Source organism: Pinus tabuliformis, chromosome 2_1 (genome assembly GCF_031772625.1).
Source record: "Pinus tabuliformis cultivar Carrire ecotype Pingquan chromosome 2_1, CPIR1, whole genome shotgun sequence".
Lineage (NCBI taxonomy): Eukaryota > Viridiplantae > Streptophyta > Pinopsida > Pinales > Pinaceae > Pinus > Pinus tabuliformis.
This window is the reverse complement of record NC_142299.1, coordinates 833,055,083-833,127,171: the sequence shown is the minus strand read 5'-3', so window position 1 is coordinate 833,127,171 and position 72,089 is coordinate 833,055,083. Positions and strand designations below refer to the sequence as shown.

Sequence of the window (72,089 nt, the reverse complement as noted above, 5' to 3'; positions counted from 1 at the left end):
TCACATGATATCTCCACATACCTACCAAAAATGTCATATATTGCAAACAAATGGCATTTTGGAATTGTTTCTAAAACTATGTCATTTATACCCCCTTCCAATGTATCTAACCAAATGTACCCACTTGATTTTCTTCTTTCATATTCATTTACATCCTAAAAAATATTTGTTTCAAAAACAAAGACAACCCCAATATCTCCAGATCCTAATGTTCATCCATATTTTCCATAAACCATAGGAATTAATACTCTCTTATGATCAACATTGTACAACAATGAAGCTACACAAAACTAACTATTCGTATAAAACAAATAATGATGCTATACATTGAAGCTTAATTTCTATTGGTAACTACACAAAATAGAAATGTAATTATTGGTATAAAACAAACAATGATGAAGCTATGCAAAAAACTTAGTCAATCAGTATAAATTCCAAACATAATGAGAAAAGGAGCAGCACATCATTCTCTACAATGTGTTGTACCAAATAAAATGGTAAAAATACTAGAGGAAAACTCTCTTCTTTACAATGCATTTTAAGAAGAATAAATGGATATTCCGTTCCTTATTTCTATTTTAAGAAATACATTTGCATTCCAATGCCAAATTACCTCTACATAAAGAGATATAACATTTCAAATTTCCACATACATCATAGAAATTCAAGATGATAGTTCAATAAATAAGAAAATGAAGTAGAACCAAACCAATCACATACTTGTGACAATAAAAGGTATGAAAAGCATTTTTTATATTGCGTAGATAAAAAATATTCATTGTTATGTCTACGGATCATGTAGCCAATACCCACTCATTGAAAGAATTGAATGCAAGATAGTTATTATATGTCCATGAATTCAAAGAGCAATGAGAACAAGTGCATAAGAAGGAAAGTGTGGGAGAAAATCAAACTGTACACTCTACATTATATTAGGTATATACAAGAGTATAAAATTTATGGATAGAATTTTGTTATGAGTTAGGAGAGTGATAATCTTTCACCCACCTCATTGTAATAAACTTAAATATATAATAAATATTGGACAATCAACTAGGCCTAAGTCACATCACTCAACTAAGTTACTAAAATTACATCATGGAAGAATCAACTAGGCCTAACTCTCATCACTCAACTAAGTTACTAAAATTACATCATGGAAGAATAGCCTAGCCTCAAATGCAAGTTTTTATACAAATAAAAAATGGATTATTACGAGTATTGGCTCTATTAGCTTTGTTGGTGTTTGGCCCAAAAATGGATCCAAAACACTCCCAAAGTCTCCAAAGTTTGCTTAAAATCATGCAAATGGATCCAAATATGCTCCAAAACACTCCCTAAGTCTTCAAAAGTGCTTAAGATCATCCAAAGATCGAAACAAGCGAAGGAGGAGAGCCCTTGGAAGGGCAAAAATGCATTATCAGGAGGTTAAAACACTTCAAAATCATGAAAAACCATGTATTGTAGGCTTAAACTCAAGAATGCATAGCAACCGTTAGATCTGGCCGATCAACAGCCCAAATATAAGAGAGAAATCACATCGGTAGATCTGATCAGCATAGACGAGTAGTGGCAATCGACGCAAGACACCGCCGATCAACGATCGTCGATGATCGGATCAGCAGGTCGCAATCAGCGGAGGCAAGTCGGCAGTTATCGGCGCAGAAAATATGCAATTAGCGATCGCGATTGGCGATTCAATGTGGATCGTCAATCACACGCACAGATCGACAGCCACGTTACATTGTCAGATCGCTATCGGCAGAAACCATGGGGCGGGGCCTTTACATGTATATGTGTGCAACACGGTTTGCGGACTCGACGGTATTATAAACAATATTTCATAACATTTGAGGTCCGCAGGTAAGCCATGGTTTTAATACATTTTCCATATATTTTGTTATATAATGAAATACAAAGGAAGCTTGGGGTAGTGCGATAGCGATGAAACTCAAACTTGATGGGTTTTGGGAATGAAATATACAAACATTTCAAGTCCGCTAGGGCCGTTTTTTTGTAATTTCCAATGTTTCGACATATTTCCAATATAAAGGGAAAATGAAAAAACCAATAGGATTTCGGGGGAGCTAAAGGCAATAAGTGGTTTCGGCCAAACTCCACCTGATGCCATACAGTGGCAACCACGTGTCTAGGACGAGGAGAGAGAAAACCGCCCTCATCGGGAGGTTAACTACAGTACAAAAGAGGCACCCGAAATGGATCACCATTGTTGGATCTAGGACTCCCAGATCAATAGTGGAGATGTGTTATCATTGCAAGGGTAGACCTGAGAGGAGAATAAGCCATTTTTTAGGACTTTTGAAGTCTAAAAAGGACACAAAGGGATGAGATTTCTTAGTGTTGTTGTGTTTTCTGTTTAAAACAGAAATATTCATTATTTTCAACAGAGGTCCACAATAGGGCAGCGCTGTTCTATTTTAATAGAAAGAATGCATCGTTAAACCATTGAAAGGGGCCACAACATGCACAGCTCCTCCCCAAATTGACATAGAGGTCGAGAATTAGCACAACGCATCAATAGCCCAGAGCAGCTCATCAAACAAACATCATGGAGCATCTCTAGCCCCAGACAACTCCCAGACAGTGCATCTAATCCAGGTGGATGTTGGTGGCCACCCACCTATCCCTTTCAGATCCCCACAATTGTCTCTTTTAGTTTTTTAGTTTCCTAAATTGTAGCATAGTTTATTATTTTTAGCAGTTTTTCGGGTCCTGAACTTCCGGAGCCGTTTTGAGGCCCTAAACAACATTTTTTGGGAAATCTAGGGGCGACATCATTATGTTACCCACCAAAGTTGTAGTGCTCGGATAGATATTTCTAACAAGCTATTATACGCGTCAAATGGAGATTGTATGCCAAAGTTATGACCCCGGGAAATTGATGTACCAATTTACCCAAACGGGGCCCACAATTTGGCATTTCATCTTCTAGGGTTAGGTTTTGGGATGTGAAGGGTTTTACATTGTTTCTCAACAATAAATAGGCCTTCGAGCCTCATTGTAACACAGTTCAGAGGCATGTAGCCACCACATCTCTTCTTAGAGATAAGCTACCATTGCCCTAGCTGGTTTATTTCCATTTCTATTTGTAAGCATATTTCAGTATTTTACATTAATGAAATGAAGTATTATTTCCGTTGCATATATGTGTTTATGGTTATCTCTGTAATTTGTTGTGTTTCTGTTTAAATCTGAATCAGTGGTATCATAGCAGTCTGCTTTTTCTCTATTGTTCTTTGCATGTCCCCAACGACGTCGGGATATAAGGAGTTAGCGCTTGAACTGGTCAAACCTTTACAAGATCAGCGTCGCAAATCCTGACGGCCTCCCATGGCGGATGAAAAGAAGGACAAGGGGACGAGAGATCCTATTAAAATCTTGCTCGAAGAAGCCCTCAAGCGACAAAGGAATGTGATTATGGATATCTTTACGCAGATCCTTCAGCGGCTACCCAGAGGCTACACATCAGCTTCCAACAGTTACTCTGGAAATGCCACACCGTTTAAGATACAAGTTAATTTTGAAATCCCCATATTCGAGGGTAAAATAGATGTCGATGCCGTAGATAAATGGTTAAATCTGCTAGATGGGTATTTTTCTGTTCATGAATTTTCGAGTTGGGAAAAGATTGTTTTTTCTCTTCTCAAAGCAGCCCCCCACGTCAAGGACTGGTGGGAGACCTACTGCGAGTAGAAGGATGAAAATACAGGCTCACTATTTTCAGCCACACCCACTTGGGATTCATTCCAAGATGTCGTCAAGGAGAAGTACTACCCTATCAAAAGTTATGAGGACAAATACATAAAATGGACCACACTGTAGCAGGGGCAGGACCAAGATGTGCCGGAGTTCACAAACATTTTTCATACCCTTCACACAAAGTTGGGTATTAAGGACTCTGAGCTGCATTTGGTACTCAAATACCACGGCTACCTACATAGATAAATCTAGGAAGAGATGGAGTTCCTGAACATCTCCTCACTCGGCACGACGTACTGATACACTATCATAATCGAGCAAAAGTTCAAACAGAAGAAGCGAGACTTTGGATCTGTAAATCTGAAGCCTAAAGGACAAAGCCAAGGCGAGGTGACCCAAGACAACCCATCGAAGCCGTAAGAAAAGAACAACACCATGAAGTTGAAGAAGGACACAGGAAAGTGGTGTGAGTTCCACAAGAGTCCCACTCATAACATAAGTGAGTGTTGGACCAAGCAGTCACTGGTGGCCGAGTTGAAGGCTTCCGAATCAGATGCATGTTCCGACCCTGAGCTAGAACCTGACAAGGGGAATGGCAAAGGGAAGCAGATCATTGATGCGGAGCCCAGTGCTACTATTGCCACAACCAAGATCCAGAGGAGGGGGAACGTCTTTTCCACTCACAGATGTGGGTGAAGGGTTTGCCATTGCAATTCATTGTCGATAGTGGCAGCCAAAAGAACCTTATTTCAGTAGTGGTCATGAAGTGCTTGGGACTACCGACTACACCACACCTGTAGCCGTACAGTATTGGGTGGCTTCATGAAGGACGAGATCTCAAAGTTTTCCAGCAGTGTCACCTTCCCTACAGCATCAAGCCCTTCACAGATGGGGTATCGTTTGATGTTACACCTCTAGATGTTTGTGATGTGCTATTAGGCCAGCCATACTTGTGGAGGTGACATGTTGTGTATGAGTCAAGGCCTCATGTTGTCATCATTTCTTTGGGTGATTCATTATACAGGATACCGAAGGTAGTCTCACATACCGCCACCTCTTTGATCACTGCTAAGAAAGGCAGCAAGCTCATCTCACAAACTAGGAAATTTATTTTTTGTCTGGTTCGCTCCCAAAGTAAGGGGAAGATCATTGCCACATCCATGACGCCTGCGAAGGGTTCCTCCACATAGCAGCAGCAGAAAAGGGATACGGTCATGACAAAACATAGGAACAACTTCTCCTCACCCACAAGGGTACCACACAAGCTTCAGGTGGGCAACAAAGTCTGGTTGCATCTGCAGAAAGAACGCCTTACAAGAGCCCATCAAAAGCTCCGACCATGCCGACATGGTCCTTACACCATTACTAAGGCTGTGGGAAATAATGCTTTGGAGCACAACATTCCTCCATTCCTTCACCTGCACCAAGTATTCAATGTGTACTACCCTCGACCATGCTTCCCACCATTACTGGACACATCCGAGATTGCAGAACAACTCACCAGGGACCAAGTTTAGCAGATGGAGGAACTCAACGAAATGGGAACCATTGCTTCCTAAGGGGGGAGGAATGATCTAGGTGGATGTTGGTGGCCACCCACCTATCCCATTTGGACCCCCACAACTATCTCCTTCAGTTTTTCAGTTTCCTAAATTGTAGCACAATTTATTATTTTTAGTAGTTTTTCGGGTCCTGAACTTCTGGAGCCATTTTGAGGCCCTACCCAAAGTTGTAGTGCTTGGATAGATCTTTCTAACGAGCTATTATACACATCAAACAGAGATCACATGCAAAAGTTATGACCCCGGGAAATTGATGTACCAATTTACCCAAATGGGGCCCACAACTTGGCATTTCATCTTCTAGGGTTAGGTTTTGGGATGTGAAGGGTTTTACATTGTTTCTCAACAATAAATAGGCCTTCAAGCCTCATTGTAACATAGTTTAGAGGCATGTAGCTACCACATCTCTTCTCAAAGATAAGCTACCATTGCCCTAGCTGGTTTATTTCCATTTCTGTTTGTAAGCATATTTCAGTATTTTACATTAATGAAATGAAGTATTATTTCCGCTACATATCTGTCTTTATGGTTATCTATGTAATTTATTGCATTCCTATTTAAATCAGGATTAGCATCAAACTACTTGAAGGTGGTTATTCCTCTGTCAGAAGGTGAAAACATCTGAGCCATACTTGCACATAAAGGGAATCAAATAGTTAAGAGACAGATCAGACAAGATTAATACTCCAAGCCTATTAGAGCTCAAAAGCATTGTAAACAGGCTATAAATAACTGAAAGTAAGATGTAATACGGGTTCAACTTCTAGAGACTAATGAGACTTTGCTACTCAAGCTTCTCATCTTCATTCATTAGTAATATAAGCTTCTTTTACTGTTATATGTTCAATATTCCATTTTCTCTTTTGTTCTAAGCTTGCACTTGAACAATTTGTTCATGTTTTCTTTTGTGTCTAAGGCTAGATAACTATCATATTATCTCTGCTTTGATGAATTAGATTTGCAAGCTTCTTTACTCCTTGTAGCTAACCATTCATATGTGGTCATATATGCATCTACTCGTATAGTCAGTATTTTCTTTTGCTGCCTGTAGCTAGCCATTCATTTATGTTTATGTATGCATATGTCGGTATGGTCAGTATTCTCCATCCATTCATTGAATCTAAAAACTATTGAGCATTAGTGGTCTAAAGCCTTGTAAGCTGAGGGTGTTCATACATGTCTTAGGTGACATGGTTGAAATGGTTATCTGGCTTGATCCAAACCATCATTTATTCCAATATTTCAGAGAACAATATCGAAGATTATATGTTACCAAGAATCTCCGATCTACAACCTAGGAGAGTTTCTTGGAGTGATAACATAATTGGGGCCATTGTCGGGGAGAGGAAACTGAAGCTCAGCTTCCCTAGGAAATGACATAGATCCAGATTTGATGATAGAAAAAGTCTGGGAACCTTTTTGGTTGTAATCATCTATCTGGTGACTCTACTGGAGGTTGAACCTATTGGTGACTCCACATCATAGTTCTGGCTCAGTTTGTGAGGCATACTCAAATAAATACTCAAAAGCTACAAGCTGACCTAGTACCTGACTCTGAAAAAATCATCAAAGAGAAAAAGGTATTGCAGAAAGGAGCATTAGGTTCAGGTAAACCTAAACAATCTCCTATATCTCTTCAAGGAAGGCCTGTAATGGAACAAATACATGTTGAGAGTATAGCTTCTAATACTAAAAATGAAGAAAAACTCTTAGAGATTCATAAAGCTCCTTATTCTTTAGGTTTTCCTTTTGTTGTATGCCCAAAGGAAACCTCACCTCCTATCCGTCATACTCCTTTAGTCTTATCAGTTACTCCTCAGCCCTCTATCATTCAAACTACCAGTACTCTTTTAGCCACCACAGCTATGGCAAGCCCACAAGCACCTACCAAAATGGAAAGAATCATAGTTGCTAGGTATGGACCTCTAATACTACCCACTCCTATAAATGTTATGCCTACTGGAGAATATCAGAAGTATATGCCTAAGTTCACTGGGACTGAAGGTGTTACTGCTGAAGAACATCTTGAGTCATTCTATAGCTATGATGATAATCTTGACATTAGTGAAGATGATGTGTGGATGAGAGTCTTTGTCTAAAGCCTAGATGGAGAGGCTGGAAAATGGTTCAGAGAACTAACCTGAAGATCTATAGCAGTTATTGAAGCTTTAGATGATGCATTCCTAAAGCATTGTGGGGATAAGAAGGATCTCCTTTACTACCACACTGAGTTTGGGAACTTAAAGAGGGAAAATGGTGAGCTACTGTCTGATTCTAATAAGAGATTTAACCGCATGTACAGTAAGATACTAGCTGAAGTAAAATCCACCACTACCTCTATTAGACTCATCTATACCAGTGCCTTTGATTCTGATTTTTTTTTACTATTGAGGGAGAGGCGATGTGCTTCTTTGGCTGATATGCAAGATGTAGCCCTGGAAGTAGAATCAAACATCATGGCTGCAGAAAAGCTCAAAGGTAATGATGATAGAAGGAGACAGAGGGGCGAGCCTTCATCATCTTCAGATCCCAAGATAGATAAAATGACAAAAATGATAGATTCATTAGCCTCTGAGGTTTCCAAATTAAAGGTTGAGCAGCATTCTAGGAATGGAAGGGTTCCTAATACCTTTTCTCCTCCAAATCCAAATCCATATAGAAGAGCAAATGAGCATTTGTAGATTTTGAAAAGAAACAAAGAGGCCAATGAAGATCAAAGGGTGAAGACCCCTTTTCAAAATGCAGTCATGGAAGAAGAGCAGTTTGAGGAAGATCATGAGATCCATTGTATGGAAGAAAAAGGCAGTGCCACTTTTTTTAACCAAAGTTGTCTATGAAAAGTCATTATTCAATGACCATATCAGCCAAGAGTGGGATAGTGAAGCTGTTCTACAAACTATAGATTATCACAAATATAATCTGAGGTCGATGATGAATAATGTCAAAGTGGCTCCTGTTCATAAAGCTGTTGTCCGTACAGAATAGCAAGCTAATAAGTAGAAGCAACCAGCAGTTGATCCTATCATCCTCAAAGCTCCAGCCATAGAGGTAAGAGGCCTTGACAAGTCCACTTCTTCTTCCAGTTTTCAATCAGAAATTCAGAAGCCAAGAATACCTATGCCTCTAATTAAACCAGTGAAGAATGAGTCCTTCAAAAAATCTATCCTTGGGGCTCTTGAGCCTAATGCCATCCAAGCTTCCACTGACTATGTAAATGTGCAATATGACCAACCAACTGTTATTCTCATCCCAATGATTAAAAATTGTGAAGACAACTCCCCATCATTCTATGTCTCTCTGACTATTCATGATAAAATCCTTCATAGTCACCTTCTGAACTCTGGATCCAGCCATATTCCAATGCCCAAGGCTGTCATGGATAAGCTTGGTCTTGACATTACCAAGCCTTATCAGTTGACCTCTACACAGCTTAGAAAACTAGTTTGCCAAATCACAGAGGAAGAAGGCCCACAGATTTGGGACATGTTCTTTGATGTTATATACCTATGGGGGATAATATGGGGTACCAAGGGAGGTACCCAAGGTAGTAATGTAATAATGGGATGGGCCATAGTAATAAATAAGGTGGTTAACCCATATCATGTAAGGGACCACAAGTAGTTAATAATAATGTAATGGGCCCATGGTATTAGTTGATGGTATGAGGGAACCATGGTAATGACCCATGGTATTGTATGTATGAGGCCTATATAGAGGCTAGAGACTCCATGTCAAGGGATAGTCAAGGATTATTGTATGAACATGCATATGGCTTGTGGAGTGTTCTCCTTCCTTAGGGAGTGAATGTATGGTGTTGCCCTACCTTAAGGGTTTGATCAATAAAGAAGCATTTCTATCTATTTCTCTCTTATTGTTTCTGGGTTTATTTCCATTATTATATATTTCCGGGTTAGATCTATAACAAGTGGTATCAGAGCTATAACAAGTGGTATCAGAGCACTTTCTTGGGCACAAAAGTGGAATTTTTTTTACTTTTTTTTTCAAGGATTTTTGGGTGGCGATTTTGTAGATCATATCTATACATTTTGGTGAAAGATCTGCAAAATATAATTGTAGATCTGTATTCTTTGTGGAAAAATAGCCAATTTAAAAAAAAAAATCGGTTGAATCGGAGTCTGGATAAAGGAGATATCGCTGATCTAAAAATCAGTGGGGTTGTAGACAATTTTCAGGGCAGCGATTGTGTGGCGCAGATCTAGACGTCCGGGTACAAGATCTAAAAAATATAATTGCATATCTGGATTCTATGTGAAAAAGTACCTGATTTCAAAAAAGAAATGGTCGAATCGGAGTCCGGATGAGGGAGATATCGTTGATTTAAAATCAGCTATTTTTGCAGAAATTTTGGTGACGGCGGAAGAGTTGTAGCGCAGATCTGAAATTCCAAGTGCCTGGATCACGATTTCTACCACATGGGCAGATGCAGAATGACGGTTCCATTTCCAAAAATAGGTCATAATAGGGATTCTGAGCAATATTGATGAAACTGTCACAATTTCAAATTTTCGCCCAGTAAGTGAATTTTTCTCAAACCCTCTTCATGGAAAAGCTATATTTTACAGGGAAAGATGATGGTCCTACTATTGAAGAATTCATACAGAGATACAAGTACATACGTGGGACATATTGGAAGGTTACAATGAAGCTTAATATGAGAGATGAGGCTGAAAAATGGTGGTTATCACTTGACCAAAAGCAGTTGACCAAACTTTCAGATGCAGAATTTGAAAAACTCGTTTTGGACAAATGGTCTCGGGCTAGAAAAAAGGAGAATGAGACACATAAGGGGTTATTTGCTACAGGTGTCTCCTTATTGCAGGTTCATGGATTGATTCAGAAAGAAAAGATCATTGTTTCTATAGATCCTAGTTGCAAGCATAATTTCCTCAATGTTAATTTGGCAAAAAAATTGCAAGTTCCAAGCGAAACAAATTGAAAGTACACAGGTTGATGATGAGGTTGTTCAAATTTATAAGGATTTGAAACTTTCTATGGATAAGTATGCGTTTCATGGTAATTTTTATGCTTCAGATATGGATAACATGGATGTTGTTTTGGGATACCCTTGGATGGAATTAGTGGGTACTATAAATATTAATGTGCAGAAGAAATTCCTGAAGCTCTGGTATAAAAAGAAGAAAATTACATTACAGGATATTTCCATTAATAAGCAGGTAGAGTCCAAGGAGGTTGAAGCAGAAGATGTTACAGGGACTGACATATCAGATGATGAGCAGTTGATGGTCGACAATCAAACACAAACAGAGGCTAAAGCCGAAAAGGTAACATGTGTTGACACATCTGATGAGGGGTCAGTGGTTGAAGTCATATTGGAAAAGAAGACACCACAACAGGCACCACAGCAGGATGAATTAAAGAAAAAGACATCGTGGGTTAAAACTTCAACATATCATCACCCACATCACCCCGCAAGACAACCATCAAGATGGAAACCAAGTAGTCACATGACGGATAGCGAGGAGAGAAGATCCACGCACTACACATCAACACAGAAAAGCTACCATGGTCAACTTCCATCTCAAGCGAGTGAGGCACCAGCAAGATTGAGGGTTCACCTTTCTCTTGGATGGCTAGATGCACGTGCATGGTATCAGTGGACTACTCTTTTGAGTAGATCTTATTATTTGTGTTCTTCCCATGTTTCGGGGACGAAACATGCTTAGGGGGGTGGAATGTTATATACCTAGGGGAGATAATATGGGGTACCAAGGGAGGTACCCAAGGTAATAATGTAATAATGGGATGGGCCATAGTAATAAATAAGGTGGTTAACCCATATCATGTAAGGGACCACAAGTAGTTAATAATAATGTAATGGGCCCATGGTATTAGTTGATGGTATGAGGGAACCATGGTAATGACCCATGGTATTGTATGTATGAGGCCTATATAGAGGCTAGAGACTCCATGTCAAGGGATAGTCAAGGATTATTGTATGAACAGGCATATGGCTTGTGGAGTGTTCTCCTTCCTTAGGGAGTGAATGTATGGTGTTGCCCTACCTTAAGGGTTTGATCAATAAAGAAGCATTTCTATCTATTTCTCTCTTATTGTTTCTGGGTTTATTTCCATTATTATATATTTCCGTGTTAGATCTATAACAAGTGGTATCAGAGCTATAACAAGTGGTATCAGAGCTATAAAATTTGATGGGGCTTGCTCTAAGGAAGCTGTAGGAACAGCTGAAGTCCTTGTGTCCCCCACACAAGAATGCATTGATTCATCTTTTATATTAACTTTTCAGGTCACAAATGACACAGCAGAGTATGAAGCAGACCTTATCATTCAGCAGGTGTACAAAACCATCCAAGAAAAACATCCAAGGTTGAAAGCATACAAAGATGAGGTGAAATATAGACCATCTCTTCCTGATAATACCAAATGCTGGAAAGTTTTTGAAGTAGATGATCAAATCAATAGGCTTTTGCAAGTCTTTGATGAATTTCCTGATATGCACATTGACCAAGACAAAGAAACCTTGGATAGAAAGGTAAAAAGGGTCAATTTTCAGTTTGGTGACTATTTTCTCAAAAGGGATACATTAAAGGAAGGAGGAGATGTTTTTGATGGCCCAGTCAATGGGCTGTTCTTCAAACTTTATTTCAGTTAACGCTTTCAAAGCTCGGTATTGTAAATATGTTGCTTTTAAGTTTTATTTCATGCTAAATAGACTCCATGCCCAATGCAACACTAGGAGGAATATTTGATATTGTTTTTTACATGAAAGGCATTGTTCTATAGTTCTTGAAACCTCATAGGGAGGCTTTCATCCCCAGAAGGAGCCAAGGTTAGCTTTTTGGCATTTGGCCAAAAAATGGATCCAAAACACTCCCAAAGTCTCCAAAGTTTGCTTAAGATCACACAAATGGATCCAAATATGCTCCAAAGCACTCCCTAAGTCTTCAAAAGTGCTTAATATCATCCAAATATCGAAACAAGTGAGGGAGGAGAGCCCTTGGAAGGGCAGAAATGCACTATCAGGAGGCTAAAACACTTCAAAATCATGAAAAACCATGTATTGGAGGCTTAAACTCAAGAATGCACAGTAGCAATTAGATTTTGCTGATCAACGACCCAGATCTAAGTGGCAAATCACATCAGTAGATCTGATCGGCACAAGCAGGTAGTGGCAATCAGCACAAGACACCGTTGATCAATGATCACCGATGATCGGATCGGCGGGTCGTAATCGGCAAAGGCGAGTCGGAGGTTATCGAGATAGACAGTATGCAATTAGTGATTGAGATTAGCGATTCAACGTGAACCGTCGATCACGCATGTAGATCTACGGCTGACGTTACATCGCCGGATCACTATCGGTGAAAACAATGGGGTGGGGCCTTTACATGTATATGTGTGCGACCCGATTTGCAAACCTGATGGTATTATAAACAATATTTCATAACATTTGAGGTCCACGGGTAAGTCATGGTTTTAATGCATTTTACATTTATTTCGTTATATAATGAAATAAAAAGGAAGCCCTGGGCAGTGCAATAGTGACAAAACCTGGTACCTACGGGTTTCGAGAATGAAATATATAAACATTTCAAGTCTATCAGGGTCGTTTTTTTGTAATTTCCAATGTTTCGACATATTTCCAATATAAAGGGAAAATGACAAAACCGGCGCGATTTCGGGGGAGCCAAAGGTGATAAGTGGTTTAGGCCAAACTCTATTCGATGCCATACAGCAACCACATTGTGTCCAGGACGAGGAGAGAGAAAACCGCCCTCATTGGGTGGTTAACTCCAATACAAAAGGGGTGCCTGAAATGGATCACCACCATTGGATCTAGGACTCCCAGATCAATAGTGGAGATGTGTTATCACTGCAAGGGTGGACCCGAGAGGAGAATAAGCCCTTTTGGAGGACGTTTGAAGTCCAAAAAGGACACAGAGGGGTGGGATTTCTTAGTGTTGCTATATTTTCTGTTTAAAACAGAAATATTCATTATGTTTAATAGAGGTCCACAATAGGGCAGCGTTGTTCTGTTTTAACAAAAAGCATGCATTGTTAAACCATTGAAAGGGGCCATAGCATGTGCAGCTCCTCCCCAAACCGACATAGAGGCCAAGAAGCAGCATAGCCTAGCGCATCTCATCAAACAAACATCATGGAACATCTTTGTCATGAGACAGCTCCTAGACAGCGCATCAAACTACCTGAAGGTGGTTATTCCTCTGACAGAAGGTGAAAACCTCTGAGCCATGCTTGCCCATAGAGGGAATCAAACAGTTAGGGACAGATCAGACAAGACTAAGACTCCGAGCCTCTTAGAGCTCAGGAGCATTGTAAACAGGCTATAAATAGCTGAAAATAAGATGCAATATGGGTTCAACTTTTGGAGACTAATGAGACTTTGCTACTCAAGCTTCTCATCTTCATTCATTAGTAATACAAGCTTCTTTTGCTATTGTATGTTCAATATTTCATTTTCTCTTCTGTTCTAAGATTGCACTTGAACAGTTTTTTCATGTTTTCTTTTGTGTCTAAGGCCAAAAAAATGTCATATTTTCTCTGCTTTGATGAATTAGATTTGCGAGCTTCTTTATTGCCTGTAGCTAGCCATTCATATGTGGTCATATATGCATCTTCTGGTATAGTCAGTATTCTCTTTTGTTGCCTATAGCTAGCCATTCATTTATGTTTATGTATGCATCTGTCGGTATGGTCAGTGTTCTCCATCCATTCATTGAATCTACAAACTATTGAGCATTAGTGGTCTAAAGCCTTGTAAGCTGAGGGTGTTCATGCATGTCTTGAGTGAAAACATGGTTGAAATGGTTATTTGGCTTGATCCAAACCATCATTTATTCCAATAGTTCAAAGAACAATATTGAAGATTATATGTTACTAGGCATCTACGATCTACAACCTAGGAGAGTTTCTTGGAGTGATAGCAGGCTCCATTCTTTGTCTACCTCCTACACCTTATTTGTATGGTCTTTATAAATTTCTCATTTAATCTAATTCAACACCTTATAATTTATATCTTGTTTTATATCTTGTAGATTTCTCTTGTTTCAGGATCCAGCTTTTATAACAAACATGGAAAATATTTCATGGACAATAAACCTCGAAACCTTGCATGATTTTCCACAATCTTGCATGGTAGTAGGGTTAAAAGACAAATTTTTGAGTTTTCTGAGTTAATGAATAAATTATTAATCATTTTACCCTTTTCTATGTATCACCAAAAGAAAAATAGAAGTAGGGTATGTTCCATCTATCTAACAAGACATCCTATTAAGCCCAACTCTGTAATTAATGGCAATTGAATCCTTGGGCTACTTGATATATACCACATAGAGTGGACAAGGTTTAATTAAAGGAACTCCCCTCCCTAAACGAGGAACTAGGAAGCCAATTAATGGGCATTTTGTAGATGATTCCTCACATCCTGCATGAACATGAATGAGTGGAAAATATGATGGATTTCCTTCAAAACTACCTAGCTCTAGGATCATGAATTCAATATATCAAAACACAACAAAGTTTTCTAGACAATGTCTGTCAGAACAAACAGGTCTTTTAGCTGATCAACTCTGATCCTGAATTCAACAAGGTCAAAGATGTAAATTCATTGCTATCCCCTTCAACTTCTAGGCTTGACACAATAATATTTTGAACATTGTCATTCAAGGAGTGGAAAATTATTTCAAAAATTGTTGACCAACACAATGGCTAACACTACTAGATTTAAAATATGAACTAAGGTTCTAGCTGCCACCACATCTACATTCATCCTATTGGGGTTCATCATCTAATGCATAACAACATCATTGGAAATCTCTCCAAAATGATTTGGGCTAATAAGGGAGGAGGCAAAGGGTTCCATCACATAAATAGGAACACCTAGTGCATCTGAGGAGACATGAGTATAAGAATCATCAAAGCCAATACCTAAGGCTCAAGCCTTATCTTTTTTTCTTTCTTGTGGATTCCTTGAAGTTCAAAAATTGTTTTTTATAACAAACATATCCATTCTTTGTGCACAAGTACTTCATCGTGTTGACCATTATCTCATAACATTCATTCATAAATGGGTTTTACAATTTTAAAAAATAGAGTCAATAGATTGCAATTAATGGGGGAGTTTATATGTATTCGGGGTTCTAAAAAAGGAATTTAGTAAAAATAGGGGATACCTAATAAAATAGGGTTTTTTTATTGGAAAGATGTATTGGGAATGGGGTTCAATAAAATACTTTTGGAAAAAGACTAATATTCTAATAATATATTCCTGAGGGAGGGCTAGGATTTCAAGGATGATTGTTCTCAGATTTGGCACCATGTATTAGTGTTTTTAGGCACCATGTATTAGTGTTTTTAGGAAGACGTATTGGAGACCAATCATCATATTCTGAAGCTAAGATGATACATATGTCTCTATTTGACTTATACACACAAATGGTTTATATCCAATTTATAACACCATGATAATATGGCATTCAATTAATGCTTAAATTAAGTTTTCGTAATCCATAAATAAGTTATATTTTGGAAATGAAAATATCCTTATAGGACATGGAATTCTTGTATTTTAAACAAGGGAACAAATTTTATCCATACCGGAGAAGTTTCCCATGCTAGTATTGTAACGGTTAGGACAAACACAGGTGTGGAATCTAACATTCTTACCAAGTTTATTTCCAACTTCAGTAACTGAGAAGCCTCTAAGAGGCAATAAGAAGTTGAGATGGTCTGTTTATAGTTTCCATTGGCTGATATTTGATGGGAATTCTATCTAGTGATTTTTTTCCTTAATTTGGTTTAGAATTTTAAATGAATAGCAAAGGCATTGAGAGAATTCCTAACAATAGTGTTTCTATGGAAATAAACTTAAAACAAGTAAAAACAAATTATGTAAAATATACGAGTTTTTGAAAAGGGGAGAATTGAATATGAAAATGGAAGTAGAGAACAAAGAACAACAATAAGCAAGTAAAAGAAAAAATAATTTTCAACTATTGGTAGACAAACAATATACACATTTCAAAAGCTTATTGTTACATCTTGCAATACAAAATGTATTGAATTCAAAACCAACTGGAAGAGACTTTGATCATTATGATTGAAAAAATGAACTTAATTTTACTAGTAGTGAAAGTGGCACATCAGACTCTTTCAAACCAATACCAATTGTCTTTGGCATTGGATCATGTGGGTCCTTTCTCACCTGAAAGCCCCTTAGGAAGATTGTTTAGAAGAATCTTTATAGGTGACCTCAGTTTAGAAGGAAGCAATTTGATTACCTTGTTAAGCTTTGTTCACAAATTACAAACAATTTTTGGTACCCACTCCCTTATGTAGTGGAACCATGGAGGCTCTAATAATGTCCTTTAACTGAAGAGCTTCCGAGTGCTCTATTGCAACAATTTTGGTATTTTCTACTAGTGTCCAGAAAATATTTTCTTTGGCTGGCATCATTCTGAATACCAACACCAAGCTTCCTATCACCCTCAAGAAATTTCCCTACATGATGAAATGTTGCATTTCGACTCTTTGCTACATATACTACTATCTTATTCCCTTCAATGCACTCCAAATATAAGGAACTAACCCGTTGACCACCATTGTGTTGTGAGAAATAAACTTTCCATAGTTCACCAGTGAAATTTCTCACTCTAAGAGTGAAATGTCCCCAATCACCAATATGCTCTCCATATTTGAGAGGCATATTAAGGGCACCCACCTTGACAGTGATGGGAACATTCAGAGGATATAACAACCATATTGTAATGTCAGTGTATGTTCCTCCCAAAGGCAGTTTAAAATGTACATATGCCATTGTGCTATGAAAATAACCTTGTCTCAGTATTTTCACAACCCTGTCCTCTTTAGGCAATTAAAGCCAATATTATTTATCATTGAAGCCATGTTGAGGTAAATTTGATCCATTAATTGTAATTTTTTGAAGTTTTTCCACACCTCATCTATAAAGAAGTTGTCAATTTTCAGACAACCAAGGAAAAAAAATAAGCCTATGTTTCTTAACTATTGTATGCATTTGATTAATCTTGGGAATTTCAGTAATGTCAAAACTAACATTCTTGAAACATACAACAGGAAGAGTTAAGGTCCTTACTAAAATAGAATGTTTCTATATTTACACCTCAAGCTTTTGACCCTCACAATTTTGGTCTTTTGTTCCAAACATTGAAGGGAAAGATTGGAAGGTTTTTGTTTCCTACTGTCGAAATCAAGCCATTTGTTTAACATATATCAATGAGGTTTGATCTTACACACCTCACCTCATCTAAATAGGGTTAAAGTGGTGTAGTTGTAACCACAAACTCACAGGGCATGTAATTCTATGGAGATTGAGGTAGCCATAAGTAACCAATGATATCTTTAGTTCCTTTCCACTACTGGTTTCTTAACACCAATGTATAATTTAGTGGTTTTGCTAATGGAGGAAGGTTTTCTCTTACAAAATTCTCACTCTTTCACTAATAAACAAATAGAGACCACCATATTTAGTTGAATAGAAAACAAATAGGTGGTCAACTTTCCACTAGAGACTTGGTAGGAATGAAGTAGGTAAACAAATAGGTGGTCAACTTGCTATAAAAGACTTCATAGAAATGAAGTATGGATAAGATTTGCAAGGACTATAGGTGTGATAACAGACCTGAATAAGGAAATTTTACTAAATTGAGTAAAAGTTAGATGACAAAAAGAATTTGGTGTTTCATTGTTTAGCACACTATTTCCTACCTTGATGGGGAAGGTTATTGAGTAGGGGCTTTCAAAACTTGACCTCACACTTACCTCAATGATGTGACAACAACATCTATTTATTCTAGAATTATGTAAAGGTAATAGAAGAAAAAGGGAACTATGATGATATTTCTTAAAAATGAATGAACAATAACTATGATGAGATTGTTTAAAAATGAATGAACTACAGCTATGACAAGACTGTTCAAAAATGAATGAACAACAACTATGAGGAGATTGCTTAAAAATGAATGAACAACCATGATTCCATGTGTATGTGCCTAGAGGACTTTCCATGTTACTAGAGCTGATCATACAAAATTTATTTCAAGGGTAAGAATGACATCCCCGGCTAATCTTTATATAGATGCATAGGAAAAAAAGGAAAGATATATGAACTAATTTGGATTCCGTTGTAGCTAAGAAAATAAGATTCACAAATGCTAAGAGACTTTGTTGATCTGGTGCTCTATGAAACTTAACTTGCTGTAAGAATTGTTTATGAAGAGGAAGATGGGAGAAATTTTCATTATAAAAACAAAGGTGAGTCTTACTTAGAATTTAATAACATTTTGATTAATAAATAGTTCAATTTTCTAAAAACGAAAATTGGAGACATAATTTGATATAAAGGATAGAACCTAAAGCATTAGACTTCTAGTTATTTTCATCTTGAGGATTCTAGTTCAGGAATGGATTAAAGATGCTTTAACGGTATTATTGTGGAAATAGATTTGGTAAAGGAATATGTGGTTACCCACTTTCTCAAATCAAGAAATTGACAAAGAAAAGGAAATCTTGGGTGTTGTTGAAACTGTCTACAGGAAGCTTTTCAAATGAGATAAACTCAAAATCACTAACATTTCTCTTCATTGTTGTTGGGTTTGTCGATCACATCAGAACAAAATGGTAACAAATTAAAATGATATTCCTTGGAAGTATAACTGGAAAGACAAATGGTTTGATTGAATAAGAAGCTTTAGAATCACAAATTCTAATTTCCAAGTCATCATACTTGTGTCATTAGACTGGACATGCTCATCATTGGCTTGTTATTGTGGGCCATGACATTAGCGGTATAATGCACCTTAACGGTAAAATTTCTAAAAGTAATAAACACCTACAACATTACATTGACAATACCAAATGATAATAGATATTATTTTCATGACTATTCTCTAATAGTTATAGCCTCTCACAATAGGAATTCATTATAGTCAATGAATACTTGTAATGTTACCATTGATAATCATGGATATATTAATATATACCAATTAGAGGGGCATGCTAGAAGTGGGCTTGTTTTGTCATTCTTATTTGTATGCAGGTCATGGAGCAAGATTTCCGTTTATGTAGTCTATTGTCCATCCCTCTGTTTATAAAGAACCTTGGCAAGTTTTACATTAAGCTCTTTGTGAAATCTCATGCATTCTAAAGGTACATAGATGGAACAGAAGTGTAGATGGGATTACTCCTCCCCATTACAATCGAAACTCTCAATAAGCTTCCTCGAGCCAAAGGGAAGTAGAAAATATCTCATTGTGTAGATTAGAGTGGATCTTTAACCAAGCTAAAAAGCCCATGGTCTCTTTAAACCAAGATCCAATATTAGAAGGTAGTCAAGTTGAAAGGCCAAGTCCTTTTATACAAATTTGTGACAATATAACCCTCTTGCCTGAAAATAATGATTTTTATTTCAAATAAATGGAGTATAAGGAACAACTAAGATAACTCTAATAGAGGCTACTTCATTCTCATTCCCTTGAACCAACAATATAGAGAATCAATTTTCAAAGGAGGCCTTTGGTTCATGAGCATAGAAGGTCAACTCATCCATACAATAGATATGTGGGTAAGACAACCAAATACCCCCTTCAATTTGGCATAATTTGGATTTTAATTCCATTGGTGATACATGGGTAAAACCCTTAGAATTGGTACAAGTACCCAAGGGTCTAATTTTCCGTACCCATGCCCCTATACCTGTAAAATGATCCAACAACATTTTTTAAGGGTGGACCGTAAAAAAATATTTGCAAATTTGAACCGCCCTCTTTGTGAACCCTCTTGCATTATTATGGTACTTGAATTGAATATAAGTGAGGATGGGATTCCCCTCCCCATTACAAATAAACTCTCAGTAAGCTTCATCAAGTAAAAGAAAAGTAGAAACATTCTTACTGTCTAGATCAGAGTGGTGTCTTTCACCAAGCTGAAAAGCTCGAGGTCTCTCTAAACCAAGGTTTACCAGTAGAAGGTACTATTAGGTTGAAATATCAAGTCCTTTTCTATATATTTGTGGGAATATAACCCTATTTCCATAAAATAATGAGTTTGATTTCAAAGAAATAGAATAGATCAAACAACCGAGATAACCATAGCACATGCTACTTCATTGTCATTCTCTTCAACCAACAAGAGAAAGAATTAGTTTTCAAACCAAGACTTTGGTTCATTAACAGAGAAGGTAAATTCATGAGATATTAGACCATTTTCATCCAATTGAAGAATTTTCTACAATAAATATGTGGATAAGACAACAAAACACTCACTCCAATTTAGCATACCTTGGATTTCAATGCCATTTGTGATACATGGGTAAAGTGCTACTATGAGTACATGTACGGTTGTACCTGGGGATCCAGTTCTTTGAACCCATGCCCATGTACCTATAGAAAGCCCCAAAGAAGCTTTTCTTAGGGTGGACCCTAAAAATAACTTGCCAATTTTGAACTTAAGCTCTTTATGAGCTCTTCTGCATTCTGAAGGTACTTATATGGAACAGAAGTGGGCATAGGATTCCCCCTCCCCATTACTATATAAATTATCAGTATGCTTCTTCAAGAAAAGGGTAAATAGAGTCAATTGGGTTAATCTCGAGTGGTTGGGAGGAATGATTTTCTTCCTCACCACCCATATTTGATTCTTGTTACTGACATGTTGAGCTGATATTGAGTAAATTATTGTAATGACTTCAATCGTTGTTGTTGAATGTACTTGAGCCCTGAAGGATCTCTTACCTTTACCTATAGGCTGGAGGATGTAGTTCTTGGTTACATGGGGAAAATGCAGAAGGGAAGTAGAAACTATATCACTATCCAGATTAGTGTGGGATCATCCACCAAGTTGAAAATCTCATCGTCTCTCGAAATCAAGATCCAATAATAGAAGGTAATATCAGGTTGAAAGACCAATTCCTTTTCTGCATATTTATGGCAATATAACCCTCTTACTAGACAATAATTAGTTTTATTTCAAAGAAGTGGAGCACAACGAACATTAGAGATAACCATAACAGAGGCTACTTCATTTTCATTCTCTTGAACCAACAAGATAGATACTTAGTCTTAAAATGATGAACTCGGTTCATGGGCAGAGTAGGTCAATTTATGAGATATTAGACTATGGATTTCATCCATTGGAATACTTTCCTACAATCGTTATGTGGGTAAGACAGCTAAATACCTCCTCTACTATATCACAATTTTGATTTTAACCCCATTGGTGATAACTGGTACATGGGTACATGTACCTGAGGATCCAATTATTTGTACCCATGCCACTGTACCTATTAAAAGTCTAAATAAAATATTTTTAGGATGGACCCAGTAGGAAGCCCTAAAACATCTATACGTTTCCCCCTTCTATACTTTTAATCTTAATTTCAATCTCATTTTAAGCTTTTAGTTTTGCCTACATGAGCATGGAAGAGGCTAGGAGAATGGATTAAAGGAAGGAGAACATTTTTCACTACTTTTATTGCAAGAAATTGGTGTCCAGAAGCTCAAATTTAAGAGACTTTCATAATTATTGACATTCTTCACTCCCAAGTCCCCATTGTTTAGTATCATCAAGTTTCAAATTTTCTATTTGTCATTTTCACATCATATCTAGAAAGGGAAGGAATGAAAGTCTTCAATACTGAAACATGAATGTCAATTGATGAATAGAAAATATTGGAATGATTTTATTGACAACTGATTTGAATATAAAATATGAATTTGAATTATTGTTATTTATATTAATTTCAGTTCTCATTTTTTCCATATATCATTGTATATACAAAATTTGATATATGTACCCCTGATGTACACCCATCCCTTGTTTGAAAAAGTGTCTTACCTATGTTATGAAACCATCTCAAAAAAATATAGAAAAGATAGATCAATGCCTTAGAAATAAGCCTCTTTGAGGGGGAAACCTCCTTTACATTACACAAATGAATAATTCTTAGATGATACAAATTACAAGACCTCCTTTATATATATAGGAGTTTAGGGGGTCATAATATAATCAGATCTGACATAAAAATAATAATGTAAGGGCACAATAATAACAATACGGGTACTACATGGGCACAACAATATAATAAGGGGGTTGTACTAATAACAATAAGGGGTTAGACTAGTAGTATAGTGACCTAACATGCCCCTCTCCTTCAAAAAGTGTTGTCCTCAACGCTTGAGTAGTTCTTACTGCTTCTGTATAAAATTCTTGTCCTCGATGTGGAATCTTCAGTGGGTAAGTTCTTCCACTTGAGGAGATACTCTGAAATTGATTGATTTCGTAGCTGTCGGGTTCTTGTTTCTGTGACTGCTCTAGGCTCCAATATGACTTTTCCTTCCTCGTCAAGTTCTGGCAATATTGTTTGAACTGGGATCTTCTGCAACTTTTGAATGAGTGGCCACACTTCTTCATCCTTCTTCCATTCATACCTTGCTTCGTTTATCCAATCTGGTTGGATAATAGAAATGGCGCACAACAATGCTTCCACATCCTCATCCTTTCTTGAGAGTGCATCTGCCACAACATTTTTCTTCCCTTTTTTGTAGATGATTTCAAAGTCATAACCCAACATATTGTGACCCATTTTTGTTTATCTTCATAGGATAATCTTTGTTCTAAAAGGTATTTAATACTATCATGATCCGTTTTTACCTTGAAGTGTCTTCCCATTAGGTAAGGTCGCCATTTCTTAAGTGCATGTAGTATTGCCAACATTTCCTTCTCATAAATAGCTTTCTTGAGGGACGTTTGTTTGTATCTATGTAACCATAAAAATACCCAATCACCTACATCAAAACTTCTTTCATTGCGATGTTGATATGCTTGTTGTTTCATTCGATTCTGCACCAAAGTGGCATTATCCTTTAAAAGTTGGAGAACTTGTTGTTGATGCTCGATGTGATATTTCACTGCTTGAATATTTTTCTTCTTGAGATGTCCTTATATATTGAGAGTTTGAGGAGTGGTAATTTATTCCAATGCATTACAAGATATGGTCAGATTCATTTCTTGATGCTCTATGTGATCTTTCACTTCTTGAACATTTTTCTTCTTGATATGTCCTACTATATTGATAGTTTGAGGAGTGGTAATTCCAGCCATTGCATTACAAGATATGGTCAGATTAATTTCTTCTCTCTTGATGTGGTATTTCACTTCTTGAACCTTTTTCTTCTTGATATGTCCTTCTATCTTAAGAGTTTGAGTAGTAATTCTTTCCAATGCTTTACAAGATATGGTTAGATTCATTTCTTCTTTCTCTGGGGTTGGTTCTTGGTGTATATACTCTTCTTTTGACATTTCTTGATCCTTTTGTTCCTCCTCTCCATAATCAATGTAAAATTAAATTTCTTCTCAGCACACTTATGACCTTTAATGTATTTGTTATCACAATTGTAACAAATCCATTTTTCTCCTTTTTCTTCCAATTGTTGTGGTGTAACCCTTGTAGGTTGTGGAAGGCTAGGAGAAACAACATTTCCATCTTTAAAGTTGTGAGGGGTTGACTTCCTTATTGCCATAATTTTTCTTTCCACTTTGTAACAAAGCCCTTTTTCTCTTTTTTCTTCCGATTGTTGTGGCATTGCTCTAAATAAGGTGTTGCTCTTGGTATCCTCATAATGTGCTATCATTTCCTTCGTGAAAATTGACCATGTAACAAGTTTTTTATGAGAACAAAGCCCTTTATACCATAAAAATTGATCCGGCTCTAAATATGAAGATGCAATACATACCTTTTGTAATAGTGGTACACCATGTAAATCAAAATATTGCTCCATATGTAGTATCCAATTTACCAGATCCTTTCCATCAAACTTCCTCACACCACCTTTTCTTGATTTTTCGAGCTCGATCTTGAAATGATTGTAACTCTATAATTTTAGATCTCAAAGTTCTGAAATTTCTTCATGTTGTAGCTCTTTGTGCTCTCTTTCTAATCCCACAAGTCTGATCAAGATTGGATTCTGCAAGGAAGTGTTATGCCAAATCTCCCACGATGACCTGATTACAGACTGGTTCAGTAGAGTGAAATTGTATGAAGTTCCACATGTCATTGTTTCAACCTTAGTACCTGAAACTAATATAGATAACATTACAGGAAGTCCTCTTTCTGAAACTTGTTATGAAATTTCAATCTGATGCTCAGAGAGAAAGTTATGACAATTTTCCCAAGGTGACCTGTTTGGAATGTAATTTGGTAGTTTGCAAAAACTCGAACTTCCTTAGATCATATCTCTAAACATTTAGTGAGATAAGATCTAAAATTCAGAGCCGAGGTTCAGACTTATCGCTTCTCAAATGGATTGTTTTTTGAGCTTCTGAAACTTTGTAGTGAAAGAGTGATAGCGAAAATTCTATGTTGACCTGTTTTAGATGAAATTCTGGAGCTTGCCGAAACCCTAACTTCCTCAAACCATATCTCCATAAATAGAGTGAGAAAAGATCTACAATTTGGACCCGAGGTTCAGAGATATTTCTTATCAAATAGGTTTTTTTGTTAGCTTCTAAAACATCGCAGAAAAAATTTATAGCGAAAATGCCACGATGACCTATTTGGAGCAGCGAAACCCTAGAATCCAAAGCTCTGATACCAAATGTTATGAAACTAGCTCACAAAAAGATAGAAAAGATAGATCAATGCCTTAGAAATAAGCCTCTTCGAGGGGGAAACCTCCTTTGCATTACACAAATGAAAATTTCTTAGATGATACAAATGACAAAACCTCCTTTCTATATATAGGAGTCTAAGGGGTCATGATATAATCAAAGCTGACATAACAATAATAATGTAAGGGAACAATAATAACAATAGTGGGCTTCTATGGGGCACAATAATAACAATATGGGGACTACATGGGCACGACAATATAATAAGGGGGTTGTACTAATAACAATAAGGGGTTAGACTAGTAGTATAGTGACCTAACAACCTATAAATATGCCCATACCAGTACCTGTATACTAGAAACTTAGAAAAAAACCATAAATTACAAAATGTGCAGGAAATAACAAACGAAAGAAGCCAAGCATGCCCAAATATGTGTGGACCTAGAACTAGAAGAAAATTTTAGGTTGTCTTAATTTACATCTTTTGGATTATGCTTAGAAAGAATCATTGCACTATGAGAAAATCACTTTCAATTGCAGAATTTCCTTATAACACAAGCACTTAGAAAGAATTTCTTTGAAGAATGATAAGTGGGAAATTTCAAAGCTTGGTAATTCTGGTTGAAAATCAGTTGAAATTGGAACTAGTTGCAAAATAAGGGAAACTGGACCAGAAAATATAAGGTTTACTAATGCTTCATATCAGTGTTGCAAATAACTATGGTCTCATGCATGTTTTCAAAGTGTTTCCGAACTTTTTAGGACATGGAATTTTTCGAGTTTTCTAGTTCTACGTGTATGATTAACATAGTCTTGCCTAGTTTTTATTAAGTCCAAGTTTAGCAACACTACTTTATATACTAAGTAGTAAATAACAATGTAAACTTTTAAATGGGAACTATAAACTCAAAATGAAAAATCTGGCAAAAAAACCCCAAAAAAACATGAAAAACAATGCTAAAAATGAGAAGTGTGTATATTGGAATGATGGTTTTTTTTAGGGTCAATTTTGAACATGTTTTAAAAATGGAAGTGAAAACAAATTTTTTGTGCAAAAAATTGTCCAAAAAACACCCTGAAAATGAAAAGTGTTGATACTTGAATACTACCTTTTTTTTAGGGTCAATTTTCAACATTTTTAAAAAATGGCAGTAAAACTAATTTTTTATGTGCAAAAAAATAGATGTTTTTGAGAGAAAAGCACACTAATGTTTTTGGTAGAATAACATTTTTCTTTCCAAAGTATAATTTCAACATGTTTTAGTAATGACGATAAAGATAAAATAATGGGATCTGAAACACATTAAAATTCTATTAGTTTTCATCCATGTTGTTAAACATGTAATAACATGACACAAAAGATCACTAAAATTGTAATTATTTTCAACCATAACATTAAAGATACAAAACAATTTGGAAAATTTTCAACCATAAAATTAAAAAACCATGACATTATGAACAAATTACATGACTAAATTAATCAAAATGTCATTATTTGTAGATTGAATGAAACATACATTATATCTCTAAGTTATTGTTGCATTATAGATATTCTAAACAATAAAAATCATCATAATTAAAACATATAATCCAAAAAACATAAAAATGACTCATAACTTCTAATTTAACACCATATGGAAATCAAAATTTTTATTTCAAGATACGATGCAAACATCAGTTATATAAATTGTCCTAGAAACTTATTCAAAATCACTCATATGTTCTTGCACACCATCAGAATTCGCATCTTCAGATGAATAACTGGATGCAGATGAAGATGTTCCACATTCTTCTCTTTCGTCAACTAGTGCCCCATCTCAGTCCACATGCATGCCCACCATTTCAGGTTTCAAAATTCTTTTGGATCTATGACTGGTCTCAGCAGACTCCCATCTCAACATTGTTCCTTCTGGTAACAACCTTTTCAAAATCTGTATCGTCTTGAAGTGAAGAGTTCCTCTCTTTGTTAAATTGAAGTCATAAAAAATTATGTCAACATCCTCCAATTTTAAGAGGTCTGTGCGGTTATGATTTATATTTGTACCCTTTCTTTTTCTCTTTCCACCAATTTTTTTATCAACTACCATCTCTAACTTATACGCACCACTAAATGGGTGTTTATTTATGGCATACCAATGTGCTTCAACACCTGTAACATCTTCATTTTTTGTAATGACCTTTATAACCTTAGCATCCTAGAATGGATAACCATTGGGATCTCCATCTGCTAGCGCTGCAATCATGCAACCCTCCTTAATATCCTGTATTGAACCCCTGTAAAGGTCTTCCATGACTTCACGTTGTGCATGAAATCTTCTGGAACCAATATACATCTCTATTTCCTCTGCTTGTGAAGATTAATAATACCTTGAGATTGTTGTTGTTCAACAATGTTTCTTTCCTCGTGTTCATTTGACACATTTTTTGGCCAAATAAATGGATTTTTCAAAGCTATATCTTCATTTTTTGTTCTTGAAATGATATCACTTTGATTATTGAAAAAGGACTCCCACCAAACTGAATCAGCAATATCAAAGTACTCATATGTATATCTAATACATTTTTTAATTTCTTCTAAGAAATCAGAATAATTTATATCTCTATTCTGCCTGCGTGCATTATGAACTCCAGCAAGTGATTGTAATAATAATATATTAGATGCAAATATTGGATGATTTGGAATGAACTTAAAAAATTCCAAACCTAATGACAGTGCCCATTCTTCAGTAGTTGAATACTTCTTGCCCCATATTAGTGTTTTCCCATCAACTATTTTGATACGAAAATGATGTTCTAAGCTAATTTCATTAAGTTGTTCAATGCATTTCTCCTCACCATGCGATCCCAGAATAAACCTTCGCATGTCAACAGTTTCTTCCAACACATCAAAAGTCAGCTCTAGCATGTATGATTTTCTTAATATATTTAATTAATGATGGCAAGCTCCCAACTTCCTTCCTCCTCAATGTGATTGAAAAACGATTGAACATCTGATCAATATGGTCATGAGTGTACCCAACAAGAAGGAAACCAACCTTTACATTTTGAAAAATTCTCAATTCAACAAGCATGTTTAGATATCCAAAAACAATCTGATTTTGTTTTCACGGCAGGTGTTGTCTAATTGTAGATACAAAACTTGAGGAATATTACCAGACCAATGAGAAAGCACATCATGAATTATTGTTATTGTTAGATTTGCATCATTATGAATATTTGGAGTTGTGAAGTACACCCTTGGCAACATTTTCCCATTGAACAACATACAACTGACCAAGTGATACTAAATAAAATTTTCCTCCTATAAATTTTTGGGTGTTCGAACAAAATGTGGTAAAAATATTTTCTTCTGGTTCATACCATCAATTATCAAACCCAAATATTTATTCGGATTATCATAACAATTCTTTCGACGCTTGTACAACCTTTTCCTTTCCCTTGTTTGTTGTTTGTGATGCTCCTAAAGTTCTTTGACAATGGAATCTACACAACATAAAACAAAGTCATTAAGAAATACATTTTCATATTTGATGACTATACAATTTTAAAAGTTGAAGTTATGAATGCTTACCTATTTCTGACCCTTCACATTTATCCCTTTTTGCTTTAAGAGAAGCACATGTACTGCAAATCACTATCCTTGTCTTCTTAGGAATACAGACATTGTTGAATTCTTTCTTCCATACCTTCACAAAATATTGATATCTAATAAATTGACCATGTCCCTCAAAACCTTTTGCATATTCTTTGTATAAGTTGTATATTTCTCGTCCTAAGAAATTATATGGAATATGTATTGTCCCCCTATTTGGCATGCACTCTCCATGCTTTGAAAAGAAATCTTTCATCGATGACATTATAGTATTTGATAATGGCCCAAACTATCAATTATGACGTACTTCTGAATAAAATATGGGATCCTTTTCCAAATTTTCTTGGATTCTTGAGAGACAAAAATTACCCATTGAATGAAACATTTTTAAAGCCTTTCTATAGATAAATAAAGACCAAATATGATAATCATAACCTGACAATATAGATTTCATGCACCCCACAAAATATGAACTTTGCATGCTTTTATTCATTGACAAATATCTCTTCCTTTTCTCTAATGCAAACTTGAAATCCATATGTTTCAAGCAATCTTTTTGACAACATTCACTTGAAATGAGAGCGGTGATAGAACTTATTTTTGTCATATATTCTACTCTACCCCATATATAACTAGAACATCTTGGATTGATACGAAAAGGTCTGCTCCTACTCCTTGATACAATATTTCCTGGCAACATCTCCATCATTGGATCATCATTTGTATAAGCATTTTCATCATCATTGTGATGAATGTTATCCTCACTATGATCATCTGTGCTTTTGAAATACTGACTTGGAGGATATTCTTCATCTTTCCCTTCTTTAGTGCTACTCTCATAGTCCTTAGAATTAGGACTAAATGGAAAATTTGACTTGATGTTTATTGGATAGTATTCATCATGTGCATTGTTAGTGCTTCTCTCATAGTCCATAAGATTAGGATTGCTTCGAAAATGTGACTCTTCACTTACTAAAAATTCTTCATCCTACCCTTCTTCATTGATGCTCTCATAGTCCTTAGGATTATGACTGAGTGGAAACTGCAACTCTTTATTTATTTGAAAATCTTCATCATTGTTGCTCTCATAGTCCATAGGATTAGGACTAAGCGGACATCGTGACACTCCATTCTTTTGAAATTCTTCATCATGCTCTTCACCACTGTTACTCTCATAGTCCATAGGATTAGGACTAAGTGGACACTATAACACTCCATTCTTTGGAAATTCTTCATCATGCTCTTCATCACTGCTACTCTCATAGTCCATAGGATTAGGACTAAGTGGACACTATGACACTGCTTTCTTTTGAAATTCTTCATCATTCTCTTCATCATTTATGCTCTCATAGTCCATAGCATTAGGACTAAGTGGACACTGTGACACTCTATTCCTTTCAAATTCTTCAACATGCTCTTCATCACTGGTGCTCTCATAGTCCATAGGATTAGAACTAAGTGGACACCGTGACACTCCATTCTTTTGAAATTCTTCATCGTGCTCTTCATCACTACTGCTCTTATAGTCCTTAGGATTAGGACTAAGTGGAAGATTTGACTTTCTATTCATAGTGGAATAATTTCCGTTATATTCATCAATATGAATAGAGTTGTTACGCGACGAAGATGTTGATGCTTAACAAAGCGAAACTTCACTATCAGAAGAATCCATGCCTTCCAAACTTAAGAGGTTGAATGATAGAAATGCATTCCCTCCTAATGATAATATATAGCTTAAAGAATGAAAATTTCCCTCCAAAGTTTCCCTCCAAAAATTTTCGCCAAAGTTTTTCCCTCCATAATTTTCTTGTACAATTTATTAAAAAAATTTAACTAAAATTTTCTTATGAAATAAATATTTTAAATTAAAATTGTAAACTAAATCTTTTAATTAAATTAATTTTTTACTTAAACCATATAATATTTACTAGATATTTGAATGTTTTTTTTTTTTTTTATTATATCTTCTAAAACAAATTAATCCCACATTCACCATGTTGTAAAAAAATTCCGTAATGTTCACTATATCATAGTTTACTATATTTCCATAACAAGAATTATATGTTAAAGTCTTCCGTAATGTTCATTTTATCATAGTTCCTATATCGCCATAACAAAATTTACATGTTAAAGTTTTTATAAAAACAAATTAGTCCCACATTAACCGTGCGGTAAAACAATTCCATAATTTCCGGTATAACATAAATTTCATTATCACTATTCCTCACATCACATAAAGGTTTTCAAGGTTTGTTAAAAGACTTAGAGTGGATTTGTGGAGCGGCTACATTGTTATCAACAGAAGATTATCACATTTGAAAGGTTAGTTTTTCTTTTGCCGTGTGCAAGTTTTAAAATTCAATACGTTTAATGAAATTTTAATTTTTTTTTAGAAATTAAAAATTTAAATGATTCATATTTACCCACTATGTCCGCAGTTGGCATGGTGGGCCCAGTCATGCTCCTCGGTGGCCCAACGGACCCGTTGGGTGGGGCAGGGTGGTTGGCACTCGTCCCCCCACCCCACCCCGGTGGCCCAACAGCCGGCCCAGGTGGCAGGCCATTGTGCTGCCGGGGTGGGGCGGGGGGTCAGGAGTTAGCCCAGGTGGCAGGCCGATTTTATGGGGTGGGGTGGCAGCGGGCTGTATTTTTTTAATTTCTTATTTTTTTTAATTTCTTTTAAATTGTTATGTTTTACAAAATTAATTATTATTTATCATTTTGTTTGTTAATTTAAGCTATTATTTTTTGTTTGTAATTTACTGATTTATATATGTGTATTTTTTTACAGGAAAATGGGATCAAAGAAGATTTATGTGAATCTTTCTGGACCAATGACTACTAAATTAAAGGTGGATCTTCAAAAAACATTGTTGAATGAACAAAACCTAAGCTTATAGCTACAAATCTTTCAAGTGCCTCAAATGATAAGAAGACGATTTCATACTGGAAGAAATCAAAAGAAGTGAGACTTTTAGAAAATATATGGTATGTGAAAGAAAGAGAAGATGAAGATGTGCAGATATATCTATATGTTGATATCCCTAATGATAGTGGAATTTATGAGGTGTTGGGAAAGGTCATAGACATGTGTTTGGTACCAGATATTGAAGTTGTTTATATACTTACAAAAATGCCCAAGTCACATGACATGATTAAATATCAGTTATTATATTCATTGTATGACACAGAGAGGTATCTACAAAGTTTTGTAAACAAATCATAAATGAGATTACACAAGATATTGTAAGTATTGTTATTTAGTTTTGTCTTTTGTGTTATTGTAACTATCTCATTATATTTTTACAACTTAATTTTTATTGACATATGATATTTTGTTTGATAGAATTTTCTTGAAATTATTTCAATTATGTTGGGAGGCATTCGTTTCATAGAGAAAGATGTTATGAATGTTGTGAGTAGTTTCTTCCTAGGGTCAGAAGAAGATATGGAAAACAAGCAAAAAGTAGTAATTCATGATGCTACAAAACTACATCCAAAGGATCAGAAAATTGTCTTTAGTGGATAAATCTAGCAAAGGTAGACAGGTTACTTTTGAAGATGAGGAAGTTGAAACTGACACTGAAGAATATGTTGTTGTTACTGAGGATGACATTGGAACTGATGTTAGAAAGCAGAAGAGCCATAAAAGAGCAAAGGTAACAATGCCCAGGAATGTCTCTGTTCTAGTTAATGATGAGAATGTTAGGAGGAAGAAAAGTAAAGTTGAACATTCTCAAGTAGTCATTACCAACAGTGAAGATTGTAGTGAAACTTCAAAAGAAAGAAGGGAAATCATTACACCAGGAGTTGATTTAGAGGATGGCATTATTAAAACAAAACAAAATGCCATTCGACAAAACTTGACAAAGAGAAACTTAATTGAGGGTGGTCATACATTTCAGCTTAATGTGAGAAAAATCTATAAGGAAAGTGAAGGACAACGTAAATATCAAATCAAAAAGCCACACCACTTGCATGTTCACAACTTGAGGACATTGATGAGGTACAATCCATATGCTCATGTGGTTAATTATGTCCTTCTTGTTGATCCAGTTCAAGTTCCCAACAAAGAAGCATTTGATAATTAAAAATGTTTTGAATACAATTATTATGTGCTTGGGGGGAACCATTTTGTAGAATCTCAAAGAAAATTGATGGAAGAATATCCCAATAACCCACATTTTGAAACAATGAAATGTATCATTTATGTTGGTTTATCAGACACAGAAGCAAAGTTAGTGGCATGGGATCATAATTCAGATAATGAGTATAGGATGTCTATGACTTTCATCCAAAGGGTTAGATTTATTCATAGTGAATTTGAAGAAAAATGTGGTGGGAATAAAATAAATGTTACTATAGATTTTTGAAAGGAATGTTGTATGGAAATAGGCTATCAAATTGAGGGGAAAATCAATTCAAAAGGAAGAAGAGTAAATACTGATAGGTTCAGAGGTATTGATAACATTTTCCAGTTGGAATTTAGAACTGGAGAGATATGGGAATTGATTAATGAGAGTTTTAGCATTTGGGAGAATATTGGCATTAAAAATGAGAAGGCCAAAAGGTCTAAACCATTGATATGTAGCAACAGTAAATTGGGTCCTTAAATGAAGCAGCTTCCAGAAGATATGACTATCACATCTTGGAGAGCATTGCAAGGATTGAAGGATGCAAAACTTGTCAAAGAAATATTATCTCGTGTGAGGTTAGGGGAATTATCATTAAACGAAATGTCTGAGGAATTTCAAAAGTAAGTTTGCTGAATTATTTTTACTTATTTCTAGATTATAATTTTCTTTTAAATATAACAAATTGTTCTTGGTAGTATTTTTTGTACATATCATTATATTAAATTTATTTACTTCATCTATTCGGTTACAAAGTTTACATGAAAATACAAGAACAAATGGTTAAATTGTTGAATGAAGATAGTTGGGATGATGTTGTAGGCAACTATCCAGATTCAAGTTCTACATCAACACTAAAAAAAAATTATCTTGCGTTTAAAAAGATATGTTGATTTATGCATTCATTTTTATTCATTTGTATACTATTTTTATCTTATAACTTATACATATATTTGTTTACTTTATTAAAGATGAGGAAAGATGCAAATGGAGCACCATATAGTTTCAGAACCTTTATTGAAAAAATTAATATCGAAATATTGAAGAAGTAGCATCTTAAGAATGTTGAACTTGATCCAACTCTCACTCATTTCATTTGGAATGGGCTTCACACTATTCAATATCAAGTAATACAAGGCGACTGTGAAGACATTGATAAAATCATACCTAAAAGGGATTACGCCCTAGTTATTGCAAATATTCCCCATGGTTTCAATATCCAAAACATTGACTATGATAGTGACCCTTATACTTATCAAGCTTTTAGTAAAGTGGTTGCGGGATTTGTAGAAGTCACATCATCACCATTATGGAGATTTGTGACATTTCATTCAGACACACAATTGGCAATGTTATTGTCAAGCTTCAAGGGGAAAACAAACTCAAATATGCATCTTACATGGTAAGACGTTGAAACTGTATGTTTGATTAATGTTAAAAAATTCATTTCTATACAAGTTAATTGAACTTTTACTATTTCATGTTACAAGCAAAAGTCAAATCTTCTTAATCATGAAGATCAACCATTTATAAATGATTGTAATTTCATTCATATTGATAGTTGGGCAAAAATTATAGACATATAGCTATATGACTCTTTTGCCCAACTATCAAGGTGATTGTGAGTTCATCTAGTACTTAGCTATTAGTTATACTTGTAATGTTTTGACTTTGACATTTTATGAGAAGAATAAACATTCAATTAATGTTGTTATGTGTTCAATATTTGTATTATGTGATTTTTGCATTAATTTTTATGTTAATCATTATTTTTTGAAAAAACAATGATTATTATTATTTTTTTGACATGAAATTCATAAAAAAAAACTATTATTTAACCACTTTTTGTTAATTTTTTCCTATAAAAATTGTGATTTTGACCTGCCATTTCTAGCAAAAAAATTATCAAAATGTGTAATTTTTTAGTTATATTTATGTTGAAAATGGTTATTTTTATGTCAATTGTTAAAAATTGTTGTTTTTTAGAGACAATTATTTGATGTGCATTGAAAAATTAATTAACGATATATAAATATGTAGAATATCAAAACTTTAAAATATAGACCTTCTTCAAATATGCAAAACAATAAAACCCTCACTACAAAAAAAAGGAAACAAGAAAATATGAAGAAGAAGACCACTTCAAAAATTGTTAAATTTAGAAAGAAATCATATAAGCAAGCGAGAGCCTCGAGCAGCCTGCATGAGAGGAACCAGATAGCGAGAGCCTGGTGCAGCCTCTGAGGCTGGTAGGAAGAATCTCGGGGAGCGTGTAAAGGGACACAGCCATCCACGAGTCTGCGCGAAGCTCCAAAGTCATGGCCCTAGGAGGGTGTGGCGAAAAGGAAACTCCCTTCCCACCTGAGCTAGCTGCATTCTAGAATCTACTTGTAGCATGCAATAAATGACCAGCAACCAAAAACCAGCAGAAGTTTGTAAAAAAACTAGAATCCATTCCCACAATTGCTCTACCAACTGAAGAACCTTGCAAAGCGGCATTAAACCTAGAAGAACAAGGGCTTATTGTCTAGTTCATAGGCTTATGGACCTCCCTAAAGTGGTAGAAGCTTGGGTGCAAAGGAATTGGCATTCACTGGTCAAAGAGGGAATAAAAATCCATTTCGTCAGAAAAGGCTTCTTTCTATTCATATTTGAGGCAGTAGAAGATAAGAACCTCATATTCAGAAACGACCCATATTTCATGGGGCCTCAGGGTATCTATCTGAATCAGTGGACTCCAGACTTTGACCCGACTCAGGATGTGCCTTCAGCCGTTCTGGTCTAGGTGTGATTGCCCCACCTACCTCCACACTGTTGGAACCCTAAATCCTTAGAAACCATAGGAAACAAGCTAGGAAAATACATCGACTGAGTAGAAAGAAGAGACCAGTACTCCTGTATGAGAATTTGTGTCGAAGTAAACCTAGAGGAAGGTCTCCCTAAAGCCATTAAACTCACGATAGCTGACTGGACACACATACAAGTCCTAGGCTACGAGAAACTCCCATTTAAATGTCAGCACTGCCATGGCTATGGACATTTTGCCAAGCATTACAAAAAGAAATCATAGGATGGAGTTGAGAAGGAGAAAGGATATCAATGGACTCAGGTTCAGAAATCGGGGCCAACTAAGCAAAGCAACAATAGTAAAGGGAAAACCGTATCCACTGGGAGGGTTGATCCTCCATAAACCCAAGTAGAAGGATGCTCAGTCCCTCCAATAGTAGACATATCACAAAATGCCTTTGATTTAGTTAGCCCACTAGAAAAAGTCAAAGACCCAGTAGATAAAGAGGATGAACAATAGGAAAATAACAAGGAAGAAAATAAAAGGCAAGAGGAATCAGTCCAAATCACATCCCCAAAAGGTGCCTCTAGCTCCCCAACTTATGCAGATATGACAAGGAAGAAGACCCCTAATATATCAGGATCCTCGGAAGATGAAACATCTGAGAGGCCCTTGAAAAGAGTGGGGAGGAAATCTCACAGAGAGGCTATAGAAGAAGAAGAAGAGAGACAAAAAATACAAGGAAGCTAGGCTACTATAGAGATGTCTATTGACAGAAATACTAGAACTAGGCCTCCCAAGGGAGGTGCTGCCCCAATCCCTACCAGTAAATAATGGGATTAGTCTCTTGGAATTGTAAAGGACTGGGGAACCCATCAAAAGTTGAAGCAGTCAAGAGCCTAATAAAATCAGAACTTTCTGAGATCCTCATGCTCCAAGAGACTAAAAAAGAAGGCGAAGCCCTTCTCGAACTCAGAAAAGCAAAATGGAAAAAAAAAGCTGGAAAAGTGGTAAGTGCTAGAGGTACATGCAGCGGGTTAGCCACTCTCTGGGAGTCTGACAAATTCCTACTTGAGAGCTCCTTTTAGACGTGGCACTGGATTTACACCGAACTCTAACACCTATCAAGTAAGATAAACATTGCACTCTTTAATCTCTATGTCCCTGTCCTCTATGCAGAAAAGGAACAATGTTGGCAAACTCTAACTTATTTTTTCGAAGCATACTCCCTCAATAATATAATTATTGTCAGAGACTTCAATCTAATCCTAGACCCAAAGGAAAAAAGAGGAGCAACTAGTAGTAGGGATCAGTTCCTTCCCTTAGTCAAAAACCTGATTCAACAATGTGATTTAATGGATTTCAAGCCAAAAAAAGGACTATAGACATGGACTAATAACAGAATAGGGGAGGAGCATATCTCAACTAGGCTGGATATATTCCTTCTTCAGAGTTCCTTCCTCTCCAAGAAGATGATCATCTCCACAAAAATTTTGCCAAAGTGGAACTCAGACCATAAGCCCATCCTCCTTCTGCTGGAAGAAGAAGAAAAACTAGGACCAATCCCCTTTCGGTTCTACCCTCTATGGGCAAATAGGGAAGGGTTTTTGGATACAATGAAGAAGGCATGGTCCATCCATGTTCTTGGATCACCGAGCTATGTTTGGGAGCAAAACATAAAAGCCACCAAAACAACTCTGAAGCAATGGATAAAATATCTCAGAGTCTCTCCCACTACCCAACAAAAACAAAGCACAAAGTAGCTGCTGGATCTCCAAATAGACCTGGAGACTCAAGACATAACTAGAACAGAAATCCATAGTGAGCAAGAACACCAAATTAGCACCCTCCAAACATTTATAGAAGAGGAATAATATTTGAGGCTCAAGTCACACAATCTTTGGCTTGTGTCTGGAGACAAAAATACAACCTTCTTCCACAAGAAAATTCAAACCCGCCTCTCCAGAAACCACATTGCCAAGATCACCTCACGAAAAGGGATTGTTCTTAAAGGCACAAATATGATAAAAGATGCAACAACCTCTCATTTTAAGTAGTTTTTCAAAGAATAAGGCACAGAGGACGATGAGGAAACTCACGACTTCCTCAAGCATGTTCCAAGGATGGTTAACGAGGAGGAAAATGCAACTCTCCTGAAGCCATTCACTGAAGAAGAAATTAGCAATGCCATATGGAAGATGGAACCAAACAAAGCCCCAGGACCTGATGGATTCTCAATACACTTCTATAGACTCTGCTGGGACATCATCAAGGCTGATTTGTACCAAATGATCAAAGGATTCCTACGAAAAGCCAAAGTGAGAGGAAGCACAAATTCCACCTTCCTAGCCCTAATTCCCAAAGAAGACAACCCAGAGACATTTGAAAGATTCAAACCAATCTCAATTTGCAATGTGTCCTATAAAATTCTCACCAAGTTACTTGTTAATAGAATAAAGCCTCTACTTGATAAACTCATCCCTCCCAATCAAGGAGGGTTTGTCAAAGGCAAGCATATCCTAGACAACGTGACATTGGTGTAGGAAATCATCCATTCCAGCCATCAATGCAAAGAGCAAGGTATGCTCATCAAATTGGACATGGTGAACACCTTCGATAGAGTAAAACATTTATTCCTCCTCCAAGTTCTTTCTCCATTTGGTTTCAGCTCCGAATTTGTAAAAATGATTAAAGCATGCATTGGAGAACCTTGGATAGCCCCTCTAGTAAATGGTAGGCTGACAAACTACTTCAAAGCTTCAAGGGGAATCAGGCAAGGCTATCCTCTATCCCCCTTCCTATATATTCTGATGGAAGACTCTCTAAGCCGAAAGCTCACATATGAGAAGCTCAATGAGACTCTTCCTCGCATTAGGGTGATACCCAAAACAAACCCAATCAATCATGCCTTGTTTTCCGATGACTCTATCCTTATGGGAGGAACCTCCATTAAAATAGCAAGAGCCTTCAGTGGAGTAATCCAAAGCTTCTGCAGAGTCTCCAAAGCTATGGTGAATGAGAGAAAAAGTGCAGTTTACGGTTGGGCGGTAGACCAACAATCTATACTCAGGATTTCCCAAGCCCCGGGCTTCACCGGATATGCCTCTTGGGAAAAATTCAAGTATCTTGGCCTGCCTTTAACCTTGGGTTCCAATAATGCTCCTCATTGGATGGAAATTATCAGCAAAATTAAGGCTAAAATGACTACTTGGGGCGGACAGTGGCTTACCTCAGTTGGGAAGCTCACTCTGGTCAAGTCAGTTCTCTCATCCCTTCCTATCTACCAGGCTTCTTTCCTTTTGGCTCCAAAAATGATCACCAAACAGTTAGCAAAGTTGATTTGAAATTTTCTATGGCAAGGAGGAAAGGGGAACCAAAAAAAATTCCATATAGTAAGCTGGGACATAGTGAAAAGGCCAATATCTGAAGGTGGACTTCAGGTAAGAGATCCTGTGTTGGCCAATCTGGCGATGGGAGGGAAGATCCTCTGGAAAATCTTCTCAAACCAAAGAAACCCTGTAAGTCAAGTTCTAATTAAAAAATATCTGCACAGACTCTCAATAAAGAATATGGAAGAAGGAGCTTCCCACAAAGGAACCACACTATGGAAGTTGTGCAGCCAAGGCTAGAAATTCTTCAAAGAACAACTCTACAGAATTTCAAGAAATGGGAAAAGAATTAGACTGTGGGATGACAAGATCATGGGACTCCATCCCCTAAATCTTGCTTTGGAAATAGCAAATTTGCATAACTGGCTCATCCAGAAAGGTATCCACAAACTTCCTGACATATGCACATGGGATTCAGCAGGGAATTGGAGTAACTGAGCCCTCCATCATCCCCCTGATTGGATGCTCCCTCAACTCCATCAATTGTTATCTTAACTCACTGTTCAGGCTCCTGTGCATCTCCACTCGAGGGACAAGTTGGGTTGGGGGAAGTCTGGAGCTTACTCAACTCGGTTGGGTTTTGCAGCCCTACAAGAACAACAACATCAGATCCATACTAAAAAGCTTTGGCATCATTTTTGGGACCCATTTGGTCTCCCAAAAATAAAATTCTTTTTCTGGATTCTCGTGCACAAAAGGACCCTCACTGGGGACAACTTAGAGAAAAGAGGAATCATGGGTCCACACAGATGCCCTCTCTACTGCAAGGATTAGGAAACTATTGATTACCTATTCATAAACTTCCCCTTTTCTCAAGAGATCTAGTTGCAAGCAATTATGGGGCTCAACGCCCAAATCCCTCAGCAGTATTTAGTTGTTAGTCTTTTTCGCAACTTGAAAAGAATGCTATCCTCACTCTTTGAATGGAAACTCAACATGGACTAAAATCTGGAATTTAATACCAAAATATATCTATTGGGTAATCTTCTTGGCTAAGAATGAATCCATCTTCAACAATAGACTTCAATCCACCAACATAGTGGCTGCCAAGGCCAAAGCTTTGCTGCTAGAAGCTTTTGAAAATAGACCTCATTAGCCAGACAACTCCCTTCTCCCTCACGAGCTCAGTTGGCTAGGTGAATCCCTAAGATAGGTCAACATCAAGAAGAATACCTTCTTGTCTAGACATAATCCAAAGTGGCATCTCCAGATCTCTAAGTCGGAATTTAAAAAATTGTGGAAAAATCAGGGCGAAGTCATGGTTTTCTTTGACGGAGCCTCCAAAGGAAACTCGGGGATATCAGGGGCAGGAGGAAAAATTTACTCCACAGATGGACAAAAAAAATACAGCTTCAGTTGGCGCCTAGGTCAGAGCACCAACAACCAGGACGAGATCCTCAGAAAGCTCAAAGCATGTCAGCTAGCTCAGAGGAACAGAGCAGAAAACCTTCAAATCTTTGGGGATTCTAAAATCCTGATTAAAATCCTTAACACGGGGGACCATCTCAATAGCTCTGCTCTAAACAAGACCCTTGAAAGAATAAGAAATATGGCTCAAAACTTCACATCCTAGTCATTCCACCATGTCCTGCGAGCTCTGAACAAGGAAGCTGATATAATGGCTAACAAAGGATGTCTTCTAGCTCAAGGTATGTTTGTAAGGAATGATGAAGAACTTGAAAGGCACCCAATTCATTAATAGACAAGGAGAGTTGATCAAGGATAGAATTCCGCAGAAAAAAGGTTGGCACAAACAGACTTTCACTGTCGAGAAAAAGTGGGCCACTCCTTGACATGCTATAGGTTTTCACACGGGTCGTCAGTTTTTGGGAGTTTTAACGGGGCACAAAATTGTATTCAATCAGAGGATAGTTTTGAAGGAAGTGATGTGTAGGATCTAGGCTGGGGATGATTTGAAAATCATTGCACGTTGGAAAAGGTGGGGTGTTAAAGTCACGGGGAGTGGTAAGCGGTTTACATAGCACCGCTTCTGGCTACCGGGTAGTATTTCATGACTCGGATGTGATATGGCCTAGGGCTCGATGCGTGGCTAGTCAAAACCACCCGTATCACGCGCTCATGTGGTGTTAAGGGTCGGACAACAAGGGACGTGATAAGCATCAGACCTGGGCAGGGGAAGATTTGACAGTTATCGCACGTTGTACATGGTGGGGTATTATCCTTGTTTTGGGGTCAGGTACAGAGGTGGGATCAGGTTAAGGATCGGAAAAAAAGGGACATGACAAGCGTCAGATCTAGGCAGGGTTGATCTGATGGTCATTGCGCATTGCAAAAGGAGGGCTGTTAACTACGCTGGGAGTGGTAAGCGGTTTTCATCGCACTGCCCTTGGCTATCGGGCAGTTTTCTATGAAACGGACATTATGCCACTTAGTGGATGATGAGTGGCAGGAAAAAACCACCCATATCATGTGCTCCTAAGGAGTTAAGTGCTAGACAGAGAGGGATGCGATCGGTGTCAGATCTAGATGGAGGAAGGTCTGAGGGTAATCACGAGCTGGAAATGGATAGGTTTTAACCTTGAAGTGGGGTCAGGTACGGATGAGAGCCTTTTTATATCGGAGGTGGGGACAGGTTATATATTAATACAATTTAATATATGCGGGTTTTGTTTAATTTGGACCATGGATTAGAGTTTATTCGGGAATTAGCTTAACCCAGGAAAGTACCAAAGCAACAAAAAAAAAGTGGAAATGTAAGATAGAACCCTAAGATGCCAAAAGCATAACAAAGATATCTCAGCCATGCCAAATGCGTAAAAGCAGCAGCTAATCTCTGATACAAAAGCCAAAATGTGAGGACTCTATAGAAGCATAATTTTCTCAATTAACTGTAATTGAGATTGTTTAGCATGCCCAAACTCTTCTTATAAATAAAATTCAACCGTTTTTGTTATAAAAAAAATTTGTTAAATTTAGAAAATAATTATTTACATTTCATACATTAGAAAATTTAAACTCAAAAAATAGGTCTTTTAAAAGAAGGGCCTCATGCAAAAGCACCACTTTTTAAAATCATCATGCAAATCCTTAACATTCCAAAAAAATTTAAAGTGCCAAAAGCTATGATAAAAAAAATGTGTATTTTGCATCACCACTTTTCAAAATTAGGTCGCTTTTTTGCTACTTCTATGAAACGGGTAATTGTATCAGTTCCTGTTTCAAATTTTACATTGTTAAATGTACTGAAATAGGACAACGAGTCTTTCCAAACTTGTCAAAAAGAGGAAGGAGATAGAGACATAAAAAAATAATAATATTCTTAGACAAATTTAGAACAATCAAAAGAATATAAAGAAGAAAAATGAGTCAAGTATCAAGAAACCCATATATAAAAAAGCAAATTGAAATAATCCATAAGTAGTGCAACAAATTGAAGAAATAGTTCCAATGATAGAGTAGTAGAAGAATGAAGAGATAGAACCCACGGAGGAAGGAATATAGTATGTAACTACAAGAAGAGGTGAAGCCAAATTGGGGTACAAGAGGGGAGTGAAACAACAACTAAAAATTTAGCCACGGGAAAGAGAGGATGAAGATCAAAGTGCTAGAATCATAAATTCATCGACATACCTCACAGACTTGGATACTTGGTACCTTATGGAACAAAAGATTTTCCCTAAAAACATGTTAGATCATACAACCTTGTAGAATGTCACTATAGGGCATTCTTACAACCAAATTCAGTATACCTAAAGTATTATATTCTTGAAATGCACCTCTTATATTATACGCCAAAATTCTACAGGTTTTGTTTAAAGAAATGCAAAAGAAAAAAAAATAGTTCAAAAATATTATGGTCAGACATATGTTTAGTATCTTTCTCAATTATCTAGGATACCAAATTCTTCATTGACCTACTCAATTTAATCAATTTATTGCAATGCTCACCTTTAATTCCAATTGTGTAATTTCTAGAAAAATAGAAAGAAAAAATATTAACATTCCCAATTTATATTTGATGCACACACATGACATATAAGCATCTAAATATATTATTAACCATCCTATTCAAGTGATCACCTTGTTAACTTACATCATAAATAGTTCTGTATCTAGAAAATCATAAAAGAGGTTGCCAATTTGAATAGATTCTCCATCTAGACATGCTACAAGAGCCTCTCCCATCTCCTCCCACTCAACCTCTGGAACATTTTCTTCTGGTTTTTACATAGTTTCAACTTTCAACCTAGACATATTTCTTCCCTTAACAATTTCCATCTAAGCTTGGATCCAAGAAACTAGAAAATTTAGTAAAAGAAATTAGAAATCTCTCTCTCTCTCTCTCTCTCTCTCTCTCTCTCTCTCTCTCTCTCTCTCTCTCTCTCGCACGCTATTTGCATGTGTGCATTCTACATTTTATATACTTGGCAAGATAGAGATGTTTCTAGACAATGTTTATTGATGTACATGACTGTGTGTTTAATTTTTCTGTTACACTGACTATAGTAATTTTAAGACTTTTAAATTTTGTTTCCCACTTTAAGAAAAAATTAGATAAAGTAGAATTATGATACAGGGAAACAGGTGAAGTGCATAAAGATGTAGGTCCAAATCAAAATGGGAAACCATTCAAAATAACATGAGGTACAATGCCCAAACTTTATTGCAGTTCATATACATAGCCATTAAACCAGGGAGTGGTTTGTTAGATTAAATCATTGGCCTCAAATGAGTAGGTAGAGCAAGAAAATAATCTCCAAACAAATCATTTTTTTTTGGATAACATGATGCACTAGTAGAATATTGGGCCAAAGATGATAGAGGTGTTTATTTTATATTCTTAACTTATGATCCACTAAAAAAAGATACACCAAGTGAATGTCTAGTTATGGTTCAAGCTAAATATTTCTAATTAAAATATTCTATGAAGAGATCAGAAGTGAGTTGTCAAAGTTTATTTTAAAAGATATACAAGTTGTTCCTAATTGCAAGCATAACAGAAAGAGGGGTACCTTCAAATGCTAAAGGTAGTGATGTGGGTTTAAGATGCTGAAAATGTTAATGTACATACATAAGTTAAATTCCATTTGCATTAATCCTCCAATAAGGCCTAGCAATAACCAACGAGTAGAATAGTCTACAAATATATGATATGTGAAGGAACTTGAGGCAATGGAGGGCCCAATTGCATTATGTTTCTTCATAGGGACTTATATGTACTTGTCAAAATGTTCCAGGGTCCTACTCAATAAAAGAAAATTAAAAAAAATGAAATTGTTAATAAAAAAATTAAAAAGTAAAAATTAAAACAAATAATATGCATTTAGACCTCATACAAGGAAAAATTAAAAAAAACTGAAATTGTTAATAAAAAAAATAAAACAAATAATATGCATTTGGATCTCATGCAAGGGCCCACCTGGCATCTTGACTAAACTCTCATTCCCTATATCTGGTCAGCTAGGGTGTTGTGGAAAGCTTCTGACCATTTTACAATGTTTCGCTTTGAAACATTATAGCAGGTAGACCTCAAGTTGGAGAGGGCCCTCTTTTATTGGGAAACTCTCTAGTTATATTCAACTAGAATACCTGGTAGTATTATGCAGTACCACAAAACTATGTTCATCCTCATTATTTTCACAATTTCTCTGCTTTCACAAAGGTGTCGAAAACCTCACCCTCACAATTTCTAGGTTCTACTACCTTTTCCTCCTATCTCTGATGTTACCTTTGCCTATATCTATAATGTTTCCTCTGCAATAATACCCACCTTATACCCAATAAGAAATTAATCCCATGTCCATCCTTCCATAGAAAAGGCGTCTTCAACCAATATTTTTATTACTACATGGTGTGACACACATTGGGTGACAGTTTTTCCTTATTATCTTGGTCATTAATTTCATATTTTTGAATAAAAATAATTGTAAGCTAATAAGGCGGTTATGTTGAAGATGAGAGAGCAACATCAAATGATAAATGTAAAGAAGTGTGTGTCTTCTTTCACAGGAAAGGTACTCCTAAATGTAGAAAGAAACCTTTGACCAAGTTGGGCTCAGGGACATCCCCCTAAATCCTTTCCTTGATTCAATGAAATTTTCATCAGCTGCCAGAAAATTCAGTCGTGCATTGTTTACCATTGTTCACCACTTGAAGCCATCTCTTTCTTACATCTCTTTCCATCCATTGGTCTAGGTGGATATTAGTGGCTACCCGCTTATTCCACTTGGAGACCCAAAACTCTCTCTTTTAGTTTTTCAGTTTACTTAATTGTAGCATAGTTTACAATTTTTGGTAGTTTTTTGGGTCCTGGACTTCCAAATCCTTTTTAAGGCCATACATGAAGTTTTTAGGGAAAACTAAGAGACCTAAAACAAACCAAACCATCTTTCCACTTATTTTCAACCCCCTCTTTTCGAGGTATCCGAAACAAGGTATTATTATAGCCAAACAAAGATTGTATGCCAAAGCTACGACCCCGAGAAGTTGATGTAACAATTTACCCAAACAAGGCCCATAGTTTTGATGCTTCATCTCCTAGGGTTAGGTTTTTGGATGTTTATGGTTTTCCATTATTTCTCAATAATAAATAGGCATTTGATCCTCATTGTAACACAGTTTAGAAGTGTGTAGCTACCACATCTCTTCTCAGAGATAAGCTTACATCGCCTGAGTTAGTATATTTCCATTCTGTTTGTAAGCATATTTCGGTACTCTGATATTAATGAAATGACATTTTATTTCTATTGCATTTATGTATTTATGGTTATATCTGTAAGTTTTTTTGTTCCTGTTTAAGTTTGGATCAGTTGTATCAGAGCAGTCTTATCTTTCTCTGTTTTTCTTTGCATGTCCCAACGAGGTTAGGATATAAGGAGTTAGGGATCGATCTAGTTAAAAGTTTACAAGACCAGCCTCACAAACCCCAATGTTCTCCCATGGTTGAAGAAAAAAAAGATGAGGGGGTAGGAGATCCTTTCAAAATATTTCTTGAGGAAGCCCTTGAGTGATACAGGAATGTGATGATGGATAACTTTGCACAGATCCTTTGAAGACTACCCACAAGAAATGCATCTTCATCCAACAGCCACTTTGGAGGCACCACTCCTTTTAAGATACAGGTTAACTTTTATATTCCCATATTTGAGGGCTAGATAGATGTAGACATCGTAGATAAATGGTTGAATTTGTTGGAAGGATATTTTCAATTCATGACTTTTCCAATTGGGAAAAGATTACTTTTACACTTCTCAAAGCCATGCCACATGTCAAGGATTGGTAATCAAGTACGACAACTATTTGCACAAGTACATCTAGGACGAGATGGAGTTCCTAGACATATCCTCGCTTGGAATGACATATCGATACGTTGTCAAGATTGAGCAGAAGTTTAAACAGAAGAAGCAAAACTTCAGATATGCAAATCTGAAGAAAGGAAAGTGTGCCCCCAAACCATAGAGTAAAGGCCAAAGGCAAGGTGAGGTGACCCAAGGCAACCTGTCGAAGCCGCAAGCAAATAAAAACACCACAGAGACAAAGAAGGACACGGAAAAATGGTGTGAGTTCCATAAGACCTCCACTCACAACCCAAGTGAGTGTCGGGCTAAGCAATCATTGGTGGTCAAGCTAAAGGCTTTTGAATCATATGCATGTTCCAACTCTGAGACATAACCTGAAAAGGGGAATTAAGAAGGGAAGCATATCATTGACGCGGAGCCCAGTGCTACCGTGACCACCACCAAGATCTAGAATGATGATCCTGAAGATCCAGAGGTAGGGGAACGCCTCTTCCACTCACAAATGTGGGTGAAAGGTTGTTCATTTCAGTTCATTATCTACAGTGGGAGCCAAAAGAACCTCATTTCAGCAAAGGTCATGAAGTAGCCAGGCCTACCGAGGACATCACATTAGCAGCCGTAAACCATCGGGTGGCTTCACCAAGGATGATATCTCCCCATGAACCATAAGTGATGCCTTCCCTACAGCATCAAGCCCTTCATGGATGAGGTACTATGTGATGTTTCTCCACTTGAAGTTTGTGATGTATTATTAGGAAACCTATACTTGTGGAAGAAACATGATGTTTATGAGTCTAGACCTCACTTTGTGATTATTACTTTGGGAAATAAGTTGTACAGGAGGTAGCCCTACCTACCACCATCTATTTGATCACTCTCTAGGTTGGTCGCATGCCTCCATGACCTGGTTATTCGGCCAACTTGAGAAATTACATCTATAAGGGAGAAAGGAACCTATGTTGGTAGATGAGTTACAAAGTTTCTCTTTCGAAGAAGGAAAAATACAAATGGAGTCAACAATGCAATAGGAACAAAGGTAGTTACACATGGAGTCGAGAATGCAGTAGGAACAAAGGTCGTTACCCATGGAGTCGAAAATGCAGCAAGAACAAAGGTAGTTACCCATGGAGTCGACAATGGAGTAGGAACAAAGGTACTTACCCATGGAGTCGACAATGCAGCAGGAACAAACGTAGTTACCCATAAATGGCCCCTTTACATGATAGTCATCAATTGAAAAACTTGAAGAATAAGGGGCTCAGATCTGTTGACATCAAGGTGGTTACCCATAACTGACCTCTTTACATGGTAGTCGTCAATTGAAAACCTTGAAGAGTGAGGGGCTCAGATCTACTAACATATTAGAAGGCCCACACCTGACACTTGTACCTTTGAAAATGTTCAATGTGTCATGCTTCTAGAGTATCCTATGTATTACACCTATGCCAGACCTTAAGGTTTCAGAATTAAAGTTATCATAGTCATCACTTAATTGGAGCTCTTATAATTTAACTAATTTAAATATAATAAGGCCATACCCAAGTTATTAACACATATGAAATGCATAACATGTCAAGGATATTTACATTGTGGCATATAAACCATCTTGAGAATGAAAATTAAGTCCAAACCTTATGACAGTATGAAATAATATTATTGACTATGAAGGGTCAGGGTATTGCAGTATAACTTACATATGTAGGCTAAGACGCTCATACAATTTAGCAAAGAAAATTAATGTGAGAAGGAGAAAAAATTAATAAATTATATATCTATATATATATATATATATATATATATATATATATATATATATATTTGTTGTTGAGGGATGTTACAAAATTCAAATTAACAACATCACTAACATGGAAATAATATTCGAATAGATTCAATTAGCATTTATCCTTAATTTTTTTTAAATATAGATTTGGCTTCTTGAAGCCTTGGTTATATGATGCATGTAAAAAAAAAATTATATAATTTGAAAGGTTTTTAATAATTATATTTTAAATTAATATAATTTATTTATTCATTATATTATAGTTATATATAATAATATATAAATATTAATATATTTATAAAATTAAATTATAAATATTAATAATTGAATTATGATATCTATATATATAATTTTAATTTGAATTTGAATTTTATAGTTTAATTTTTTATTGTATATTTTTTTTTTATTTCAAGGTTGTGGAATTCAAACCTAAACTCGAACTAGATGATTGAGGTTTTAGATAGAATTTTTAATTAATAATTTTTTTTAGATGGCATTTTTAGTTAACAAAGTTTCCATGACTATCTACATAATATTATAGATAAGGCATAGTGCAATAGGAACCATTTGAAATATCATTTCTTAGGGAGTGGGGAACAACCATGAAACATTGAATTGGGTTCGCAAAATACCAGAAACTAATCTCCTTATTTTCTATTTTATTTTCCAAATTATTTACCCACCATTACTAACATAACTAGCAATTGCACCAAATGTTGCAAAGGAAACACTGTAAGTTGATAGCATAATATGGAAAGTGCATTAAGAATAAAATTGTGCTTTACATTCAAGATAGGGTTCCACACATCACTAATAAAATATGTATTAGAAAAAATAACACCTTGATCATTATTATTAATCCCCTTTGCATTCTTTTAAATTCTCTTAAATTGTTAGGATAAATATTATTAATGTTCACCAAGGTTGCCATGTTAAATATGGTGTTTCCATACCTGTCTCTACACTATTAGATTAATTTTGTCTCTCAACTTTTATAGTCACACTAAGATTATCTGAAGCAAACAAATGAGGCTAAACAATCACAAGGAGATCCCTCTTCATGGTACACTTGAAATTATGTCCAAATTCTCCAACAATTAAAGCAAGTACTACATGCCTATGTCCATCTTTTAAACTTCTTCATAATAATATATTAAGGAATATTAATGAACTATTATACCAATTTTTTTATTTATTTTATTTGAGATTTAATTAAAAGAAATTTATTCAAAACCAATAATAAATATGACTTTAATTCCAAAAATAAGTTGTCTACTACCCAATAAACTTCTTTGAAAAAATTGGTTTTATTATTTTTTATAATTTTTTAATCTTTCTTTTTCTAGTTTATAATAAAATGTTCAGCAAATTTATAAAAGTTAAGTTATGATATTTTTTATAAACATCTCTCTTATATTACATGACTGAGAATTTCTCACTCCAAAAATAATAAAAATAAAAATATCTTAATTAAATAATAACAATAATATGAATCACACACTAAACATAATAGGGAAAAGTTTGAAATCTTATTAAAATAAGTTTTCAAAAATTTATGCGATGAAAAATTAAAAGTTTATTTTGCTTTAGGACTCTTCTAGTAGGAATTGTCCATTGCCAACTCCCCATCCCCTTCTCCTTGACATGCTTCCCAGGTTCAAAGAAGGAAACACAAATTCAATACTAAGGGGTTCAATTTAGAGACATAGCGAACATTTCAGAGCAACAGTGGTTCCTGCAAGAGTAAAACGAAAAATATTTAGCTTCATATCTGACAGTAGAATATGGATTTCAAATAAATTCAAAACCCAATCTATAAATACATATTGAATGTGAATATATTTGATCTGGTTCGAGCAGCATGCATGGAATGGGGATTTAATGAGCTAAAGACTACTAATGACTGAATAATTGATCCAAAGAGATCTGACCGACAATTAGGTGGTTCAGTTAAGTCTGAGATGGTTCCATTGCCTCATTCATCATGCGACTAGCATATCCATTGAGTACTAGATTATCCCACTAGTGTATGTACTGATACTAGACTGGACTAATTCCACCACCACTATCAGGGAGTGACTGAGTCCACTAGGACTTGATGGATCGTACTATATTATAAGTAGTTTCCCTTGATCGTACATTAGTCTTTGTCAATTACAATGAGTTGATAAAAGACATTTAGGGTGAACTTCAATGATCAGAAGCTCATTTGTTTGCCTTTCTTCTATCAATGTGGCTTTAGCCAACATATAAGACAAATATGGGTTCGTCTAAATGTATACACAATGTATATATAAGCCTATCAATTCACACTATAATATGAAAGCTAATAAACTAAATAGACCTGGGGTTCTTGGATAGTATATACACAGTCAATATATCCCTTAGGCAGGGCTCTGACGATATATCACCTAATTCAACTACCTGAAATGTAATATGAATATGGCTACCTGATAAGATGGGTCAGGCTTTGTATGTAATACAACTGAGGAGAGGAACTATTTAACCTCAATAGCTAAAGAGTTGAGGTATTTGAACAACAATGGGATCCAAAGGTTTAAGTCTCATAGTGTGAACATCATACTTTTTGGACTTTTCAGGTTATATTTTTTCAATTAGTTTTGTATCAAATCTAATCTAAGTAAAAATTGAACAACATGATTGAGAAAATCTTTTAATTTTTTATGCTCTAAAAAAAAACAGAAACTGTGCCACAAGATTCATTATGTCATTTAGCGAGCAAATTGCATTTTGTCTCAACCTGAGATTTTCTAAGGATTTCTTGTGAACCTCCTTTTACTCCTAGGCTCTTTAGTTTCATCACAATATCTTCCAACATAGAAAGTACACCTAGATTCTCCTTCCCCCTAGAAAGAACTAGAGGTGTTCAGCTACTAAAATGAACAACTTTGAAACTAGGGTAGGGTCTGTCAATCATGGTTAGAGGCATAACTCCTTGTGGTAAGGTAAGAGCACCTATTTTCCTGTTCTAAGAAGAGACAGCAAATGTAATATTTTTTGGAGTAAAAAATGATATAAGAATAGAAACTGCTCCATTGAAATTGGGGAAAATGCCTCTTTTGAGATGCTCTGATGTTGTCCTAGAAAGATTTGAAGCAAAGCCCTCAACACATTTTCACAACCTTGGAAACTCCAATATTTTGATTTTGAAACAATATAGGTTCAAGTTGTATCGATTAATATGTTGCTTTTCCTTTAATTTCCCTAGTGCACACTCTCACCAACCCTCATTGCACTTGTGGAGTGTCTTTTCATGCTTCTAATTATAATTACAACATTCATAATTATATGTAATCTCTTGGTGCAAAAATATGTTTTGTTTATCTCAGAGTCAAATATTTAACACTAAAGGAGTTGATGATTTCTAGATCTTCATCTGTATTTCTAGCATCATTAAATGCTTAAGAGGGAAATAGGTGGTCTGAGGGCATTTTAAACTAGTTCCACTCTTCAATATCCTAATTCTAAAATTCACTGTCAGTGATGGAGCTAGTAACTGCTTGATAAATTTGCAAGAAAAATGACATTGTAAGTAAATTTAACTAAGGGGAGAATGGTATATTTGTTTACATACCAATATAATTTTAAATATATAATTACCTCGCCTTAAAGTCTGAGGCTTAGTAGATAACTTTAGGAAAACACAAATTGATACACATCCACATGTACCTGCATAAATGCAATTCTAGGCCAACTAAATTTGTTGAAATTTCACAAATTAAAACACTTAATCTTCTTGAACTTAATTATAAGATAGAGACGTAATCGAGTTTATAAGAATGTTGATTCAAGAAAGGAAGTCATACATATATCTATGAAACGAACAGAGTCTGCACAATTTTTTAAATCCATGACTAGGAAAAATTGTTTAAATCTAAAAAACAAAGCTTCCATTCTTCTTAAATTCAATTATAAGACAGGTCGTGGAAATAATAAAGTGTATGACAATGATTGATTCATGAGAGAAGTGGCAGCCATGGATAATCTACAACACAAGAACCTACATTCATATATAGAAAGAAGAGGATAAATTATGGAAAGACTTTGTGAGTATCAATGATAGATTTGATGTACAAAATCACCAGATGACACGTAACAAAATAAGGACTATTTTGAATCCCAGATACAAAATATTGCATGAAGTAGAAAAAATAAATCAAATAACTTCGGCCTATTATTAGGATTTCCACGGAAAATTCAGTGTAATGAAAGACAACAAGCAAGGCATAGATTCTTGAAATAACATAGGACAATAGGACTGCAGGCCCAACTACTTCTTTGGTTTCCAAACTTGTTAGGAAAAAAATCCCAGTACCAATAACGAAGATAATTCCAAACCAAATTAAGTCCCACCAATTTAGATTCTTCTTCAAGTCATGCCCACTCCTAGCTCGAACCCTAGTCATTGGTTGAGCATAGCCAAAGAGATATATTCAAGATGACTAAGAAAGTATTTCGAGTGGGAAACTTCAAACATAAATAGGGGAAAGGTCTCCAGAATATCTACTTCAAAAGAAACCACTGGACACATTTTGCCTTTTCCAAGAGTGGTATATGCAAGTCCTCATTGATGTTGAGAATGACACTATCCACAACCACATCCAAGGCATCAGAGCAAAGATTCAAACCAAAGTTTAGATCCATGTGTAAATCACTCGCTTCTTTGGCCTTCAAAGGGTTGTCTTCAATATTCTTTTTGGCAGTATCTACACAAACTACAAATTCCTCAAAATTTTGCTGAGACATGTATATCAAGGTGTTGGAAATCTCATCTTGATGAAGTTTCTTATCCCCTCGATACTCTATGCAGAAAACTTGAAGAGCTTGAGCAAATTTTTGTAGTTTTACACTCCTTAAAATTAGAATCAGAGCATTAAAAAGTCAATGAATATGTCAACAACATTACAGTTTAGGGATCAAATATGTTGCCTTAAATACCCTTCCAAGGCCATATTGCTGATTATAGTATGGTACCTAATATGAACTATAAAATGAAGGAAGTAGTAAAAACCAACTGGTTGAAATTGTTCCATGCTCGCAGGCTTACTATTTTGTTAGTCTACTCTTCATTCTTAGCACTTGTGTGGATGCATGATAGATTTCACTCAGAAAGGAATCCAAAGTTGATAAACAATTTCTCGTGGTTCTCAATTAAGAGTGGATATACTCGCAGGGAACAGTAATCCGGGAGCTTATAAACATGGCACTAAAGCATTATACTCAATAAGCAATATGTTTAGTCTGGGAAGTAGTCATAGAGGAGTATGCGCCATTAAAATATTATGAACACTTGATCAATTTCATCAAAATCCTAACTAAATGAAATTCACCAAAATTATAACGCGAAGAAAAACACAAGATTGGATAATTTTATTAATCTAAAACCAATGTGTTGGTAAATGGAGCTTTAAAAGTACATCAGTATAAATACAAGTGATCCAAATTGGATCCATGAAAATTATCAGAGTTCTATGACTGTTATCAAATCATGACAGACTTCAAAAACTTGTGAACAAAGAGCTAACGAGAAGGACCTTTGGATAGTGGTAGTTTGTAGCCAGCAAGGGACGATGAGGACCTTGGTCAAACTGTGCCAACTGAGGCCCATGGAGACCACGCAGAATGCAAAATAGCAGTTAGGAAGTCCGGATCGGAAAACAGAGGCCATTTATGATGCGCTATTAGTGCTAGCTAGATAAAACCCCTCGAGAAGGAATAGCCCCAAGCACTCGGTCACAAGGAAAGCTGAAAATCGTGGGAAAAGCGCTAAAATGACAGGCAAGTCCTGCGCTCCAAAACCAATGGAATATTGGAGGCGTTTTGGGCAGTAAGGAGAATTGTCAGGAGACCCAGCGATGCCATACAGTGAATGACGCATGTCCGGTGGATGAGAGAGAAAACCACCTCTCATCGTGTGCTAACGTCTGAGCAAGTCAACCACGCAATCAGAACGAACACCATAGGATCTGGGGACTCTAGATCTAACAACAAGATTGCACCCAATGAATGACCAGATCTGGAGGGAGAATTAAGCTGCGACATATCAAAGTCTGAAGTCCAATTTGACCATTGAGTTGGTAGATGAATCATTACACAGAGTAACTGAAATACCAAACCATTTGAGGAAGAGCTGGCACAGCTCATGAAAGGACAAGTTGCCACTTCCTTGTGAGATGTTACACAGCGGCAAAGACGCAGAGGTAGGAAACTCCAAGCGAACAATAGAAAGTGATCTGAAGAGGTGGAAGAGGAAGCGAACAGTCAAAGTGACGAATTCGCTTTAAGCCACGCATAGATAGAGAACAGAATAAGAGAGAGAGAGAAGGAAATAGAGAAGGAGACAATGAGCCAGAGAAACTGAACAGAAAGTGAAGCAGAGAACAGAGAGCCGAGCTGACCTGTGGAGCTAAGGCAGCATCGAGCAGACAAAAGGCTTGAGAGGTTCAAGCAATCCCTGTGAGGATATCTGTCGAGAACTGAGTACCAAATTGGACTCATCCCATTCAGACCAGTTGAGGTCAAGACTTGGTAAGGAAGAGCCTGTGCACTCTAGTGGCTTGGGGAATCCAAGAACCACCCTACCAAGAATCACCTGTTTCAAGAGACTCAAATTGAGCTCCTCATTGTAAGAACTTTGTTTAAAGACACAATAAAAAGAATGCCACCACTGAATTCTAGATCAGAGATGTAGCCCAAGAGGATTGGGTGAACTCCTTATTAATTTGTTGTGTTCTTGTATTTGCTTACTATGTTTCTCTTATTGTTTTCCATTTTCCAGTGTCTATGTATTTTGCAATCTGATCAATCTGTTTCCTAAGATAATATAGACACACACTAGCACATGAGTTTGTAATACCTTTATTCATTAATTAATTAATTGAGATCATTCACGAGTGATTTTTAGATAAAGTGGTATCAGAGATTTAGGCTCTTAAGGTTAGACAAGCTTGTGTTGGATTTAGCTGTTGAATGCTAACTAGATCAAAGCTCAAATTAGGAAAAGGAGAGTTGGTCGAAACTAATCCTGAAATTGGGAGAGTCTATCCTCAGAAGATAATGTTAGAGGAAGGTTCTGTGGGGCTAGACCCTCAATTCATAGATAGTTTCCTAGCCATAAGGTCCATGGTAGAGGAAATTTATAAGGACTTTAGAAAACATAAGGATGAAGATTCGTCAGGCTTCAAACAAGACAAAGGAGAAGATGAGTCTCTCCTCCATGACCACTCAAAAGGCAAAGGGAAAGAGGAAAGCTTTCTCACACCTCCTAATAGCCCTGAACATAAAAAGAAGGCATCTTTGATTAAACTAGATGTTAAATTTGATTTACCTATATATGATGGAGAGTTGAATGCAGAAAAGCTGGACAATTGGATTAGACAAATTGATGTTTATTGCAGAGTGCAGAGCATTGATTCAGACAAGAGCAAGATTCAGCTAGCAAGCCTACGCCTTGGCAGCACTACCTTGGTTTGGTGGGAAGGCAGGACCCAAGTTGACATGAAGGGACATGGTAAGACTATTTCTGTCTGGAGTGAATTTGTTTCTGCAATCAAAAAATAGTTCTATCCATTGGCCTACATGTAGCAAGCCATGATGAGCTGGCAAACTCTTCGACAGTTGAAAGGAAAAAGTGTACAGGGATACACCCAAGAATTTAGAAAGAGAGCATTGATTCTAGGAATCTCATTAGACTCACCTGAGACTCTATTGAAGTACATTGGTGGTCTACATAGCTACATGAGGCGCACTATTCTCATGTTTAATCCCACTAGTATAGATGAGGTATTTGTACAAGCTACTCATCTAGAAGCTAGAGGAAAGAATGGAAGTCCAGAAGTTGGGGGATCATCCCAACCCACTGCAAGCAAGAATAAGGAGAAAAGAAAATAGAAATGGAAAGCAAGGAAGGCTAACACTGCACAGAAGAGCAAGTTTTCATGCACTCACTGTAAGAAGGATGGGCATGATGATGAGCACTATTGGATTTTGCATCCGGAGCTAAGACCTAAGAAGTTCAAGGGCAAGAAGAAGAAGACTGCTACAGCTATTGAGAAAGATTTGGTGTCAGACTTAGGAGATGAAACAACCATTGCAGCCACCGTTATAAAAGGTAAGAATTCTGAAGCATCTAGTAGTAATTCTGCACAATCTACTATTGATGAAGAAAATGAGAGAAAAAGACATGAGCTTTTCCATATTTGAGTTATTTCCAAACATCAAAAGATTGATACTTTGTTTGATAGTGGCTCACAAGTAAATTTAATTTCTAAAGCAATTGTAAAGAAGTTGGGATTACTAACTACACCTCACAAGAAACCATACCCATTAGGATGGTTAAATGATAAAGCACAACTACAAGTGACTAGACAATGCAAACTCAAGTTTTCTTTTGGATTAGTATTTGTAGATGAGGTTGAGTTAGACATAATTCCTTTGGATATATGTGGAATTATTTTAGGAAGTCCTTAATTGTATGACAGAAAAGCTATCTTCTATCGAGCTGAGAAAAATTATCTACTCATTAAAGATGGAATCGAATACTTTGTAAGAGTTCATAAGCTCAAGAATAAGTATACTCTCATAAACTCAAGGCAAATGAAATGAATGATAAATTCATGCAAACAATTTTTACTGATGGTTGTAAAGGAAAAGAAACCTGATAAAACCAATGTATTTGAGGGCTATGATGCTAAACAACAAGCTGATTTAGAAAGAGCTGTTTCATAGTATGATATCTTGTTTCAAGAACCTAAAGGTCTGCCACCCAAAAAGGAAATAGTGCATGAAATTAATTTGCAGTAAGATGCTCCATTGCCTAACATTGGAATGTATAGGTTGTCCACTTTAGAGAACATAGAAATCAAGAAGCAGGTGCAGGAGTTGCTCAAGAAGGGGTTCATCAGACCTAGCATATCACCATGTGGATCTCCAATCATTTTGGTGAGAAAGAAAGATGGCTTGTGGATAATATGCATTGATTACCGAGCACTGAATAAGATAACAATCAAAAATCGTTATCCCCTTCCTCGCATAGATGATCTATTAGATAAATTGAAAGAAGTTGTTTATTTTTCCAAGTTAGACTTGCATAGTGGATATCATCAGGTCAAAGTTGCAGAACAAGATGCATGGAAGACTACTTTCAAAACGAAGTAGGGATTGTATGAGTGGTTGGTTATGCCTTTTGTCTAATTCTCCTGCTACTTTCATGAGAATAATGAATGATGTACTCAGACCTTTTCTTGATAATTTTGTTATTGTGTATCTGGATGACATTCTGATATTTCGCAAAACATGGGAAGAACATTTACAGCATGTTAAGAAGACACTAGATGTTTTGAAAAGAGAAAAACTTTATGTTAAACTCTCAAAATGTGAATTTGGCAAAACATCTTTGAATTATTTGGGACATATAGTAGGGGGTGGTGAATTGAAGATAGATCCCTCTAAGGTGGCAGTCATTGTAAACTAGCCTAAGCCCAAATCTGCTACAGAAGTTAGGAGTTTCTTACGAGTAGAAAAATATTGGAGAAAGTTCATTTCTAACTTTTTCCTTAATTGCAGCTACCTTACATGCTTTAATAGGATTGAACAAGGTTTTTTAGTGGGTAGGCAAACAACAAAAATCCTTCAACACCTTGAAAGAAAAGATTAGTATAGCACCTGTACTAGCACTACCTGATCTTCAAAGACCATTTGAGATCCAAATGGATTCCAGTGACTATGCCATGCGAGTAGTGTTGATACAACACGGTAAACCCATATGTTATCATTCTGAGACATTTAATTATGCATTAGTTAACTATCCTACATATGATAAAGAATTGTATGCATTAGTACAAAGTGTGAAAAAGTGGAAACATTACTTAATGGGCAAAGAGACAGTAATACATATTGATCATCAACCATTTCAATATCTACACTCCAAAACTAAGTTGCAGCAATCAAGACACTATAGATGGATGGTTTTCTACAACAGTTTCATTTAGTCATTAGATATAAAAAGGGAATACACAAAAAAGTTGCAGATATGTTATCTAGACCCATTATAAATGCATCTACTATAATTAAGCATAATTATGTGTTACATGAGAGCTACATTGAACAATATGCTCATGATATAGATTTCAAAGATGTATATGCAAATTTGAGTCAAGGAAAATGAGTAGAAGAATTGGATTATCATGTAAAGGACTGGCTCTTATATCATTGTGGGAAGCTATGCATTCCATAAACTAAAAGAGTATAGATAATTTGAGAAGCACACACTTTTCCAATATCAAGTCACTTTGGGGTAAGTAAAACAGTTGCACAGCTGCAAAGATTTTTTTATTGGCCAAAAATGAATGAGACAGTTTCTAGATATGTAAGAGGGTGTACTATGTGTGCTAAAAGCAAGCCCGGCAATAGAAAACTAGGCTTGTACACTCCATTACTAGTTCCTTCTCACCCTTGGGAAAGTGTTTCCATGGATTTTGTTGGAGGATTGCCTAAATATAGGAAAGGTCAAGATTATATGTATGTTGTTGTGGATAGGTTCAGCAAAATGTGTATTTTGATACCTTGTAACAAATAGATTACAGCTGAACAAATTGCAAAACTGTTCTTTCAACATGTATGGGTTCTTTTTGGATTACCCACTTCCATTATATCTGATCGAGACACCCGATTTGTGGGGAAGTTTTGGTCAAGTCTGTGGGAACTGATGGACACCAAACTGAAGAAAAGCACAACTTTCCATCCAGAAGCTGATGGCCAAACAGAAGTAGTCAACAGGACAGTGATCCAGTTGCTCAAGGGATATTGCAGCAAACATCCTAAGCTTTGGGATGAACATTTGTGTTATGTGCAGCATGCTTACAACCAATCAAAGCATTCTTCTACACAGAGATCTCCTTTTGAGACCTGTTTTGGTTTCATACATAGGTCTCCTTTGGATTTTGTCTTTGGTAAAGACACCATAGTTGAGGGACACATTGACATGGACAGGGCAACTAGGTTCATTGAAAAAATCCAAGAGATCCACTAGGCAGTATAGGAATAGCTGGAAAAGAGCCAAGCCAAGTACAAGGCAAGGCATGACAAGCATCGGATGGAGCATACTTTCCAAGATGGTGACAAATTTTGGCTGTATATCAGCAAGGATAGAATGCAAGGTGAAGGTAAAAAGCTAAAACCTATCATGTATGGACCTTTCAAGATACTTGAGAAAATTGGTGAGAATGCTTTTCACCTTGATCTACCAGCTTACATGCACATCTACTCAGTCATGAATGCAGATTGCTTGAGATTATTTGAACCTTCACTAATTGAGGATCCTGAAGAGTAGAGTCAATTGCCTTCTATTGATGACCTGTCACCTGAATATCTTAATGAATTGTAGGAAGACACAGTTCTGGATAGAAAGGTAAGAACAACACATAGGGGAGATGTTGAGTACCTCAGAGTTGGGCTCAAGGGTTCAAAGCTGAGCAGTGCAAAGTGGATAGAGATTGGACAAGTGAGACAATTGTACTATCACTTAGTCAATGCTTGAAAATCAATTTTTGGTGCTCCAAAAGCTTTTTTAGTGGGAAGGCCGTGATCCAAATTGGATCCATGAAAATTATCAGAGTTCTATGACTATTATCAAATCATGACAGACTTCAAAAGCTTGTGAACAAAGAGCTATCAGGAAGGACCTCTGGACAATGGCAGTTTGTAGCCAGCAAGGAATGATGAGGACCTCAGTCAAAGCGCACTGACCGAGGCCCATGGAGACGCGCAAGACGCAAACTAGCAGTTAGGAACTCCGGATCAGAAAACGGATGTCGTTTCTGATGTGGCTAGGCAAAACCCCTCGAGAAGGAATAGCCTCGAGTGTTCGGTCACAAGGAAGGCTAAAAACCATGGGAAAAGTGATAAAATGATAGGTGGGTCCCGCACTTCAAAACCGATGGAATATCGGAGGTGTTTTGGGCAGTAAGCAGAATTGTCAGGAGGCCCAGCGATGCCATACAATGAATGCTGCGTGTCTGGTGGATGAGAGAGAAAACCACCTCTCATCGCAGGCTAACGTTTGAGCAAGTCAACCGCACGATAAGAGCGAACATCATAGGATCTGGGGACTCGAGATCTAACAACAGAGATTGCACCCAATGAATGATCGGATTTGGAGGGAGAATTAAGCTGCGACATATCAAAGTCTGAAGTCTGATTTGACTGCTGAGTTGGCAGATGAATCATTACACAAAGTAACCGAAATACCGAACCGTTTGAGGAAAAGCTGGCGTAGTTCATGAAAGGACAAGTGGCCACTTCCCTGTGAAACGTTATACAGTGGCGAAGACGTAGAGGCAGGGAACTCCAAGCAAACAGCAACAGGTGATCCGAAGAAGTGGAAGAGGAAGTGAATAGTCAAAGGGACGAATTCACTTTAAGCAACGCATAAACAGAGAATAGAACAAGAGAGAGAGAGAGAACGAAACAGAGGAGGAGACAATGAGCCAGAGAAATTGAATAGAAAGTGAAGCAGAGAACAGAGAGCCGAGCTGACCTACGGAGCTAAGGCAGCATCGAGCAGACAGAAGGCTTGAGAGGTTCAAGTAATCCCTATGAGGATATCTGTCAGAAACTGAGTACCAAATTAGACTCATCTCATTCAGGCCAGTTGAGGTCAATACTTGGTAAGGAAGAGCCTATGCACTCTAGTGGCTTGGGGAATCCAAGAACCACCCTACCAAGCATCACCTATTTCAGGAGACTGAAATTGAGCTCCTCATTGTAAGAACTATGTTTAAAGACACAATAAAAAGAAGGCCACCACTGAAAGCTGGACCGGAGACGTAGCCCAGGAGGATTGGGTGAACTCCTTATTAATTTGTTGTGTTCTTGTATTTGCTTACTATGTTCTCTTACTGTTTTCCATTTTCCAGTGTGTGTATTTTGCAATCTGATCGATCTGTTACCTAAGATAACATAGACACACACCATCACATGAGTCTGTAATACCTTTATTCATTAATTAATTAACTGAGATCACTCACGAGTGATTTTCAGATCAACAAATAGGATGCCAAAGCATATCCTATAACTAATATATCAAAACAAACAAAAAAGTAAGTATGTAGAATAAACATAAACAAAAATGTGCCATCAAAACAAATGTATTCTAGACACACAAGAACAGAACTTACTGCAACCAACAATAATCGTGGGTTGACGGGTAGGTGTTGGAGCATACAGGAGGGGGAAATAACATGGAAGACAACTTTCAAATGAATAGTTGAATGGTGGATAAAAATAAAATCCATCAGACATGAGAGCACATATTAACGCATGGAAAAATCAAAAGACCATCAGAGTGACACCTTCCAAGGAGAATTCACTCATTGAGGTGAAATTAGAAAGACCTAATAGATACAACTGTGAGGGAGATAAAGCTTCATTGATAACTGCACTGGATTCTAGTTATGAACTACCTTGCAGATCTGTGATAGATTCACTTAGCGCTATGTCATCAATCTTTGCTTCAGCATCATTGTCAACTCCAACTTCAATATGGACTGATGTTGATGGAGTGGATCCTCTTAGCATAATGACTTCTTTGGACATGGACATTACTTGGGATGTACTAGATTCTGATAATGCATATATAAAATGTTAGAAAGAAACCAAGTGGCTAAAACATGGGTAACTAATCACAAAATCATGTTTGAGCCCCAAGTTTGGCCAGCCTTGAGATCTTACTATTTCACACAGTTCATTCATTTAGGAAGAGTATAGAAGTAGCTACTATAAACACCTAGTGTTGTAAGGTCCATAGTCAGGTTTAGTAGGAGAATGGGATATACATGTAATAGTTATACATGCATATCTCATAACAATGTTTGTTATGACATATAACTACTCACAGATTTTGAACCATAGCTAATTCACAGACCATATTATCAATCAGATGATCTAAGATATATAGATTGTTATTAGTCTCTTAATTCTTATATTCTTAGATGATCTAAGAGACACCTACAATCATAAGAATATAGAAACCAAGAGGTGTTTCTTCCCTTCAAAAAAACTCAATTAAACTTCATAATAAAGCATTCAAGAAACTAAGGAAGATAGCCATTTAAAACTATGACCATAATGTATTAATGGTAGACCCCTATTTGCAAGCAAGATGTGAAGGCACTTCATTAATATTAACCAAATCATAGTTATCTTTAATGGGACAGTGTGCCCTTAGTATCATCCATATTGTTTGCAACATATTGTAATAGAACACTAAGAAAGGAAAGGAAAACAAGAAGAAGGAACAAAAACCCTGTGAGTTGGGTTTGGGTTTTTCAACTGAATTTATGAAGAACACCTGGTTTTAATAAGGGATAAAAATGGAAAAGACACCTGGGATTACTTTCGCAAAGCCGAAGGGTAACCCTATAAAATGGCATAGAAGTCATACCTGCCAAGTAACAATCATTTCATTAAAGATTTTTACTACTGTATGCACATGTATGCCATGAAAAAAATAATGGGGATGAGTTAATACTTACCTCCATAAATCATTTTCCAGTAGAAAACCCTATTGGAATCCTGTGCACAAGCAGAGGAAGCTTAACGTAATTCTATAAGCATCAAATACTAAAAATTAATTAAATAAAATGAAAATGAAACTTTGAGCTAGAAGATATAGGTCTAGAGGACCTAGGAAAGGAGAGGAAATCTCTGTAAGAATGACTTGTTGACTGTCAAAACCTAGTGACCTCAATACTGTAAAAGACTCATTCATACTAAGATGCACAGGCAAAACCAAAATTGTAAACATACAAAATCAAAATCAAAACCAATAAATCTTACACTGTCACTAAAATTAAAATCTAAAATGTAATTTTTTAATATAATTGTTTTCTCTTAACTACTAACTAATTATTAATCCTATGGTCTCAAAAATTTTAATTATCTAACATCTCATCCAATAGTCCAGACCCATACACAGTAGCAGCTAAGGGAGTTGTTTTCGACATAATTACAAAATATTATAACGAGAAACAAATAATTACATGCTTTCATCATGTTATTGTTACTATTAAGTATGGAAACCAAAGAACAAAAAAATCATTGAGATTTTAATAATTTTTATTGTTACTTGTAAGTATCAGAACCAAAGAACAAAACATCGTTGAGATTTTAACAATTGTTAGTTGAAATCTAATTCTCCGTCGTATAGAAAATTTTAAAATTATAGTTTTGTTAATTTAAATTTAAATGAGATATTTATATTGTTTTTCTCCTATTTTACAAAGAATTTCTTTAATAATATTATTATTGTTATTTCTACTTTTTAACAAATAACTTTTTATAATTTTTTATATAATTGTAGCATTTTAATTGAACTTTTATTTCTTATAGTTTATATTTTTTTTTAATCATGTTAAGGATAATTTCTCTACTAATAATTAATAATTTCCCTAATCACATAAATTTCCTTCAATGAATAATAATTTCTTTACTTTGTCCCAGAAATGATACACACTTATGTGGATTTATTTATTTATCACTATAGTTATTAGTTATATAATAATATATAAATTTTGATCTATTTTTATATATATAAAATATATTCATATAATAATTTAAAGCTTTATATAATCATAATTTAAATTTATATATAATAATATATAAATTTCAATATATTTATAAAATTAAATTATAAATATTAAAATGATATATATATATATAGATAGATATATTAATGAACCTCACATGGAATTTTATCAATTAATTTTTTATTGTTAATTATTTTTTTCATTTCAAGGTTGTGGAATTCAAACACCAATTTGAACTATACCAGCATAGATACATCTTAACCTTGAATCTATTAAGGGTTGACAGGGATCAAATCTATTTAGATGCAAACCTCTTTTAAAGTGAAAATATATTTGATCTCTCTTGGTGCTTGAAATATCTAGGTTTAAGATGGATCTAGGTTGGTTTTTATATACACATACCATATCTACATTAGATACATCTCTCTCACTCTCTCTTCCTTTCTCTCTCTCTCTTCCTCTCTCCCCATCTCTCTTTCTCTACCCTCCAACTTTGTTACTATCTCCCTCCCTCTATCCTTCTCTCTCAAACCCTCTCTCCCCCTCCTCCATCTCTATGTATGTCTCTCTCTTCTTCTTCTTTCTCCCTCACTCTCACCTCTCCTCTCTGTTTTCCCTCCTATCCTCTCTCCCTCTCTCTCCATATCTACCTTGTCACTTTGTCTCTCTCTACCTCTATCTCCTTATATCTTTGTTCTTCCCTCCCTCTCTCTTCCCCTCCAATTCCATCTCTCTCCCTCCCTCTCTCCTCTCCCTCCCTTCCTCTCTCTCTTCATTCACCTCCCTCTCTCCCCCCTACCCATCACTCTCTCCCACATAATTACACCTCCTTCTCTCTCTCCCCTACCCACACTCTCTCTCTTTTCCCCTCTCTCCTTCCCCTCCCTTCCTCTCTCTCTTAATTCACCTCCCTCTCTCTCTACCCTACCCATCGCTCTCTCCCTCTTAATTACACCTCCCTCTCTCTCTCTCCCCTACCCATCACTCTCTCTCTCTTTTCCCTCTAGATATGTTACTATCTCCCTCCCACCCCCTCTCTCTCCTTTTCGCTCTCTCTCTCTCCCTCCATCCATATGATGGAGAATTTTCACTCTATGTAATCAATGCTATATGTAATGTCCTAAAGTATTTTACATTTTTATTTTTTTTTATTGTAAAATGAGTTATGGTTTTTCCACATGTGGTATTGATAAGCCACGATATTATCTTATGGTATTATAACAAAACCTATTTACAAGTTAATAATATCCATGGTAAAGTGGGGGTGGATATCCATGGTTAAGAAACTTGTTATATTGTAATTTTATTGTAAGTATTAATGTTTTATGTGCTTAGGAAAGAATCTAACAATCAATTTGTTTGTTGATCACTATTAGTTTAGCATTGACTAATGAAAAATATAATGTTTAACTTTGAAAAATAAATATTTATTTTTCAACTTAAGGTGGATGAGGATCTGTTCACTTTTTTATATCTTTTTAATTAATGACCTAGATTGATTCTCAAGGGAATATGCTCAATATAAATGCTTATCATTTATTGTAGTGTGTTACATAGTTTTTTAGGTTGCAGTGAATTTTAATAAATTTAAAAAATTATATTTCTGCCATGTGGCTCCCTGCCCACCAATTTCCTAGGGATTTGAGATTATTCCAAATCTAATAATTTCATATTCTAATTACATGGGGAAATTAGTATATAAGTAAATTTTATTTAGAAAAATGGTCCATTTTATAATAAGATGTGTAATTCCTTTTTTCTTAAGTTAAATTAGATTAGTGGCTAGCTGCCCACCAATTTCCTAGGGATTTGAGATGATTCCAATTCTAACAAGTTCATATTCTAATTAGATGGGGAAATTAATATATAAGAAAATTTTATCTAGAAAAATGGTTCATTTTAAAATAAGATGTATAAGTCATTTTTTTTCTCAAGTTAAAGTTGACCCATAATCTTTTTATACATATTAATCAAGTAAATGTGTGCATTGGTAAGGCATTGTTGCAATAGCTTTTTTTGTTATATTTATGAAGTCTTCGACTATATCAACCACATAAATATTTTTAATTTGGTTGTACTAGATATAATATTTGTGGATAACGGCTTACACATTTTATGCCATAATTTATTGAAATGGTTGCAATATTCATGCGTGAATTTTAGATATTTTTGTACATATTTTATGCCAATTTATGGAAATGGTTGCAATATTCATGCATGAATTTTAGATATTTGTGTACATATTTTATGCCATAATTTATGGAAATGGTTGCAATATTCATGCATGTTATATAGCAAAATGACCTCCTCATTAGCTCATAGGGGAAAGACATGATGGTTGAAGCAATGACCAAGTTCACAAGCCTTGTTTCCACACTAACGCTGCCTATACAATGACAACATGCTTTATAAAGCTTCTCTGTAAGCCTAAGGGAGCGTTAGTGACCCCACTAACTCTACTTGTTAGTTCGGGGACAGCGTTAGTGAACCCTAATGAGGATCTAAAGGTCAAAGGAGCGAATTGACTAACAAATATCCCTACATTCTCTCCTAAATCTACTCAGAAAAGCAAGGAAACATCAAAGTTCGACATATTTGAGGGATTTCTAATCCTTATGAAGAAGGAAAATGGGAAAGAGTTGAAAACAATGGCAACATCATTGCTTTTACGTAAGGAAACTCATGGAGAAACTTGGCAACCCTAACCTCAAATGCTACATAAGCAGAGCTAGGGCTATTTTGATAGAGGTTAGATCATTTGAAAGGATAGCTTACTTGATTTTCGAGCATAGTCTCATATCTAAGCATAAGAAGTTGGTAAGAAGGGAGAGAGAGAGAAGCTGGAGGGGTAAGGGAAGGCTGTTGCAACTGATGGTTGTAATCACTCTTTCGACATTAATATAGAATTGCAGTTGTACTGTCTACTCCGTGGTATTGGTACTTGTTGAAGCCCCAAAAATCAGGTCTACAACAAGGGGGATACCCACCCGGTCTGGACCTTGGTTAGCAGCTCCTTTTCCATTTGGTGTAGTGGGTCTGACTGGTGATATGGGACCAGTTTCCCAATTTATGTGTGTGTGTGTTGAGAATTGATATTTCCTTTCTAATAACTTCTAAGTAAAATGATTTTTATTCTAATATAATTTAACGATGTCCAATTGTATTCTAATAAACAGAAATATCTAATTCTAAAACTACCCCGGGATTTGATCTTTCAATTATGCGATCTAAAATAGTTTCTATAGCAATTGGTAATAAAGATCATTCAATCGCTATAAGAAAAGAATTCTATAAAGATGAACTGTTTCGTACAAAAATTTAGCTGAACAGTTGTGAAAAACATATCGCATAATAAGTCACTCATATATTAAGCATAAATAAATAGCTATCACCGTACAAAAGTGCCAAATGATAACTCAAGCATTTAAGCATTCATACATAAATAACTGAACATGAATATCACCATAACACATAAGCAGAATTTGTTAAGAGATAAAAGTACCATTTATAACGAGTCCTACTCATGAGTTCCAACAATAATGATTTATCTCTTCTTAATCCAACATCCAATAAGAGTACAAAAGTGCAACATCAATAGTAGATATTAAACGCGGATATCAATAAATCATGTTTCATTCATTCATCAAAACCTCCTCGGAGGGTGAAAAAGTGCATGTTCTAAAGACAAGTTTTTGATAAATTTCAGGACACTTCTCTAAATGCATGAGAAGGGTTTAAATACTAATAGCTAAATCTAAAAATAATTTATTACAAAAATGTAGGATACGGTTTAAATAAACGTCCTCATTTTAGGCAAAAATAAAGTAAAACTAAAACTAAAACTGAATATAAAACTAAACTAATAACTAACTATCTATGTATCTATTCCTTCTAGTTGCAAGCATTCAACATTTTCTTGAGGAGAGTTGGCTAGCCAACTTCCGACTTTAGCTGTCCTACGAAAACGGAATCGATAAGAGATGGCACCATCTTCTCGGCAGAATTAATGATACATTTGAGATTCATGCACTGGCTATGTGGTTTTACCAAATATGTCTAGTAAGAACCCAATTCAACTTAGTTAACCTTGTGATGGACTTTGCTTTTTCTTGAGCCTTCTCTTTCCAGCTTGTTTGTAGATGTTGTACATTAGGTAGATATCTTGGAGTGGTCTCTGATATTAGATTTTCCCTGTGCAAATTTTTATTGATGCAGTCAATGAAATTATTTGCTCTTGTGGCTGCTTCTTCTGCCAATTGTTTTGCTTTCTTGATCTGTGCATCCCACTTGTTAAAGATCATTTCTTTGTGGGTTTCACTGATTATGGGTGCGCCTACCTTTTTTCCTTCTTCTGATTCCTTCCAAGCCAAATATTTAGTAACTCTTTTATCAATTAAATCACAATCATGTCACAAGTCCACGACTTGATTAGTAATCCTATCGCTCATTTCGCAATAAGAGCTCCATTGTGATATTCTTTGGCACAATGTTTCTTGCTGCTGTAGTAGTTGTTCATTTAAGGAAATGGATTCTGTGACGAATTCTGTAATCTTAGGATCATCCTTGTACATCTCTTGCATAGCCTGTAACTGTTTTTTCTTTAGCCAAACTATTCTGGTATCCTAGCTGCATCTGTTGAAAGTCCTGCTGTAGTTTTTCAAGTTGTTTCTGTGCTTCACTGTTGGCACTAGCTTGTTGTAGTTGTTGCTGCAAAACTTGTATTTGATCTTATTTTTCTTTCAGTATTTGTTGTACCTCAGATGCTTTATCAATGGTCGTGGAAGCATATGCTCCTGCGATCTAAGATAATTTAGTGAGATTTTTAGTAGGGTCAGTGGTGGTATCTTACCGAAGGATGTCTAATTGCTCTGCATCATGAGAGAGCATGCTTTCCAATTTCCTATTCTTTCTTTGTATTCTCACTACTGCCTTATGTTGCGGACTATAAAATACATCAAGAGGAGAAATTTCCTCTATTTTGAGTATAAGTTCAAAAGATGGGGTAATGGGAAAATGTTCCATTTCTAGGATATTGCTGATTGTCTCTGTGACTATATCATTCACTGTCTGTACATTACTTCCAGGTGTATTTGTGCTTTTTCCTTCAATATTGATTAGGTCATTGAATGTCTCCCATTCTTTATCCAGCTCAGTTCTAATTGGTGGTGGTTGGACGACGAGAGGGGGAAGATTTACTTGTGGAGAGGTCAAAACCTGTTGTTCTGGGTGCTCCTTAGACTGGGTTGTATCTCTTACTGACCCTTCGCTTTTATCATGGTCACTTTCAGACTTCTTGGAGTGTTCTGATGTTTCTTTCCCGGAATTAGATTTGGACCTGTTTGTGCTTGAACTTCCACTGAGACTGATACTGGGAGTTGGTTCCGTTACGGGTTCCAAGCATAATTTACCCAAAGGGGTATTAGCTAACCTTCTTTCTCTGTACATTTTGAACTCTTGAAATTATGCTGGAGGAAATCGCATTTGGGCTGAATGCATAACTTCTTTAATTTTACTTTTCTATTGAAACATATCATCAAAAAGATCATATTCTTTAGAACACACTTTTATTTTGACTGCAGTAGTGAAATTCTTAACGATATCAGTAGGGTCGAACGGTCTTCCTGGAAATTTGAACAATCTTAAACATAACATGTTGTTTACTTCTTTGAAGGCATGGCCTAAATCGAAAAGCAAAAAGGCCCGACGGGCCACAGGAAATTGTGGCCAAATGGCCTTTTTCTTGTCCTTCAAATCTTTACTCATACCTCCATCTCTACAAGTCTGATAAGCAATCTCCCATGCCAGTAGTTTATCAGGAACATATAGAGGTAGGAAATGAGGGGAAGCGACACTTTTGAATACCCTGACATATGTGAAAATTTCTTCTTCGAACCATCTCGCGACAGGGAGCATATCAACCTCTGCTTCGGGAGAAAATCTTGGAGGGTCTTTATCATACAACATTATGTACAGAGGTAGCATGATTCCATGACAAATCATGGAGAAATACGTAATGAAGTTGGAATCCCATAATTCTTTGTGACCAATATGAATGGGTAAGGGGTCTTGAGTAGTCCATTTCCAACCCATTAGAGGAAACTTGGAAATATAACAGATTGCATCCATCACATAAGCAGATAAGTAGAAAGGGGGATAAATCATCTGAGCAATAGTTCTTTTGGATCGGTAATTCAAAATGGTTGTGGCTAAATTGTCGAACAATATATTAGCCCAACCACAATAGTAGCATTAGTGGCAGGTTCCAATAATGGCAGCCATTCAGATGAAAATTTGTTAACATCTGGCTTTCCAAAAAGTCTACAGAGCATAGCAGTAGCAAAGAAATATGAGGCGGTGAGAGAACTAGTACTATACCATGCTTATCCTTTTTTAATGGTTCGTCCCTTCTTGACCAATCCTTGGTGCATTCTGCCAAATATTCATTTTCTTTAGTGAACTTCTCCATGAATTGTTTGTTATAAGTCGCATGTGGCTCTGGTAGATGATACATGAGCCTCAAATCTTCTGGAGTGAACAAGCCAATGAGTCCTTGACCCTGAGTCTTAAATTATCTATTCATGATATTAGCACTATCCACTACCCATTTGACCATGTCCGTGTATGGAAGAATTTTGGGCCTCGCCGCTATCCGGTGCAAGAAAGAACATGCTAGTTCTGTAATAGATGCTTCAGATGACCCGTGTGAGCCAGTAGTAGCTGTAACCTCCATTAGCCTAGGATTTTCTTCCTTGAGTAAACTACACATGCCTTCCCAAGTAGTAATACCAGCATCTTTGTTACAGGTGGTGTCTGTGTATAAGGGCATCATCTCTTTATCTTCAAAACTTGGAGCTTTACCCTTCTTTCTCATAATATTCTGAGCACTGCTATGTACACTTCTTTGCTTTTTGCTCCTACAATTTAAAAATGAGTCAAGAATAATGATAAGAAAAATGTGACGGGAAAGCTTTAAATGCCGAAAACATATAAAATATATCACCTTACGTGAAATGGCTCCTCGATCAGATCAAAACCATATTTCATTAATGATTGCCAGCTAACTCATTAATTAACATTAACGCACATAACTGGGCATCATTTTATGGAAAAAGCTTTCTCGAACAACGAGTCCTGCAGATCTACGATAAGGTGATTTTGCGATTTTCTTCGCAATATCGTAGATCGCAAATTCGTTGCGTGTGGCAATTATCCATTACAATTTATTTTCTACGAAATGCGATTTGCAAGATTTGCCATCGCATATCGGCGGTTTGAGGCATTTAAGCTTAAGTGATATTTGAGGCATGCGATGCGATTAGGTCTTTTGATGGGTGATCTTGCATCGCAATTTTGCAATCTTAGGATTCCACTTGTAGGAAGGAATCCTTTACCTTTTTGCAATGCAACGCGTTTTATTAAGGGAACGGCTTTGTTCAAACTTATCACAAAACTCAAGTGTTTTTGGGATTTTCGGGTATTCTCCTAGGTTTTATGATAGTAAGATTTATTCAAAAAGGAAATACAAGTCCTAATTTATTTTTTAAATTTTATGGATAAAAGTCCCCACTTATTTAGTATTAGAAATAAAACTAAATAAGAAGGGGGGTTGTTGCTGGCCACAACAATTGGTGATTCACTTTGAAGAACCAGTTATATCTGTTTTTCTTTTGAATTTTCTAAACTTCCAAAACAGAAAATTTTTCAGAAAATCAAACTTTAATATAGAAAGATAAATTACACCATGCTTTCAGTCGCCAATGATAGTTTGTTTCTTCTATGTCAACTTTGTTTATTTACTTCCTAGAGCTAGTCATTGTATCTACATCAGTCACTACATAGTTTATAAAGATAAAAACAAAGGCTTCTCTGTAAATTAGTTTTAAATATGCTCATTTTTCATAGGTAGAGCCTCTGCTGCTAATAGCCGTTTATAGCCTCAACAGGGTTACCTATTACCCAGCAATGATCCTGTATCCTACTTAGAGAAATATATGATTTTCAAAGGGAAATCCATATTCACACTTATTGCTTTTTATTTTCTTTTAATCCTTAAAGAACAATGCCTTGGTTTGGTAGCCAAATTATGACAGTGCCACTCACTTGATTTATAACTTTACTGAACAAGCTAGCTCGTGATGAGACCCATTATCTTTTGATTGTAACAATCTTGAGTCATTGCCTTGTTGTGGTATGCAGTTTTGGCAAAGTCAGCAAGCTATAATATCTATGATCATGATAAGTCAGCTCGTGATGAGACCTCTTATTCTTTAAGTTAAAGTGTATCTCTGGATTATTCCTTGAAGCTCGTAATTCCCTAGCTGGGGAGGAAGTCATTGTTTCCTTAATAATAGCTCTGGACGACAATGGTAGAGTTTTTGGAAAGAGATTTTCTACAAAGAATCTTCGTCTTTGTTATTGATACCTTTCATTTTACTGATATAAAACAAATTCCGACTAAAGGTCGCTTTTTTATCAAAATTTACAAAGTTGAAATTAGTATCATTTTGAAGCTTATAGCCCTTTGACTGTATCTTTCAATAATAATGTTCAATTTTCTAAATCAGTTCTATTTATACAAGTGAAAAGAAAAATCTAAGAT

General features: G+C 36.0%; 1 pseudogene; it reads right to left on the bottom strand.

Moving 5' to 3' along the window:
- Positions 1 to 16,444: 16,444 nt before the first annotated feature.
- On the bottom strand, positions 16,445 to 68,935 carry LOC149203229 (hypothetical protein At1g04090-like; annotated as a pseudogene).
- Positions 68,936 to 72,089: the final 3,154 nt, after the last annotated feature.